This window comes from Gossypium hirsutum, chromosome A13 (genome assembly GCF_007990345.1).
Source record: "Gossypium hirsutum isolate 1008001.06 chromosome A13, Gossypium_hirsutum_v2.1, whole genome shotgun sequence".
Classification (NCBI taxonomy): Eukaryota; Viridiplantae; Streptophyta; class Magnoliopsida; order Malvales; family Malvaceae; genus Gossypium; species Gossypium hirsutum.
The window spans coordinates 78,974,000-79,046,088 of record NC_053436.1 but is presented as its reverse complement, the minus strand read 5'-3'; the positions used below and the strand labels follow the sequence as shown (position 1 = coordinate 79,046,088).

Sequence of the window (72,089 nt, the reverse complement as noted above, 5' to 3'; positions counted from 1 at the left end):
CCCATAACCAACTTCTCTAGGATAGGATTCAGAGACAATGATTAACCAACTTCTCTAGGATAGGATTCAGAGACAATGATTCATTCTCATCATGATATATGAAATGTGTGTGGCTTAGAGCGATATCACACCACTTAAAAATACCTCAAACGTAAACTAAATATTATTAAAAACTGAAATTTTTAAGACCGGGAAATGGTTTATAGTGGAGAAATAGAAAGAATTAAGGAGAAATTATATGAGTGAAGGATGATGAAGCTTGGTATGTGAAAGTCATTTTATAGTCGCATGGGAGGGTCTATTTGCAAAGGAAAACCTTCAAAGTGCACTGGGACATATTCTAAATGTGTTGAAGAAATGTTAAAGCGTCCGAATTATTCGAAGCATCAGGCTTTTTTCTCGGGGAATAGTAAATTTGTTAGATAAGCTTCTCTAACTGGGCGAGCTTTCTCTACTTCTCTAACAAATTTACTATTCCTTAGGCAGAAAATACCTTTTCAAATGACTATTGTGCACGTTATTCAACGCAGAATCTCAATGAAATTATATGAGTTCTGAACACGTGATGAAAATTATTTGCACCATACACTATGCAATGAATGTGTGCATCCGTATACAAAATTCATAGCACATAAATTTTTTTCTCCCTACATAGTTCTCTTATAAAATGGGCATAATTTCCATAACGTAGATATGCATCAAGTTAATAGTAAACAGAAGAACCTTGCATCATCGGTGAGAGTTGTGTGTACTTCTTCAGACAACTCTCTACTTACTTTTTTGTGTTTATTCATCCAAACCATGACCAATATTAAAATGAGTTGACGAGTGAAATATGTTATATACTACGACGGTCAAATCTGTAATACAGAGTTCGGGGTGGTGTTCGTAGGAGCGAAGTCTGTGGAATTAGCGTTCAACAGTACCATTCAAATGTGTGAACTAAGGATTAGGATTAGGAGAAAAGTCGGGGGATCGAGCCGGGGAAGAATCACGAGGTTGTAATGTAGATTTCTTGCACTTGTTGACTCCTATAAGTATGAGCTATTTAATGTGATTAGCGAGAAGCATCTCGAGACAATCATGTCATTGCACATCTCAAGTGGAAATGTTGCTATTGAGTTATATGTCGAGTTCGTTGATACTGATGGATCTAGCCATCTTCGACCTCTGTCGCAGAAAATACAGGTACCAATGTTCAAGCATAAAGTCCTACTACACAGTTGTGTGGTGGGTTTTCTAGCCTCTTTCAAAGCGGTTACTACGATGTTCTTGAAACATCTATGGGCAGACACTCAACGATCTCCAGAATCGATCTAGACACTTGGGCTCGACATTCAATCAATTCATTTGATTTCAACTTTGGCACTAGGTCAATGTTGTGAGGCGAAAATCGTTATACTGGGGGATCATTAATGTACACCGATCATCAACTCGATAATTATTTTGGAGAGCACATGGGTTACAGGAGAACTGATGACCTACTCTTTTTGACAAGGATCGGCGAGGGTATGTCCAACACTGTGCTCGAAAATGTCAATGAAGGTGCGAATGGGGAAGGGGATGTTTGCGAGGAAGAAGGAATTGCGGATGCAAACGAGGGGAAAGAGTTAGAACTTGAGCCAATCCCGTAGCACGGTCCGGATGGTTCAAAAATGACACTATTTTTCGAACCGAATTCAGTTACAACGGAGCTGAAACCTTGCGAGTCTGATGATGATGCCTCAGACAATGCTCCGAATCTATATACGCAATTTAGGGCGTATGAACCTCTACCCCACATGACGAATATCGACATATTAGGTGAGGGTGGTTTAGAGTTTTCTTGGCTGTCGCACAAAACATCTGGTCATGCAAGCACAGATCGTGATGTACGAGTACTGGAAGTTGGAATGAAATACCCCAACAAAGATGCTTTTCTTGTTGTACTAACAGTGGAACAACATCAAGAATGGTGTGAACTACTACATCACGAAGTCCTACTCTGAGAAATTCAAAAGAAAGTGCACAGTGAAGGACGGGAGGTGTAAGTGGAAAATAATGGCGTCTTACTAGAAAAAAATCAGGCTGTAGACAATAAAGAAGTATCCTGGTCCCCATACGTGTGTTACAGCGAGTGCAAGTCAAAAAAATCTAAGGCTAAACTCGGGCATGATTGCTGATATCATTCTACCGATGGTGAAGGCCAGTCCCCGGATTGAAATACCGGTGTTGGTTGCGGACTTATGTAGCCAAGACCAGTACACCCCATGTAACACCCCATACTTGGCCTAGACGCCAAGCCAAATATCGAGATGACACACCAACGTCTCATTATTTGTTCATCTAAAATAACATGTTATTTCTCTCATGCATCTTTTTTTTTCGATTAATAGTAGCATAGCATTATCATGAATTATAAACCATACATTCACTTTTTTTTTGATAAACCACGCCAAGAATTCATAAAATAACATAACATAGGTATTAACCATGCATTAGGACCATTTATCAAATTTTCCCATTACGTAGGTAACGATAGTGCCTTTATGGTATCGATATTTCCTTTAAGTGGTACCTATACCACCTGGAAAATCGATACCAAATTAGCATTTTGTTTCTCGCTAAATTTCAAAACATTGAAAAATATCAATACCTTTCGCAAGGTATCGATAATTACACTCCGACTATTGACGGGCCAATGTATCAATACCAAATTGGTATTCAAACTCCCTACACTTTCAAAAATATAGAGGTATTGTAACAACCCATTTTTCTGTGGTGTTAGAACAGTGGTTTCAGGGCCACAAATCCAACGTGTGAGCCCGTAAATATTACTATTTAATATTTACAAGTCAAATATAATGTAATAATAAAATTTTATTTAATGATTTATGTTAAATGAATGAATAATTAAGTTCAAGTGGTATGTCCCTAAAGTCAAGTGGTTTTAGAATATAAGATATCAGGACCTCATTTCTATAAACCGAGCTATAAATATTTTATTATATATTTACAGAGTGTTATTAAGGTCGTATTGAAATTTGGTTAAGAAATTTTAATGTTTAGATAGTTAATTAAGGAAAAAAGAGACTAAATCATAAAAACTATAAAAGTTAATCGCTATTAGTTTATTTGTACTAAATGGCTAAAGAACAATGAACTAAGGGTTTTAAAAGGTAAATATACCTTGTTTATTATAGTGGACGGTTTCAAGGTGTAGATTTAAGCAATTTTAGTTAAATTATAAAGGTTATAATGGTAGATTAATAAAAAAAATTAAAATAAACAAAAGATGACAAATGAGTTATCATCTTTATTGCAAACCCCCACCGAATGTTAGGTGAAAAACACCATTGATGAACTTTCTAAGTTTCGGTCAAGGCTATTACACTTGCATAATATGTATTTTTAATTCGTTTCTAGTAATTTTTATCTTTTTGAGATCATTGTAGCTTAATCTAACTAGCCCGAGGGTTAATTTGTTAAATTGTTAAATGTTTAGAATTTTACAATGGATAAATTTGTGATGTTCTTGAAATTTTATGATAGATTATTAAGCTGGGCTGTTAAATATAAGTATTTTGTTAAGTAATTTTTGATGATTTTCAAGTTTAGGGACTTATATGGTAAAATTCAAGGAAAATATTAAAAATTGTGGATAAATATGGGTTGTTATAAGATTAGGTAAAAATCGACAAGCATGATTTATGGTTAACAATGGTGAAATTGCAAGTTTCGGGTTTAGGGACTAAATTTATAAAAAGTAAAATTTGAGGGAAATTTTGTAAATTTTCATTATGAAAGGTTATATGTTAAATTAATTATTTTAAATGCTGGAATTAGATTAATTAAATAAAAATATTTATCTAGATTAAGAAATGACTCAAACGGACACTAATCGCAGGAAAGCCAAAATAACGGATTAGTCATTGGGTCATGTTAAAGCATCGTTTTGGTACAAATAAGTTTGTATAGAGATTAAATTTGTCATTTGATGATTTGGATGAGTTACTATGTCTAATTATGTGAATTATAATCTTGATTTGATAATTGATATTATGGATATGGTTGGAACGTTAGTTGACTTAAAGTTGCAATTTATAAATGTGAAATTCATGATGATATACAAAAATGTTATAGTGCGATTGAAATAAAGGATTTGAGATGTAAAAGTCCCATTTGAAGGATACAAATGACATGTCATTAGGGTTATACAGTTTCAGATGCTGGTCTTGAATATCCTACTGATGGCTGAGGTCTTGCATTTGTTGTGGATACTCCACAGCTCGTGTGAGTAGCATCGTGTAGCTAACATTTCAACCCACGGCTCATCTGAGCAGACCCATTTCACAACCTGTGTGAGTACTAATGGAAAGGAAAGGTTACAGTTACATGAAAAGGCACACTATGTGTAAGCATTCTCAAGTATCCAATTCTATTCTATACGGTTCAACGGGTAATTAAAGGTTAATGGAAAGACATGTATAAAAATTAAATGTTACTAATGTTCATATGATGGGGAAAGATGAATATAGTTATATAATATGAAAATGGATGATAATTTATCGAGTGATGGATAAAATATGCATGGAACCTATTTCTTAATATACGTTATGATTCATAGATGTATTGTTTACTTACTATCTATTAACAATATGATTTCAATGGAAAGTATGTGTAAAGTACATATGTATAGGTGATGGATTATGGATGAATCCTAAATGTTTATCATATATATGCCAGGAGTTACTTGGGATTTATATGTAATGATATATTTACTAACCTTATGAGGTGATGTGTATTGAAAAGGAAGTTTGGCATACGACTTGATGAGAGTAGGTTTGGTTGTTTAATTTAATATGATTGGTAAGTTGAGTTTCGCTTATATGAATTTACTAAGCATTAAATTCTTATGTAATTGTTTCATCTGTCTTATAGATTATCGGGAAGCTCAATCAGTTGGAATCTCATTAGAGTATTGTCAACTATCTATTCAACATATTGGTATTTATGGTTATTTTTGTTAATGGTTATAAATGACATGTAATAGGGTTGAAAGGTTATTCAAGTGAAATTTCTTGTCCTTAGTTGTGTCAAGCTTGTTGTGGTTAATAAGGTAAATGTTGCCATGAATAATAGTTGCAAATATGGGTGAATAAACCCTCATGCATACTCCATAGGTTCTAGATAGTATATGGTATGATGGCATGTTTTGGAATGGTTATTTTGGCCATTTTTAGGTACTTGGAATATATGGTCCTTTTTGGTATGTTTGTGATGATATGTTAATGGTTATATGTGATTTTATTTGGTAGTTAAAGAAATTACGTTTTATGCTTGAAATTTGGCTATATTGCTTTGATTTGATTAATGATGTTTTGGTATAAATGTGGTGATTTTGGAGGACATATTGGTTAGATGAAATAGGATGTTTGAAATTGTATGTTTATAAGTGTTTGAATGACGCTTAGGGCTATTGAATGTATGCACAAATTGGATGCTTGATCAGGTGTGTTTTGGCATTAAAATGGCTTGATTTTAGGGTCAAATTGTGGAGCACACGACCTATGACATAGGCCGACACTTGTAAATTTTTAGTGTCACAAGTCAGCAAGTTACACGGCCTGTGACACGGTGGTGTGACCCAACTCAATAAATTATACTAGTGAGGACACGGCTAGGACACGGCCGTGTGTCCCTTATTACATGGCCTGGGCTATGTCACACGGCCTAGCCACACGGCCGTGTGACCCTTGTTTTCTAATTTTTGCAAATTTTTCTTAAATCTTTTGTTTTGTTTCAAATTAGTCCCAAATTGCTTTTAAGCTATTTTTAGGGCCTAGAAGGCTCAATTTAAGAACAAAATGTATATGGCTGATTGGTTTCTAAAAAGATTAATTTATTTAATGTTATGATGATAAATTTTTCTAATTGTAAGATAATGCACCGTAACCCTAATCCGGCGATGAAGACGGGTTAGGGGTGTTACAGGTATCATTTTAAAAGCCCTAATATCGATAGTACTGCTTCAGGTTACAAAAATTATAACAGCCCGTTTTTCAGTGGTGTTGAAAATAATGGTTTCGGAGCCACCAAATCTGACAAGTATGTTTGTAAATATTATATTTAATATTTATGAGTTAATTGTGATTTTAAAAAGGTTAAGGTTTTTGATATTGTGATTTTTGTTTTATAAGCGATTTATTAAGTTCAAGTGGTATGACCCTAAGGTCAAGTGGTTTTAGAAATTGAGGTATCGGGACCTCATTTTTGTAAACTGAGCGTAAATATTTTTATAAATATTTACGAAGTGTAATTAAGGTGATATTAAAATTTTGTTGGAAAATTTTATCGTTTCGATAGTTAATTAAGTAAAAAGGACTAAATCGCGTAAAGTGCAAAAGTTGTGTTCTATAAGCTAAAGGTATTAAATAGCTATAGAACTTTAAAGTTGAGGTCTCTATATGGTAATTAGACCATTAATGTGTTAGTGGATGAGAGTGGTTTGGCAATGTTGTAATTTTTAAATATTATAAAGGTTAATAAAGTAAATTAGGTAATTAAATGATATATTAATAAAACAAAACAATTTTTTTTTTGTTCATCTTCTCCAAACCACCATAGCCGAATTTACTTGGAGAAAATAAAGCTTGGTTCAACCATGTTTCATTCCTTTCATGTAAGCCCCTAAGCTATCAATTTCTTATAATTTTTATGTTTTTAAGGTCGTTGCAACTAGGTCCAGCCAGCTCATACATTCGATTTTGAAATTGTTAAAAATTTTGAATGTTTCCATTGATAAATCTTGTGATTTTTGATGTTAGATGATGAATTTGGAATGTTGATTTATATTTAAAAGTATTTTAGTTTAAGTGATTTTGATGAATTTTTCGATTAGGAACTAATTTGTTAAATTAATAAAAGTACAAGGATTTAATCTAAAATTGTTGCATAAATGGGCTGTTTTTGATACCATGAACATTCAGCTAAGTTCAATTCTGGTTGAAAATGGTTAATTTGCATGTTTTGGGCTTAGGGACTAAATTGAATAAAAGTAAAAGTTTAGGGGCAATTTTTTAAAAATGACCAAATTGTATGAAATGAATTATTTTATTTTATAAATTAATATATTGAATGAAATTATTAATTTAGATCAAGATCGGGTAGAAAATCGAGGAAAATAGAAAATTACAAAAGTGCCTCTGAACTTTGGTACTTCTACAATTTAGCCAGGGAAGTTCGTATGAACTATACTATGTACATTGTTGATTAAATTGAATGTTATTATGTGAAATTTTATTAAAAATGAATCTATATATATATATATATATGTTATTATACAATTTGGCTTATAATGAAACGAGAGGAATTCAACGACGCACGACGACTATCGAGTCCTATTTGAACCTTAGGAATATTTAGGATACAAATGACATGCAATTAGGGGTTACCATGTTTTGGGTGTTGATCTTGTACATTCTACCGGTGGCTGAGTTTTCTGGCATGTGTTGTGGTTACTCGTCAGCTTGTGTGAGCAGCACCGTGTAGTGACATTTTGACCGTCAGCTTGTGTAAGCAGACCTAGTGATAACTCGAGGGTGAGAATCTATATGAGATATGAGATAGAGATGGTTTTGACCATGTGTCAGCACATAGTGTGCGAGACTCTCGCATATCCGATATTATTCTAAGTGGTTCAATGGGAAATGTGCTGTTACGAGATGATATGAATTCGATGCGAACTAATACAGGTATATACATGAAATACATGGAAACGGTGGTACATGATATATTGATATATTGAAATGGATGATATATGTATATTATGAAATGGTAAGATAATGATATGTATCATGACATGTATATATATATATGAATATCCTTGATATGTTGATACATGGTAATTATGTAAATTGAGATGAGTAATGAACTCAAGTGTGACATGTTGAGAAAATAGGGTTATCAATGTTAAATTTATATGAAATATGTTCAAGTACGCTAACGTGTGTTGTTGTTTGATGCTTAGGCAAGTACCAAGCTGTTGGTTGAATGATATTATGTTTACTTATAAGTCGTATTGAAATGGTAAGTGCTCAAATGAAAATATGCTTGTACTCATGAAAAAGTGTTAAGGTTTAAATTATGCAAATTATTATGAAATGGTTTATCATGTGATTAGTTCTAAAAGAGCTATGTTTAAATGCGCTAGCTTGTGGCTATGGTTGATGATATGCTTGTGCCTTTTGTATTATGCGTATGAAATGAGTGATGGAAAAGAGAACGATGAGTTAAATTGATGATATTATTTAAGCTAAAGAAAGTAAATGTAATGGAAAGTACTGACATGCAAACGAAAGAAAGAAAATTGAAAGAAATTTAAAGTTTTTATAAAATCCTACTTTGTTAGGGATGAAGGTATAAGTGATGCTGTGGAATTATTCAATTTGTGAGTTGTTGAATTTGGTTTCATGAATCCTGTGGTATCGGTATATGATTGTTCTTGATATGTATAAATTTCATATATGAAATGGACAGATATGATTAAAGTTTATACGAGCTTACTAAGCATTCATTACTTACGTAGTTATTTTTCTTTACTTATAGACTATCAGAAGCTCGATAGGGTTGGAAGCTCGTTGGAGATTTATCACACTATCCGGTGATTATATCGGTAGTTTTTGATATCTTGGTTAAGGTTATAATGCATTTATAGGTATTTTGGCTAATGTTAGCCTACGTGTTTTGGTTGTGGAAATGACCATTTGGTTAGTTTGCATTTTGGTCTTGTGTTGGTAAAATGATATATATATTATAAGGTGTATATAAGTAGCCTTGTAATGGTTGATATATGACATTTTATGGTTGAATGATGGTAGATAGAAAAGTAGTCGAATGTGCATATTAGATATGACATATAACTTGTTGTGAATTGGTGTTTTGCCATAGTAAGCATATATGTATTTGATGCTAATGATTATGTGGTTCAGTTGGTACCAAATGGTATGTTTTGGTAAGTGATTTACATGTTGTGTAATGATGAAAACTTAGTTAAAAGTTAATCTATTATTTTGGCCAAATTGAGTACATGGTTATACATGTTTTAATGTTTTCGTATGAGGTGCCTTTGAGCATATTGGTTGGATGTTATTATACCATATGTGTTTGGCTTGATTATTCATGATTTTGGTGACTTTTGAGGGCTTATGTAGTGCAAAAGGGATTATAGGTACATGTTGAAAAGGGTGAGAAAAATGGCTTGTAAAATAGCCTATTTTCGTCCACATGGGCAGAGACACAGGCGTGTGTAACACATGGCTGGGTAGCACGGCTGTGTGTCCCTTATAGTTTCAAAAGGGTTGCAAGTCAGGTTTTACACTGGCGTGTGAGGTTATTTCAAAGGGTACACGGCCTGACACACGAGCGTGTGGTTTAGCCGTGTGACCCAAGTCAGTGAGTTACATGGGTACGGACACGGGCTAGGACACTACCGTGTGTCCCTATTTCGAATGCCTACATAGCCTAAGACACAGGCGTGTCTCTTGGCCGTGTGTGTCACACGGCTTGGCCACATGGCCATGTGACCCCTATAGTTGGTAAATTTTCATCTTTTCCTTGAAATGTCTATATGTTTTTTATTTAGTCCCGATTTGTTTCTAATGTGTTTTTAGGGCCTCAAGGGCTCGTATAAGGGACAATATGTATGGTATTGATTGGTTTTGCTTTGATTGATGATATGAATTAAATGTTTTAAATTTTTTTATAATTCTGAAATGTAAACTCTGGTAATGCTCCGTAACCCTATTCTGACGACAGATACGAGTTAGGGGTGTTACAAAAATTTAGCATATAAGAGCATTTAAATCATTCAAACTTAATCCCTATACATCACACTTTATTCACCTAGTCATATAAGCATCGTAATGTCTAAAAAAGTAGTCCAAATACCATATCCAAGTCCACATGCTTCTAAACATACATAATATTTAAGTAATCCCAAATACGTCTTAACAATCCGATATAAATGTCAACCACATTGCCTTTATTCTCAAAACATAAGTAAGCATATAACACCACTAATAGAAGCAAAATAATTGGCTTGGATCACTCCCTTGAAGGCCACACTGCTCACATCGGCACTACTTATCTGCAATGGTTAAAAAGGAGTGGGTGAGCTTAACAAGCTCGGTGAATGCTCAGAATAACCATTACATAAAAAAGTCATTATGCATAAACAAATTAGACATGCAACATAGTCATAATGTCTTTTACTCCTATGTCTTATTTTACGCATTTAATCATTTTCCATAAATATTTACATATTAATCACGTGAATACTTAAGCATGTATTTTAGCATATATCAATAACATTTAATCACATTCAGTCACTTTTTTATGATAATTTGTCTCTAAAGATTATGAAACATAAAGTGGACTCTATTACCACACATTGGATACACGAATGTCCATCACACTATAATGACTCAAAGAGTCGAACATGTCCCATAATTGAAGCATATAGCTAACACTCTCCAACACACCACACATACATATCCCGATGAATGGAGCTTAACTCATATTCTCTTATCTCTCCAAAACTATCCCTGGGCCTCAATGCCCCACATATGTCATAGCACAAAGGTGAGTACTTACAATCCTATGGCATGCCAACTATATCCAACGGTCTCATAAAGTCACAAGGCCAAGATATCCACATTATTATCACATATTTACCTACTAATTTTCTGCATAAATTTACCTCATATCTATATTATTAGCACAATATAATCTCTGTCATATGGCATAAAACATATCCACATATTAACTGTCACCTAGCATGAATAACATACCCTTATATTTACTTTCACAACGACCATCACAAACATATAACATATATCATAGCATCTCATATATGTTTATGATTCCACAATTTCACAAATTCACAAGCAAACATATTTCACATTTAATCATAGATGTGAGAACACTTACACTCGGGATTTAGAGTAGGTGTTTAGGCTACCTTTAAATTCCCAATTACGAAATGAATCATCTAGAGTAGTGATCCCAAAACACTTACTAGAAATACACTTTTGCCGAAAAGCCGAAAGCTTAGACAAGCTTTTCTTTACCTTTGTCTCTACTCATTGAAGGTCCTATTGACTCTGACGCTTCAAAAAGATAAACCACACAACTATTCAATCAAAAATCAGTTAATAACTTACCTAAAACAGTCAAAAACATAAGCTTAAGCCACGTTCTCTTCCAACTGAAACCTTCAATGTGGAAAACTTTAAATTCCAATATCTCAGCCTACACTTAATCTTTTTGCACGAAATAAATTCTGCTCATCTACACAATCATCTATGAATAATTTCCAACCTTTAAACTACACAAAACTACACGTTTTAAGGTATTGACATTTTTCGACAAGTTTTAGCCATTATGACAAAAATTCATTAAAACTCAAGAATTTCTTAACGAAACTTCTAAGTAACTTTGGAAACCTTCTAACTATGTTAAAACAAGTTGAAAAACACTTTAAAACTAATTTTTAATCCAAAAACTCTGAAATCCACCATTAATGACCAAAATTTTGACTTTTATCTAAAACATACGTTTTAATGGCTAGAAATTTGATTTAAAAATCTAGATAGCATTTAAAAATAATATGAAGATGATTGGTTGCCTTGAATGTAAGAAAAAAAAACTTTGGCAAAATTCTAGAAAATCCACTTTTGAAGAAGATGATGAAATTAATGAAGTTTTTGGGTATTTTCTTAGTTTCAATGGAGATATATAGCTCAACGGATGTTGGAAATCAAGAGTAATTAGGATTTAGAGATCAAAATCAATTGGGAGAGAATAGGAGAGCAAGGGACAACACAAGTATGGAGAATGAAGAAACTAACATGAAAACAAATTAGAAAAAGGGGTTTTTAGGTTGCTTTTAAAATTCTAGGTAAATTACTTCATAAAAACTCTAAGTTTTGACTCTTTTACAAATTAATCATATTTCAAAAGTACAGCTATTTAAAACTCATTTTTAGATATTGATTTAATTTTCTAAAAACCATAATTGATAACATTACCGATATGCCATGTCACAAAATTTTGAACACTTGAAGGCTAAAATTCCTAAAATACCCCTAAAACTCCTAGATCCTATGTTGGGGTGTTACACTCTAACATACTACAAAGTGTGGGTTGCAAAATAGAATGCTATGGAGAAGTTGCATCACGGGTGGAAGGGTTCGTATAATTATTTATGGCAATTGTATCAAGTATTGGATCGGTACATACCAGGTTTCGTAACCAATCTTGAAATGCGCCCAGGCTACTGCAGGAATCAGATGGTCTCTGGGAAAAGAGTATTCCATCGATTTTTTTGGACCTTTGAGCAATGTAGAGAGGCATTTTAGCACTACAAACCTATAGTCCAAATTGATGGCACCTGGCTATACAGAAGGTATCAACAGTGTCTGTTGCTTGCCGTTGCTTAAGATTGTAATCGGAAGATTTTCCCTATAACGCTCGCGATAACTCCTGGAGAAAAGGCAGATGAATGAGATTTCTTCTTGAGCTGGTTACACTACCTCTTTTGCTCGCAACCCAACATTTGTGTCATATCGGATAGGGGGCCCAAAATACTCTCGGTGATTGATCGTTACGGATCCCTTTGGGATCACACTCATCATCGGTACTGCATACGACATATGGGATCCAACTACTACTAATAATATCTTTCGGCAACAGAGCGAGATTTAGTTATCGACATGGGTTTTTAGTTCCAAATTTGTATTCATTGCACATCGAATTTTCAATTACGAGGTTATTTCATTGCACTAACCGATACCTATTTATCGATAGGTTACGAGCTCATCGAACACGTTTTCCATCAAAAGTTAAACAACTTGAGCACCATTAACACCTACGATGTGGCGTATGTTTCGAAGTGGACGAATTTGTACGATGGGGGTCTACGATACACATGACGTCAAACTTGGCCGAGTGCATCAATTTGGTACTGAAGGGGACACGTTATTTACCAGTAAAATCAATTGTCAAAGAGATATACTTTTAACTTATTGCCTTGTTTCCTAAGAGGGAGTCAGCATATGCTGAACAAATAGTGGGCGATAGTACATTTTGCGATTACATGATGCAAGAGATTCATAGGAGTATAGCGAGAGTGGACATGATATATGTAGTGTGCCACTCATGTTGAAACCTTAATTTTTGAGTCACGGAACATGTCGGGTGCATCCTATCATGTGAACCTAACGAAAAAGACCTACTATTGTTGGAGATTCCAAACACTTTGGTTCTCATGCGCACATGCAACTGTCGTATATGGGAACATACAAATTAAGTACATGGCTTACATTAACAACTTATGTCGACTACAATGCATTCGTAATGTTTGGAGTCTTGAATTTTTAGCCTCCCAGATGAGAGTATTTGGCCGCCCATGTCCAGTGCACCGTTCGAGTTGGTGCCAAACAAGGACTTGCGTCACGTCCTGAAAGACCACCCGAATTCCACCCAGTTAAGGAACAATATGGATATTCAGGAGAGAGACGGTTAAAAAAAATTATGCGGGTATTGTAGAAACCCAAGGCATACAAAGCCAACATGTTCTCTGTATAGGGATATGTTGGGGCCTCAGCATCGATAATATTACATTCTACCATATTTCATATTCATTGGCGTGCCATACTAATAGTGTTTGTTGTATTTCGTATGAACTATAAAGGTTGGTTATAAGGATATACAATTTATTTAGTTGTGAAATGTCATTCGCGTCGGATGTTTGGTCTACCTACTTCTTTTTTTCTACATTTTTTATGTTCATCTTTTTTTCTTATTAAAATCACAAGCTAAATCAAAATCAAATTTAATATTCAAAACAATATGTCAATAAAAAAATCCAAATTTTTTTATTTATTATTAACTTACGCACAAGTTATGATAGATAGTAATAAAGACAAACGTTTTCTTTGAATGAATAACCCTATTTTTTATTTATGACATATATGTATTTACATCACAATTATTGTAAGAAAATATAAACTCAATCGTGTCATAGGGGAAAATGTGTGCCACAAGACAGTGGACGACTGTCGTGTGGAGGATTTCTGTGTACAATCAACTGTACAACTGAAGGTGCATCTGGAGGTGAGTCCAAAGGTGCAGGCCTGTAGACTTCCTTCTCATCATTATCATTACCTAAATATGTACCTACTACAGCCCCTTAAGCAATTGTATCTTTGGGATTGGCACCGTCATCATATTCTTTCATTGTCGGTTGCTACGTCATCCTCGTCTGCCATCGTGTATCCACCACTCCTTCGTTTGGTGGTTGCGACAATGAGCCACCCTTGTAAAACAGTGATGTGCGCGGTGTTTGGGTCACTATAGGCATGTAACCATAAGATGCCCCAAACCTCGGGCACGCAGAAAAGCTACCAGACATCGACATCTTCATTAACTACTGCATGGGCATGTGAATTGGTACCGTCATTAGTGGAGGAGTGTAACACCCCTTACCCGTACCCAAGGCCAGGATAAGGTACGAGGCGTTACCGGAAAAACATACAAACATTAAACTAAAATACGGGCCATAAAACTTCATTCATATTTCAAAACGTTCATTCACTTACACATAGTCCCTTATTTGAGTCTACGAAGCCCAAAACATGCTTTAGAAAGGGTTCGGGGCTAAACCAAGAGCTTACGAAAATCTTGGAAATTTCATACTTTAAGGCTCCACAGGCCCGTGTCCCAAAGTCGTGTTCCATACACGGATGAGACACATGGTCGTGTCTCTGCCTGTGTGGAATATACCTAGGCTGTTTTCCAAGCTTTGGTCAACCTTAATCTCTTACACACTTATACAAAATCAAAAGCATATAACATGGTATTCATTTAATGATTAAATATTCTCAATTAAACCACAAACATAGCATTTGTATGTCATCATACATGTGTCTCTCATACTCATTTTACCTTGTTTATTATAGTACCACTTATACATTTATACCAAGATTATCATCTTACAAAATATCTTCAGCTTAATCATCAAGCATTCATATTTAAAACTAGATCATATCTTTATAAAATACCACAATTCAGATACGCACAATAACATGTTTGCTTGAAACATTTCAATTCAACTCTATACCCAACAAGCATTACATTGAGACTAGTCATATATATATACATGTCATGATACATATCATTCTCTTTCTGTTTTCTTATAAACACATATCATTTATTTCATTATATCAATATTTCATATACCATAGTTTCCATGTATTCCACATATATTTATTTTCCTCCTCCTCCTCTCCATTCCACATCCTTAATGTATATAGCATTCTTGTAAGTACGATTTCACAATTTACTAATAAATGCTCACATCAAACTGTCCACACGAGTCATAGTCACTTGCTTATTTATAATTTGAGCTACAGAGCTCCAAATTAAGATCTGTAAATTTCCACTAAAACTAGACTCATATATCTTTCCACCATAAAATTTTCATAATTTTTGGTTTAGCCAATTAGTACATTTTATTTATTAAAATTTCCCCTATTTTACTTTCTGATAGTTCTGACCTCTCTTCACTAAAAATTAATTATCTCACAGTACAGAACTCGGATAATGTTGTTGTTGATTTATCTTGAAAATAGACTCATTAAATATTTTAAAAATATAAGTTTAAGCCTCTAATTATTTTTATCCAAATTTTTGTGATTTTCCAAAGTCAGAATAGGGGATCACGTAATCATTCTGAACCAGTCTTACAAAAACATAAATATCTCAAAATATAGAACTCCTTTTCTTGATCTGTTTCTTTTATATGAAAATAGACTCATTAAGCTTTAATTTGATATCTCATTTAGTCTCTGATTCAATTTCTACTATTTTTTGTTACTTTTAAAAATCACATCACTGCTACTGTCTAAAACAGTTTTATTGCTAATTCACTCTTTCACACTTTCTTTGTCTTAACCTCATTTTAACATACATATCACAAATCATTTTCACCACATTTCATACATCACAAGTATAAGCCCATGATCACAAGGTCACCATAAAATCATCCTCATGTATAACTTACTTGTTTATAACCTCACCACATCCTGGTCACTTAATGAACACATCATTCACATAATCAAGTTCCTGCACTTATTCATCACAAAACTCACAAAGCAATACATAGAGAGTCTCCCGTTGAATACTTCGGATCAATCCTCGATACTTGGTGGTTTCAGCACATAGCTCCACCCATCATATAGTTCGGCTCTCTTGTACACATGGTGAACACTCAGTACCACCCATGTGACCTAGCCAATTTATCTCGTAGCTCTCTTGTCTACATGGTGTCCTTCACCTGGAACCACGCATACGACCTAGCTACATATATCCCGTAGCTCTCTTGTCTACATGGTGTACACATAGTATTACCCATGCGACCTAGCTACATCATAATGTCTTGTAGCTCTCTTGTACACATGATGTGCACTCAGCACCATACATGTGACCTAGCTACATACTATATGTATCATCCAATCTTTCTGAAGGTTCAACTGGGATTTCTCTCTCTTTTCCAACAATTTCACCAATCAAGTAATTATCCACAAACATATTTCCACTATTATTATAAAATATCATAATACAAGTAATATTGATGTATTACTTACATATAAACTTATATCTCATTTAATATCAAGGCAATAACATTAAATTACACATTGCCTTATTAAAAATCATATGATCTTACAATTTCCCATAATATCCATAATCATAGAAATCACATTTATGTATGATAATTCAATGCACTTCATGTACCATAGACATTTTTTTAAATCAATTTATAAACTTGGCACCATAATCATTTAATTTAATATAATTCAATTAATTCACTAAATTTAACTTTCAAATATAAATTACAACATTATTGCTGTATTATTATCATACCAACGTACATACTTTCAACATCTCGGAAATCATAATAAATATATCAATTTTACATTGAAACATGCATAAATTAATGCTTATTATACATATGAACTTACATCGATACTAAAACGGCCATTTTACCAACTTTCCCAATTTTTGATTTTTCTCTCATTCTAGGTTCAAATCTTGTTTTCCAGGATCTAAAACATCATATTTTACTTATTTAATTAATGTACTATTCAAAACAGTCCTTAACTCAAACTTTGGAAAAATTACAATTTTGCCCCTAAATTTTGCATATTTACACTTTTGTCCCTAGGCTCGGGAATTAAACTTCATCCCTTATTCTTATGTTTTATGACATTCTGATCACTTTTCCCTTCTATGGAAACATCAAATTCTCACTCTAACATATACTTATGACTATTAGGTATTTTTACTGATTAAGCCCTTTTACTCGTTTTCACTCAAAACCGAGTAGCACAAGTTGTCTAACATAATTTAAAACCTCATATTCTATTATAAAACAGAAAAATAAACACATTTCACCTATGGGCATTTTTCCAAATATGAACCCTAGCTTCAATTATTGCTAGAATAAGCTTAATCAAATTATCGGGATTCCAAAAACGTAAAGAACTTGAAAAACGGGGTTATAACGGACTTATTATTGAGGTTGGAGAGCTTGAAAACCCTATCCATGGCTTCCCCCATGCTAATTTCGGCCTCCATGAGAAAGATGAGTCAATTTTGGCTTTATTTTCCATTTTTATTTCTTTTAATTACCAAATGACCAAAATGCCCTTCCTTACTAAACTTTCAAAAATTTCATCTATGTCCAATTTTTTTCCATCATTTAGAAATTGGTAAAATTTCTATTTAAGACCTCCTAATTAATATTTCAAATCAATTTCATACTAGAAACTTCTAGAATGCAAGTTTTGCAACTTATTCAATTCAGTCCCTAACTTCAAATTGAACACTTTATGCATAGAATTTCTTCACGAAATTTTCACGCAATCATGAAATCATATCATAGACCTCAAAATAATCATAAAATAATTATTTCTATCTCGAATTTTGTGGTCCCGAAACCTCTGTTCCAACTAGACCCAATTTTGGGCTATTACACGGAGCATACATCAATGTCTGTCCCGACACGGGGTTCAACGTCAACATCTGCACGTAGGGGGAGAAGGGTAGTACGCGAGGTACATTGGTGGCACAAAATATATATCTACGGGAATAGAAGTACGGGCCACGTGCAGTAGTACTTGTGAAAAAAAAATATAGTGCTAGTTAAATGAAGGGGAATACCTAGACCGGACTGATCCGGATATTGCGTAGCCATAAGTGGCGTATCTTTTGCCAGAGCAGATGATGAACCTGTCGTGTGACTGCATCCCCTCCTACACTGCTGTGGTGGTCAACATTGCCTCTTTGGCCAAATTTGCTGACTTATTATCTATGGTTTTAGCAGATATGACTTGCCGACGACTCTAAACCATGCTAAGTAATCATCAGTACCTACTGTGTCCATTAAGAAAAATGGCTCGCAAACAGGTAAAGGTTGCATCCTATGATCCCACGCCTAGATGTGCTTCTCGTGTCACACCACCCCGTCGATGTTGTCCTTCCCTTGCATGTCCACCTTGTGTAAGTCTTTCAGGTTTCACGATTACGGCGTAATTCATTGCCTCCACCCGCACTGTCACAACACTGTTGGGAAATGTGCCCATATTGTAGGAAACATGTAACTATTTTCTATTTATTTGAACGATGAATAAATAAATAAAGTTAATTTCACATTTCACTATTAAATTTCACATTTCACTATTATGTCTTTTGTATTTCCTGTCTTTTATACTTTACATGCATAGCGAAATTGTGGCAAGTAAATATTAGCTCATTGATTGTCTAAAGTCAAACTAATGATAAGTGTGTTGTAAAGAATGTTTACATTACGAGAAAGACAATTTACTTCAGTAGATAATCTAAATGAATTTGTAATCTCATAAAAGAATCAAAGTGAGCATTTGATTCAAATACTATGAAGGATTATTATGTCGTCTACAATTCCAATTAGGGAGATGGCTAGTTTTTGCTATCAGAGCAATGAATCCATGAGTAGAGACATAGATGTATTCATTGGTAGAATGATGCATTGGATTGGACCTAAGATGAATTAATTCTAAATTTGTTTTTGAATTAATTCACTTGTGATGTTCATGGTGTGATTTACCTAAATCTTGAGTTAGTCATTGACCATGCGTATACAACTCATGTGCTTTGATATAAGTGAAGGCTTATGCTCTAAAGATGATTGAGCCCATAGTTGGTATGTTGGGTACATGACTTGTGTATGGCATGACTTTACTAGCAACAGTAAAATTCATAGCTCAATTAAAAAGTTAATGATATCCTCTCATTGGCATTGTATGGATTGATAAATATGAAACATGGCCAGAGGTTGCTTGTTCTTGAACGGGCAATTTATCTCAGTCATTTGTTGACAGTGATTATATTAATCATTAAGAAGACACAATGGTGACAATGAGATAAAATATGATTGTATAGATTGAATGGATTTAACTCAATAGAATCAAGGATATCATATGAGGGTAACAGACACATGATGAGGTCATTGGACAAAGCAGTTGGATGAATTGCTTTCGTAAAAAGCATACAGTAAGGAGTTTTCAATCATGGTACTTCTTGTGAACCGACTCTATAATTAAGTAATTGCAAATTATCAGAACGATGCTTCAGACATAATTGAAATCACTAAAGCCTAATTGTATATGTCTGATTGGTCCCTCCGCTAGCTCAACAAAAGCTCGATCAGACTACATTTGAATCAGAAGAAAATTCTATGACTTTGGGAATAATTTAATTAAGTCGGTTTATTCGATGTAGATTTAAATTAGGTGGTCGTGAGAATTTTTCAATTAGAGAATTTAATTAAAGAATTTCATTGAAAAATTAATTTGGAAAATTTAAGTGATTTTTGGAAAAATTAATTTTGATCAAGTAAAATTAAATTAATCAAATCAATTAAAATTAAAATTATATTTTTTATGTTAATTTTCAAGTCAGACAATTGATCCAATAGGTAATTGAACTTAAAAATTGGACCTGCGATCATAAATTGAGTCCGAGACCAAAACCCAAAAAATTGATCAAACCGGGCCTAGTATGTCAAACCGAGATGACGGTCCAACCAGTGACTAGGCCGAACTGGTTGGATCATAATTGACTCGAATCGAATAGGCATCAGCTGAACTAGCTCGAGGTGCTGTAAGGGTGTTGCACTTGCATCAGCGGACACAGCGGTGTCGATGGCTATGACAGTGACGTCCTAGTGGCCAACGATGGTTGGTTATCGATGGTTGAGCAGTAGAAGAGTTACGTTACTACTTGAATTCTACTAGAAAATTTGATTTTAGATTAATTACTCCAAAAATAATATTGTTTTAATAGTTAAATATTAAATTAAATTTAATTCTTATCTTAATAGTATTTTATTAATTTAATATTAAAGTGATTATCTTAATATTAAATTAAATTTAATGTTTATCTTGTAGATAAACATTCTATTATTTTAATAAGATTTAATATTAAATTAATATAATATTTATCAAGATAAATATTAGATTAAATTTAATATTAAAGTGATTAAGTTTAATTATAGTTGAACTCTTAAACTCTCTCTATATAAAGAGAGCTTTGGGTCATTATTTACACACACTTGAATTCAAGAGAAAGTTGTAAAGAGAAAATTCTCTAAAGAGATTATTTCAGAAAATTTCTAGAGATATTTTTCTGATTTACAACTTGACCCAAAATTTTATAGAAATTGTAAAATTATCCCACTAGTAATTTTTGTGAAAAATTTTGTGATTTGAAGTAAGCCCACACTCGGCAGATGTGAGCTTGAGAATAGCGAAGAAAACTACTCGGTCGAAGCGCTTATCCTAAACAAATAAAAAAGGTACAATTTTGATTAAGTGTTTATTACTTTAGATATCACAACTAAGATCTTGTTTTGGAAAAAAATTTAAAACTCTGGTTTTTCCCTAAATTTATTTTCCGTTGTGTTTTTCAAACTCGTTTTTCCAAAAACACCCAGTCTATTTCGTACATTTCCACTATTGCGTACACTACCAACGCCACCTTGGCGTCCCACATCTACTGAATTTCCAACACTTTTGGCAGGATGCAAGATACAATATCGGTGTCGGCGTACAACATTCATTCAAACTAAAAAGTAAAATTGTAAATATAGTTATGTATGAATTTTTACGAATTATTACATAATTAATATAGGTTAGAAAGAATAATTAACTAACCTCGGCTTCTGAGCGATCTAACAACAGTCTAATATCTTCTAACTCCTTAGGTAGTCCCACTTAGTTCTGCCCATGGTTCCACCTATTCAAGCGATATGTTAGTCGAGACATATTATAAAAACAATTACTATACAGACTACGTATTTGTTAATAAATGATGTTTACCTCGTCACCAACGGGAACATATATGGACCGGTCACCTTGGGATGTAAAAACAGTAGTCGCCACTAGGCCTACAATTGCAGTAGGAGCAGACAACCACCGATTAGTATCCCACTTAGTATCGTGGCCCGACACATCTTTCGGTATAACATGGACAATACGGCAGATCCCCAACTTAGTTTCTCGCATTCATTGAAGTACACTAGACGTAGTAGTCACCTTACGTACACCAAATTTTAAGATTTTTCGGGCATTAAAATGTCACCGATTAACCTCATGATGTATGCTTAGGCATATTGTGCTATGACCTCCTTCGTTCAATCTTCAAGGCCTTTAGGGAGCTCGTTGAAATTATCCTTCAACTAGTTCATCGATATCCAACCACCTTCGAACTTGTCTGGGACCTTACCTAATAGTGATTGGCAAAGGCCCACTTTGCCCAGAACGATCGCTAATCCAGTGATGACTGGCCCATCCACTGAAAGACCGAGTTGTAATGCTACGTTTTCGAGTGTGATTGTACACTCGCCGCATGGAAGGTGAAAAGTGTGTTTTGGGCCTCCATCTTTCCACCAACACGTTGATTAGTGCCAAATTGAGTTTGCAGCCCTTAAACATGCGAGATGCATGTAAAAATTCAGCCGCTTGCAAGTGGCCACGAATTTCAAAGATCGCAGGCTTTCCCATATTATGACTGAATCATCCGCCTGTTTACATAATAAAAACAATTTAAATTTAAAAAATAAATTCAACATTATTGAAATTAACAAAATTTAAATTTCTAGTTTACCATTGCTAATTGGGCGACAAAAATATGCTTGTTGTCGAAGTGGATTAGAGAGGTGGTCATTCGTGAGAAATTGATTTATACGAATAAAAATGAGATAATTAAAAAAAATTTAGATTAAAATATCGAAAACTTTAAAATGAGAGACTTGAGAGGGTTTGAGAGAGTTGAAAGATGGATGTGAATGAAAAAATTGAAATTTAAGGGGTAATTAGATGGTAAAAAGAAATTAACTGTTGGAAGTATTTATTTATTTTTTATCGTTGGCGCGGCAACATTCAAAAAGCCGTTGTCTTTTTTTTACTGTTGCTCGAAAACATGTCCAGTTGAACGAGCTTTCTGGAAAGCACGTCCTACTAAGCGCGCTTTACATTTAAATCAGCCTATTTCCTTAATTAATTTGAAAACTAGCCTAAAGGCCTAATTAATTAAAATAACGGCCTATAGGACTTATTTTGCGTTTTAATTGAGTATATATTTCTAAAAAAAAACCTAATTTAGCAATTTCTTTTTTATTGCATGTAAATTATAGCAATTTAAAGTTATACTTAAGAAAATAATTCTAATGTAACACAAGTTATAAGCTTCGATTTATCACTATAATAATATGTTAATTGTTGATTATGTATTTTTTAAAAAAATTAATTTAATGTAAATTCCTTATAAAAACATACCAACAAATTTGAAAAAAAAAAGAAGAAGCATGTATAATACTTAAAAAAATGAAATTCCTATATTTATTTAAAATTTTAATTAAACTACTGGAATTTTGAATCATCTTCCTATATTTTATTAAAGTTAACCTGAATCTTGCCTATAAATTTATTTTATTTCATTGTGATATTCCCAAACTTAGGAAAATTTACAATGGATGATAGAAAATTCTATTTAAAAATTGTTTTTTTGTCATAGTTGAAAATTAAAATTTTGAGAACCGAGTTGATTTGTGATATTTATTGTAATAATTTTTTCTTAAAAAAACCTGTGTTATGTGTGTAGTAGATCCTAGACATTCCCAGCTTTCAATCGAATGATCTCCCCCGTTATTCTTGTATCATCAACTATTTCAAGTGTGGGAACAAACAATCACGATTCAAACACAAACTAGAAATAATTTATTACTTTTAATAGAAAAGAAAACCTCTCACAATAGAAACCGACAGAATTGTTATTATCAGAAAATAGAATTTAGACTTAGAAAATAAATTCTAACTATTTTCTGGCAGAATAACAATATTAAAAACTTGTATTAACTCTTGAGTCAATAGCTCTACCCGTGTCATATATTTATAAGGAGAGATGGGAGAATCCTTGTAGAATTAATATAACACAAATAATACTTATGTAATAGAAAAACTAGTCTTCTAGTTTAACTAGAAGAAGGGGGCGACACACCCTAGTTAAATATAATAGGGTTTTCACCCCTTATTGTTGGATATGGAGCCTTAAGTGTAGTATTTTCGTCTATGTACACTCGTATTTTTTCATTTAGATTAGTTTACCCTTTGTATATTATCCTCAATGGTTTTTACACGCAAAACAAAATGAAAACAAATATTGGTTCATTGGTTATCTAATGTTTAACTAATATTAAACGCTATTACATGGTCGGATCATCATACCGGAAGATAACTTGTATTAGTAGATGAACCTAAACATGCCCTTAGTCTAATCGAAAATTAGCAAACTGATTGAAATGCTAATATGTTGTCTATCAAGTCAAAATGGGGAGATGCTTTGTCTTAGGCATCAAAGCGAATGACTCCCAGAAGATAGAGACATAGATATGACTGACTAGACCAATAGTATATTAGATATGACCCTAGTAGAATAGATTATGAATCTGTTTATAGATTTATTCACTTGTGATGTTAATAGTGTGACATATCTTAATCCTGAGTGGATAATCGACTACGTATGCGTGACTCATATACTTTGGTGCAAGTAAAAGCTTAAGTTCAAATAGATAAGAAACTAAAAGTTGGTACATTGGGTATACAACTTCTATAGTATGTAGCATAATTGATAATAGTGAAATTTATAACCCAAGACATGAGTAAATAATACCCTCTCATTGATATTACATGATAGACGAAAAGTAAACGTGATCACGAGTCATTTGTCTTTTTGATAAATGACTTAATTACTATACGATAGCAATTAACTTTTCATGAAGGAAGATGTAATGGTTACCACGAGATAAAATATGATCATATTAGGAGAACAGATTTATCCCAAAGAGATTAAGGATATCCTATGAGGGTAACACACTTATGACAAGGACATTGGACGAGCAACGATCAAGTAGCTTTCATAATGGTATGTAATTGGGGAGAGCTTAATCACGATAATATAGTGGAATGACTTCGTGACTAAATGAGTTTATAATTAATAGGTGAAAAACTAGAACTTAATTATAAATCATTTGAGCCCTAATCACATATGTCTAATCGGTCCCTCTGTTAGCTTATTGAAACCATAAATGAATTAGATAAAGAATCAAATGAATAGAAATGAATGGAAATGATAAAGTTAGAGAAATAAGTTCCATTTAGAAATGAATGTGGTTTCTCACAAAGTAAGGAAATGACCTAAGAATTAATTTAAGTTTTTTGAATTATTATTTAATCAATTAATTGAAATTCGAAAACTGAATTAGATTAATTGGTCATTGTGAATCTGGTGAAGATAAAAATTAAATATATTTTCTCATAAATTCTTTTATGGTAAAGTTACTGTGACTCTAACAGAACTGAGATTGTGATGAGAAAATTATTTAATTGGAAAATTAACCAATTTAAATTAATTTAATAAATAATATTGAAAATATTTTAGGAAATAAAAAAACATTTATTAGGTTTTATTAAATTATAAAGTATCGGATTAAAAGTCTAGGAAGCACATATGAGGGGCGGCAACCTTAGTTTATTTAGCTACTGTTTGCTGCCCCTCTTTCCTAGTTGAACTAGGGAACTAGTTTTTCTATCATATAAGTATTATTTGTAAACCACTAGTTCAACCAGAATTCTTCTATCTCTTTGTAGCGCCCCAATTTTCTTAAGTTTGAATTGTTAAATCATGTCAAGTAATTTGATGTTGTTCAATGGTAAAGCCTTAGCTTACCCAGAGGTCCCGTGTTCGAATCTTGTTGTGCCAAAGCTAAATTTATTTTTGTTATCCTCTTGTTGTGCTGCCCTTAATAGAAAAATGTTGGTGGAATTTGGACTTTTAGTATTTGGATAGGATATTAGTTGATCGGATTTAGTAGTGGGTGGAATTATAAGGTTGTCTTGACTTTAGAATTGAGATTGGGATAAAAAATTATTTAATTGTAAAATTAATTTATTTAAATTAATAAATAGTATTTATTTTGAGAAATAGAAAAACTTGTATTTGATTTTATTAAATTATAAAGTCCCAGATTAAAAGTCTAGGAATCACATATGAGGGGTGACAACTCTAGTTTATTTGTATTCTACTAATTCAACCAAGATTCTTATATATCTCCCTATAAATAGATGACACTAGTAAGACTAAATATATGTATACAAGAAGTTACACACAACTTTGAAATATTGTTATTCTACTAAAAAATAATGATAATTTATTTTCCAAGTATAAATCCTATTTTCTGGGAATAACAATTCTATCGGTTTCTATAGAGAGAGATTTATTTTGCTACTGAAATTAAGAAAATTATTTTTGGTTCTATGTTTGATTTGTAATTGTTCGAATCCACACTCAAAGCAATTTGTAGTACGAGAATAGCAGAGAAGGTTGTTCGACTGAAAGCCGAGAATGTCTAGGATCTGTCACACACAAAGCATATGCACTTTTCGGGAAAAGTTTATTGTTATGAATATCACAAATCAGCTCGATTTTTAAAATTTTAAATTTCCATTGTGATAGAAAATCATTTTCAAAATTGGATTTTTTCCAACAATTTGTATTAGAGTCAAAATGTGCTTTGTTTATAGTATGAACCGATGTCGAAATTTTCTTTATCCTTCATGTTTGGTTAATTTTTAAGATGTGACATTCTTATAATTATTGGCATGTTTTGGGTTATGTATGTGAATGAATGTATTATATTTTTTTTACTATTTATATGATAAAATATTTTTTCCAAAGTTGTGATTCCTAGAAATTAAAGTGGTTGTAATTATTTTTTAAAATATTTTTTAATATTTTTTGGGATATGTAATTAGAATGTGGACTATCATCTCCATATAGATTTTATTAATTTATTTTTTTAGAATAATTCATGTGAGCCGAAAACGGACATAAGTTTTTTGTAACCGAATTTTTTTGGCAAATCTTGGAGAATCAAGACGCATCAGGTACTGATTGAGACGATGCAAACCTGACCCAGTCAACTGGAAAAACATTCATTCATTAATATCTTTGTATTAAAAAAATATTAAAACCATTTGCAACAAACAATATGCTTTAAGATGATGCATGAGTCTTACATAAAACCTTGAAAACATTTGTAAGTTGTTGAAACAATAATTCCTACACCCATTGAATTAGGTCACCTTAGGGCAATCTTAACCAACTAGTAAAAACATGGATTTCCATCCAATTAATATGTGAACCTAATCTCTTAGGTATTCAAACGTGTTAATAATTGCTTCACATGTGGTACAATCATCTTAGTGAATATTTGTTGAAAAAAAAATTATAAAAATGATCCAATTTGTCCACATGTTTTTATAAAAATATCTGGATTAGATTTTGTAATAATTGCTATTTATGTTGAAGATTTAAATATTATTGGAACTCCCAAAGAACCTTAAAACATAGTAAATTGTTTAAAGAAAGAATTTGAGATGAAAGATCTTGAAAAAAGAAAGTTCTATTTTGGACTATAGATTGAACATTTAAAGGATAGAGTTCATGACCATCAATCAACTTATACATAAAAAATATTAAAGAATTTTATGTGGATAAAACACATCCTTTGAGTACTTTGATGGTTGTAAGATCACTAGATGTGAATAAAGACTCATTTCGTCCTTACGAACATAATGGAGATTTTCTTGGTCTTGAAGTATCATATCTAAGTTTCATAGGGGCATTGATGTATATTGTAAACAACACATGACTTGATATAACATTTGTTGTAAGCTTGCTAGCAAGATTTAGTTCTTCTCCAACATATAGACATCGGAATAGAATTAATCATTTGTTTAGATATCTTAGAGGAAATGTTGGTGTGGGGTTTTTTTATTTAGGTGATTCAAAATCTATATTAGTTGGCTATGCTAATGCTGGATCACATCCACATAAAATTTTATCTCAAATGAGATATTTATTTACATATAGAGGTACTGTCATATGATGGTGTTCAACAAAACAGACATTAGTAGCTAGCTCTTCAAATCATGCAGAAATAATTACAATGCATGAGGCAAACCGAGAGTATGTTTGGCTAGGGTTCTTGACCTAACATATCCAAAAAAAAATGTGATTTTCTTCTATAGGAAAAATATGCAAACTATCTTATAGAAGATAATGCAACATGTATAGCTCAATTAAAGGGTGGTTACATTAAAGGTGGTGAAATGAAACATGTTTCACGAAAATTATTCTTCACCCATGATCTGGAGAAGAAATGTGAGGTAAAAGTTCAATAAATTTGTTCTAGTGATAATTTGGCATATCTTTATCCCGAAGCATTGCCGACCATAATGTTTGAAAGACTAGTATACAATATTGGAATGTGTCAGCTCAAAGATGTATTATGATGTTGCCGTAATCTAAAACATGTTGTACTCTTTTCCTTTAACCAATATTTTGTCGCACTGAGTTTTCTTGTTAAAGGTTTTTAATAAGACAACTTGTAATAGAAGGTTGTATTGTAACACCCCTTACCCATATTCAATGCCAGAATAGGGTCTAAGGCATTATTGGACTTACCACACAAACAATCATACAATTCCGAGCCATAAATTTTCGTCCAAATTAAAACCATTTGCAATTAATCATAAAGTCCCTAATACGAGCCTACGAGGCCCTAAACATGCTTTGGGAGTGGTCCGGGACTAAATCGAGAACTTTAGGAATTTTTACAAAACTTAGAAAATTTTTTCACTAAATAGGGGTTGCACGCCCGTGTGATCAGACCGTGTGGTCAAACACACCCATGTTCCGACACCGTGTAACTCTCTAACTTGTAACTCATGAACAAATTGGGATCACACGGCCAAGTCACACGCCTGTGTGCTAGATCGTGTAGAAAATTAATTTTCATAAAATAGGTGCAGACTTCATATGGCCAGGGCACACGCCCGTGTTCGAGGCCATGCCATCCACACGACTGAGACACACGCCCGTGTCTCTACCTGTGTGCCCAATTCTGAGCATTTTGTTTCTCAAAATTAAGGTACAGGGGACACACGGCCAAAACACATGCCCATGGGATAGACACACGCCCGTGTGGACAAAATAAAGGCTATTTACCAAGCCATTTTCCACCCTTATTCACACATACATATACATCAATTCAATGGCACAAAACAAAATATACTAAGGCAACCAAAACACCCACAATTATGACCAACACATGCCAATACAATAGCAACATCTATCATACTTACAATATTCATTATGCTCTAAATCAATCATGCAAATTTCACATTCATTAAGCCTCAATTTACTGCTTTCAAGACACCTAATTATGCACAAATTTATCATCTCCTAAATATATCATATTTCCAAACATTTCACATTCATGCTATGAATCACATTCCATCATCCATGGTACGTGATATTCGCGACAGGTTTTAAATATTTATAATTAATCGTTCTTGAAACTAACTATTATCAAGATGAAGACAAGTGTACCTATCGAACAGTAGTATAGCTTTAGCAAGACCGGATTGTCGAACCCAAAGGAACCAAGAGTACTAGTAATTACCTTCTTTTTATTATCTAGCCTAAAAATTAAGGGATTTGTTTATCTAAACTAATTAACTAAACTAAGAGTGCACAAAGAGAAATTGGGGAAAAGCTTTTGGGAAAATTCGATTGATTAAGACAATACCCAAGGAAAAATCCACCTAGACTTCACTTGTTATTTGACTCTGAACCAGACGATTTATTCATTTGACTTGATCCGTAGAAATCCCTAAGTTATATTATTATCTCTCTCGAGACTAATAACGTCTAACCCTAGGTTGATTAATTGAAATCTCTTTCTAATTAACACCTAGTGTTGCATTAACTTGATCTATGGATCCCCTTATTAGGCTTCACCCTAATCCGAAAAAATCTTATCACCCTATCTCTAGGTGTGCAATCAACTCCGCTTAATTATGAAAAATTTACTCTTAGACAGGGTCTATTCCTCCTCTAAATAAGAGCATTAACTTGAATCAATATCCTGGAATATCAAAACAAGAATTAAGAACATATAATTAAGAACAAGTCAAATATTTATCATACAATTCAGATAATAATAATAAGATCCATCTTAGGTTTCATTCCCCTTAGGTATTTAGGGGGTTTAGTTCATACTTATGAAAGAAAACATTTCAAAAGCATAAAGATAACAAAACATAAGAAAACCCAAAACTCCTGAAGGAACTTAAAGGGAGATCTTCAGTCTTGATGATGAATCCCGCTTCTGAGATGGATCAATTGGCTTTCCTTGAGTAATTCCCTACTTCCTACTCCGCGTCCTCTTCTTAAGTGCCTCCTTAGGTGTTTAAATAGGCTTTAGAATGCCTAAGAGCCCTCAAAATTGGCCTTTTTCCGAATAGAGTTATACTTGGGCTCGGCAGGGACATTCTCGTGTGCGATTACTCCAGCCCGTGGTCAAGGCTGTTGAATAGACACGGGCTTGTAGTCTACCCGTGTAAGTCGTGCTTCGATCCTGCCAAAGAGACACGGCCGTGTGACACGGCCGTGTGAGGAAGTCCAGGCTATGTTAATTCCTCATGTGGGTCAATTTTCTCCGTTTTCGGCCCGTTTCTTGCTCTTTTTACTCTCCTATGCTCACCTAAGTATAAAACATGAAATTAAAGAATTAGGAGCAGTGAATTTTCCAAATCTAAGGAGAAACCATCCATAAATGTGCTAAGCATGGGATAAAAGCATGTATAAATTACGATTTATCAAATACCCCCACACTTAAGCGTTTGCTTTTCCTCAAGCAAAATCCTCAACTCACAATCAAAATAAATTCTTCTCAATTTATAATCCCTATCAATAATATCTTAAAATAATCCATAAGTATTCATACATTGAAAATTCAACTAAAAGTACATCAAAGTTTCAAACATTCCAAGTTGGGCATCTTATCACGAAAACATAGGTGTCTTCCTTTATCTAAGTGATTACTTTTGATCAAAATATCACAGAATTTTAACGTCCTCACTAAAGATTCACTCAAATCACTTGAGGTGTTTAAGGACATCAAATAAAGCACTCATTAGTTAGTATGAAAAATTATTACCATAGGCTTGCATGAAAATCAAATCTCCACCACTAGATATTGAGATGATACATCAATCAAAAAGGTCTTTAGAGGGTTGTAACGTGGCTTTGGTTAGGGGGTGTGGTCACAAGCTGAAAGAAAAGGTTAGAATCGAGATTGAATTGAAGAAATCACCTAACTAGAAAAATAACTAATTATCAGCTGAATACAAGTGAGCTTCTTCTCAGAATATGGAATTAACACTCAAGCTCAAGAATGACGAATTACTACTAATATGTATGTAAGTATATATATGTATATATTAGAACAAGTCAAATAACATAGAACTTAATTTTTGCAACTAAGAATAAAACATAGCTAAGCAATTAATTCAAATCAAATCTCGACAAAAATAGGGATCAAATTAGGGGATTTCAACAATAATGGGTTATGGGTTAATATTAAGGGTAAATCAATTAGTGGCTTGTCAGGCTCAAAGGGGTTTACTAAGGGTTAATTATGAAGGTAGGCTTTTGTAGAGTGAGTGGGTTAAACTTAAGTGCCTTTATCATCTTAACATATCAAATCTAATGGTGTGGTCTTGACATGCATAATCAAGCAAGTTCTAGAATAACAAATCAATACTGACGCACTCATAATAAAAGTGAGCATGAAAGAAATAAAATATGCTTTAAAGGCTCAAGATCTCACAAAAATTATGGCTTTTGATGTTTAAACTTGTGAATTTCAACTCATGATAATACCTAAACTTAGGGAAACAACCTAAAAGTTTATAATTCTTCCAAAATCAACTTATCATGCTTGATTCCCCAATGTCTTAAAGTTTAAACAATCAATGGATAAATGCCTATATTTTAATTCAAGACATATCAATAAAAATCATAAATTAATTAAAATTCATTCTAATAGTGATATGAATGATTCACGAGAGAATAAGACAAAATTTAGGGATTTCTAATGTGATATGAAAGACCCCCCACACTTAAGATGTACATTGCCCTCAATGTATAAAGATAGATATATTGAAAAATATAGATAAATAATCATAAGATAGGGAGAGAAGTGAAACTTCCTGAATGATGAATAAACTTTTTGATTTGAAGTTATGGAGAATAATCGGCCAAGGTAATGATGAGAGTGGAGGAGGATACTCCGGTGGTGGTAGAGGTTCATTAGTCCATAAGTCCTTCGCCATTGGAGTTTTTTAGTTCCTATTTGATGATGAGCTTTGGAGCTCTTTATGACTGTGATAAAATCAGGAACTCTTTAGGAAATATAATGGAGCATAATTACTCGTAATGAAATAGCCGAAAATAAAAATTGTAAAAACTCAAGATAAAATAGTATTAAAAGGAAATAAAAAGTAATTTCAAAATATAAAGATAAAAATAAAATAAATAATAGGTGTTTATAGAGAAATTGAGGCACACGGCCGTAGGGCACGCCCGTGTGCCTTCATTTCAGCCCGTGCATTTCATGGTCTTTGAAATTGGGCGCATTAGTGTACACGGCCATGTTACACGGCCGTGTCAATCTCCGTTCGCTTCTCCCACGCTCGTGTATGCAGGCACATGCCCGTGTTATTTTGACAGGCTCGACCACGGTCGGTGGCCACGGTCGTGTTGCTCGCCCGTGTTAGTTTGGCAGGATTGCCCACGGCCATGTCGCACGGTCGTGGAAACTTTATCGGATCCCGTGTTGGGGAAATATTTTTGTTCTATTTTCACACGGCAGTGTTGCATCCCGTGGTATGTGCATGGCCTACGACACGCCCGTGTGCCTGGCCGCATGGTTCTGAATATCCTGTGTTCAGTGACTCAGTTAGTGAATTAAATGTTAAAGACTAAAATTTAAAGAAGTTAACACCGTTAGTGTTCGGGGTGCCTCCCGAGAAGCTCTTGTTTATAGTCTATGCTCGACTCTACCTCTCTGGTGTGTGATCATGGTGGCTCGAGGAGTTTACACTCTTCATCCCTGCTATCAACTTTATCAATATACGGTTTAAGACGAGTATTGTTTACCTTAAAAATTCCAAATTTGGGGTGAATTACCTCGACTGTACCATATGGGAAAATACTGAGTACTGTGAGAGGAATTTCTTCATTAGGTCCAGAAGTGGTAATGCAAGGATCTGCTGCATCTAGTAGTACTTTGTCTCCAACCTTAAGTTGATTTGGTGATGTATTGAGCTCGTCCTAGCTCAGTTTCGATTTATCGAGTGTTCTCGATTTCTGTGCCCACCATTCATCTAGTTCCTCAATTTGTAGCCTTCGTTCTTCATAGATAGGTCCTTTGTTGTTGCTTGAACATCGCTCTTGTAGGTTCTTCGAACTTATTTCCTGCAAAGTAGGTTGCACCACATGGTCAGTTTTAGTAGAATGATTTATACAACCACCTTCAATTTTCAATGTGTTACTCGAATTACGAGCTTGAAGGGTGATTGTTTTGTCTCCCACACAAAGTGTGAGTTCACCTGTGCCAACATCAATTATTGTTCTAGCGGTTGCTAAAAAGGGCCTCCCTAAAATTAAAGGAACATTACTATCCTCTTCTATGTCTAGAACAATGAAATCAACTGAGAATATAAATTTTTCAATTTTAATGAGTACATCTTCAATAATCCCCCTAGGAAATCTGATTGTTTTATCGGCTAATTGAATACTCATCCTAGTTTGTTTGGGTTTCCCAAGACCTAGTTGTTTAAACATTTTGTAAGGCATGACATTGATACTAGCCCCTAAATTAGCCAAAGCATTATTTACATCTAGGCTACCAATTAAACAGGGAATCGTAAAACTCCTTGGATCTTTTAATTTGTTGGCCAGCTTATTCTGTAGTATGGCTGAGAAAATAGCATTTAATTCCATATGCGACGCCTCATACAACTTCCACTTATTTGTTAAAAGCTCCTTTAAAAATTTGACTGCGTTTGGCATCTACGAAAGAGCTTCAATAAACGGTAAGTTAATATGTAACTTCTTTAATAATTTAAGGAATTTACCAAATTATTCTTCTGTACGGTCTTTCCTTGTCGCGTTTGGGTATGGAACACGAGGTTTGTACTTTTTACTTACTGGTTTCTGGTCATTGTGGTCCACCTTACCCTTACCTTTACTTACCACAGTTTCTTGCCTCTGTTCTGGTTCAGTTACAACTAACCCTTCCTCATCTTGAATGGTAATTGCATTGATTTGCTCCGTTGGGTTAGATCCAATGTTACTCGGTAGGCTACCTTATGGTCATTCAGATATCAATTTAGAGAGCTGACCTATCTGAGTTTCGAGCCCTTGGATCGATGCTTGTTGATTTTTAAGTGCTGTCTTAGTATTCTGAAAATGAGTTTCTGACACCGAGATAAATTTTGTTAGCATCTCCTCAAGGTTCGGCTTTTTCTCTTCTTGGTAGGGTGGTTGTTGGAAACCTGGAGGTAGTGGTGGTCGTTGATTTCCTTGGCCTCCCCGTGAGAAATTTGGGTGGTTCCTCCAACCTGCATTGTAAGCATTACTATAAAGATTATTTTGAAATCGAGGATTATTACCCATGTAATTTAACTGCTCGTTCTCCATGTTGTGGCCATAGGGTAGGTAATCTAGATTGTTCGATCCACCTCCACTTGCTTCGCACTGTATTACTGGGTGAACCTGTGAAGAACTAAGAAAACTGTGAATTTTCTTATTCAAGAGTTCTACTTGATTAGAGAGCATGGTGACCGAATCGACGTTATAAATGCCGGCTACTTTTGTTGGCTTTGTCCTCATGACTTGCCACTGATAATTATTCAGTGACATCTCTTCTATAAATTCATAAGCATCTTCAGGTATTTTATTATTGATAGTCCCACCAGCGGCTGTATCAACCATTTGTCGAGTCAAAGGATTCAGGCCATTATGAAACATTTGAACCTGTAGCCAGAGTGGTAACCCATGGTGAGGGCATCTTCTCAAGAGGTCCTTGTATCTCTCCCATGCATCGTAGAGTGTTTCTAAATCTATCTGCACAAAAGAAGAGATATCATTACGTAATTTAGCTGTTTTAGTCGATGAAAAATATTTTAATAAAAACTTTTCAGTCATTTGTTCCCAAGTAGTGATTGACCCTCGTGGTAACGAATTCAACCACTGTTTAGCTTTGTTTCTCAATGAAAAAGGGAATAACCGAAGGCGAATGGCATCATCAGAAACACCATTAATTTTAAATGTATCACATAGTTCCAAAAAGTTTGCCAAGTGAGCGTTGGGATCTTCGTCCTGCAAACCATCAAACTGAACAAATTGCTGTATCATTTGAATTGTGTTAGGTTTCAGTTCAAAAGTATTTGCAGTTTAGGTTTCAGTTCAAAAGTATTTGCAGCTACAGCAGATCTCACTATGCTTGATTCAGTTCCTGTTAAAGAAGGTTTAGTATAATCATACATATTGCGTGGAGCAGGATTCTGATTAGCAGCAATCATAGGAGGTAGCAGATTTTCTTGGTTTTCAGCCATGTCCTCAGTTGTGGTTGAAGTATCGTCCTCTTGCTCTTCCTCTGTGTATCGTAAGCTTCGCCTTATTTTTCTTCAGTTTCTACGAACTGTGCGATCGATCTCACTATCAAACAGTAATGGTCCCAATGGGTTTCTTCTAGTCATACACTATAAAAACCTGCCAGGAATGAATAAAAGAAAAATTAGAAAAGAAAATAAAAATTTAAATTGCAAATAAAGTAGAATGGATAAAGTAATAAAAATCGAGTGTTCCTAATATCCTAGTTCCCCGGCAACAGCGCCAAAAACTTGGTAGGTGATATTCGCGACAGGTTTTAAATATTTATAATTAATTGTTCTTGAAACTAACTATTATCACGATGAAGGCAAGTGTACCTATCGAATAGTAGTATAGCTTTAGCAAGACCGGATTGTCGAACCCAAAGGAACCAAGAGTATTAGTAATTACCTTCTTTTTATTATCTAGCCTTAAAATTAAGGGATTTGTTTATCTAAACTAATTAACTAAACTAAGAGTGCACAGAGAGAAATTGGGGAAAAGCTTTTGGGAAAATTCGAATGATTAAGACAATACCCAAGGAAAAATCCACCTAGACTTCACTTGTTATTTGACTCTGAATCAGACTATTTATTCATTTGACTTGATCCGTAGAAATCCCTAAGTTATATTATTATCTCTCTCGAGACTAATAACGTCTAACACTAGGTTAATTAATTGAAATCTCTTTCTAATTAACACCTAGTGTTGCATTAACTCGATCTATGGATCCCCTTATTAGGTTTCACCCTAATCCAGAAAAATCTTATCACCCTATCTCTAGGTGTGCAATCAACTCCGCTTAATTATGAAAAATTTACTCTTAGACAGGGTCTATTCCTCCTCTGAATAAGAGCATTAACTTGAATCAATATCCTGGAATATCAAAACAAGAATTAAGAACACATAATTAAGAACAAGTCAAATATTTATCATACAATTCAGATAATAATAACAAGATCCATCTTAGGTTTCATTCCTCTTAGGTATTTAGGGGGTTTAGTTCATACTTATGAAAAAAAACATTTCAAAAGCATAAAGATAACAAAACATAAGAAATCCCAAAACTGCTGAAGGAACTTGAAGGGAGATGTGACAGCCCTAAAGTGACCCTAGTCGGAAAGCGGTCTCGGGACCGCTAGACCGAGTCACCAAATTATTTGGATGTGATAATTATTGCCTAAAATATGTGAATATAAATGTGTGAAAGTTTTAAGCTTCAATTTAGTTAATTGCATGTGAATTTAGTTGATAGGACTTATGTGAGAAAATTTAGAAATGTGCTAGGCAAATGCAAGTGGCCTAATAGTGCATGTAATCAAAGGGGTGGACTTGCATGTCAATTTCCCCCCATTTAAGTACTAGTGGCCGGTCATGACAAGGGATGATGGGCAAAACATGTCATGAAACATGTTGTGTTAATGGAAAAATAAAATAAGAAGCATGGGCAAAACATGTCATGAAACATGTTGTGTTAATGGAAGAATAAAATAAGAAGCATGGGCAATAAACTAATAAGAAATTGAAGGAAGAAAACAAAGAGAAAAAAATGTGTTCATCATTCTCATGCATGACCAAAAAAAAAGAAGAGAAAAGCTCTCATGTTGTTCTTGGCCGAATAGGAGAAAGAAAAAGAAGGAAAAAGAGCTTTGAGGAAATCGGCTATGGTGGTTTGATAGACTAAGGTATGTTTGATGATGTTCCATGAGATGCATGCATGTTTTAGTAGTTAGCTTGAGTTCTAAATAGCCCATGGTTCAAATCTTTACTATGTCATGGAGATGATATTCGGCCAAGGTGGATTGGTGTTGATATCATTTGCATGCTAAAAGTGAAGCTTTGTAATGGTGCATGTGATGGTGGATTGATGATTCTTGAATCTTCTTTTTAGCATTTTTGAGTGAGACATTAAGTTCTTTGTTTAACCATGACAAAAAATTGAAATGGTATGGTGTTGTGATGCAATCGGCCCCAACATAGACATGTATGTTCGGCCACATGAATAAGTACATAAGTTATGTGTATGTTCGGCCATAGGTAGCCTATTGATGGCTTTAGCTTGACTTAGAAAATTCGGCTAAGGGGAAATATTAGCTAGTATGTTGAATTCGATTCGTGATTTCGTACATATGTGACTCTAGTGTCTAATGTATATATGGGCTAAGTACCTTGAGCTTCTCTTTTGATGTTCGAATGAATTGTATTAAATTGCTTGATGTGATTAAAAATGCGTATGACCATTGTGTATTTGAGCTAAAAGGTGGCCATATGACCTATCAAACTCCTTGTCATATTCGGCCATAAGCTAGCAAAATGAGACTTTAATGAGTTAAATTTGTTTGAATTAAGCTCAAGAGCAAAGGGGAACTAAATCCGATAAAGGGAAGGAAAAAGTGGTCGAATAGCCGTCGAAACCGTTCGACAACATCCGAGGTAAGTTCTTGAGTAATAGAGCTTAAATTATTATTTGATTAGATCATGTTTTAAGCAAATCAAAATCGTGCTCTTTGTGTGTGGCTATTGAGCCGAAATGGCAAGAGTGATAAGTGTCTTGTGTTTGAGTTTTGCTAATGAAAATGAAATACGAATGTGTCATGATTTATTCTTAAATGTGCATGGTTATTCGAATGATGTCCGGGCTAAGTCCCGAAGGCTTTGTGCTAAGTGACCATATCCGAACTAAGATCCGAAGGCATTTGCGCGAGATACTAATTCCGGGCTAAGCCCGAAGGCATTGGTGCGAGTTACTAAATCCGGGTTAAGTCCTGAAGGCATTTGTGCGAGTTACTAAATCCGGGTTAAGTCCCGAAGGCATTTGTGCGAGTTACTATAACCGGGCTATGTCCCGAAGGCATTTGAACGAGTAGCTATATCTGGTTAAATTCCGAAGGTACGTGATTTGGGAATGAATGATCTTGCTGTAAAAATTTCAGTTAATACGCTTGTAACATCCCAACATTGAGGTATGTTTCGTATGTGCTTTGAATTAGTTGAGCCCTTACAAATAAGTATTCGCTCAGTTGATAAATGAGCTACCGGCCTTTGACTAAGTTGATCTTTGTGTATGAATAAAAGGGTTGGTAATGTGAAGTAAGTATGATATTGAAAATTTGTGCATATGAAATTATCCGTTTAGCTACATGAATGCTATACTTTGGTTGTGTCTAAATTCTTTGCTTAAAACTTACTAAGCATTTAATGCTTACTCCGTTTCTTTGATTCTCTGTTTTATAGATTTTGGTTCTTCAGCTATCGGACTCGGGATTTTGAAGTCAAAGTCGCCCACACTATCAAAGCCCCCTTTTGGTACAATTTTGGTTGAACTTCAAAATGGCATGTATAGGACTACCCTTTTTGTTGTGGGTCATGGACCCTTTGGATTTGTATAATTTTGGATAGCCATGCGAAAATGGCTTATATATGTTTGAGCATAATGTTATACTCATTTGGTATGGATATGCTTAACAAGGATTGGCCATGGGAATGGTTAATCACTATCATAATTTGTGCTATTTATGCTAAAAGGGCTAGTTGAATCATAGAAACTATGAAATAGGTAAAGTCTACCTTAAAGGCAGATGCTGACAGCAGCAGTGATGTAGATTTGGAAAATCACTAAAAATAGTAGGAATGGAATTAAATAGTGAATAAATTATGAAAACGAACCTTGATGAATCTATTTTCATAGGAAAGTAACGAAACGTTCATATGAACAGTATATTATGAGATGCTAAAGTTTTCGTGAGACAGGACCAGAACGGTTTCTGGATTCCCTGTTCCTACTTTGGAAATTCATTATAAATTAACCAGAGATAATTAGAAGTCATACCATATATGAATAGATTCCTTTTTGATTCTAGTTTCTATAGAAACAAACGAAATCAGTATTGAAGCCCTGTACAGGGAGATATCCAAGTCATAATGCGCAAAGGTCAGTGTAGTCGATCCCTGTAACATGGGAGAATTTGACTAATAAACTGTACTAATTGGCCCGACCAAAAATTCTAGAAAAAAATTTGTAGATGCATATATGAGTCTAGTTTCAGGGAAAAATCACGAAGCTGATTTTCGAGTTGTGAAACTCAAGATATGATTTTTAAGGTGACAGTGACGCAGTTAGCCAGCTTGCCTGGAAAATTTAAAATGGATTGTGCAAAGAAGTGATTTAAGTCTGCAAACCCCTCGTGTCCGACTCCGGCGACGGACTCGGGTATGGGGTGTTACAATTTTATTGGTATCAGAGCTACGGTTTAGTCGATTCTAGGACTACCGTAATGCGTTGGGTCTAGCTATACATGCCATTTTATGTGATTATTTGATAGTGTGGTGATTTCTGACATTTGCAAATGTGTTTATTTATAGTAATGGATCCCGATCCCGACCGAGCGGTAGCTGATGATCTTGAGAGTGTAGCGCCTGCTCCCACACAAGGGACAGCACCGGTGGACTCTCAACCTAATGCTAGTAACCCGAATGATGAAGCTAGACAAGCTTTCTATAGCGTGATGAATGATTGGTTCAACCAATACATTCGAACTAATACGGCTGTTCCACAACCTCCATTCCCGACAAATACCACCCCCGCACCTACCATACCTCCTGTAACTGACTAAATAAGGTCAAATAAGCCCCCAGTTGACAGAATCTGAAAACATGGGGCTACTGAATTTAAAGCCACTGACAGCGATGATGCCGAGCAAGCGGAATTTTGGTTGGACAACACTATCCGGGTACTAGATGAACTATCTTGCACACCCGATGAGTGCCTAAAGTGTACTATCTCCTTGCTACGTGATTCTGCCTACTATTGGTGGAATACGTTGACTTCTGTTGTGCCTAGAGAGCAAGTAACTTGGGAGCTTTTCCAAACCGAGTTTCGAAAGAAGTATATCAGTCAGAGATTCATTGACCAAAAACGGAAGGAATTTCTTGAACTCAAACAAGGTTCCATGTCGGTTACCGACTATGAACGAAAATTTGTGAGGCTTAGCTAGTACGCACGAGAATGCATTTCCTCAGAAGCCGTGATGTGTAAACATTTCGAGGATGGGCTGAATGACGATATAAAGCTGTATGTAGGCATTTTGGAAATTCGAGAATTTGTGGCACTTGTCGAGCGAGCTTGCAAGGCCGAGGAGCTCAGTATGGAAAAAAGAAAAGCTAAGGTGGGAGCAAAGGAGTTTCGTAAGAGGTCTTCGGGGAAGCCCTTCCCACAGTCATCGAAGAAATTTAGAGATGGCTTAGGCCGATCTAGAGACACTTCAGGCTTTTCTAGACGAGATCGCGATCGACCCCCTGTGGATGCACGAGTCACTTCGGTCGCTAGTGTTGGAAATGATCGTCGGGACAGAGCAGAGTGCCAGTATTGTGGTAAATGGCATTCGGGGAGTTGTAGATTCCATGATCGCTCCTGTTACAAGTGCGGATCAGCTGACCACTTCATTAAGGATTGCCCGAGGTTGTCTGAACAGAATATAAATCAAAGCGAGAAACCGGGTGCTACCACTGTTCAAGGTAGACCATCTAGAAATACGGGCAATGCTAGGGGTGGTCAGAGAGGATCTAGAGATGCTACGACCAGATCCGAGGCTCGCGCTCCTGCTAGGGCTTATGCTATACGCGCACGCGAGGATGCTTCCTCGCCAGATGTTATTACCGGTACTTTTACTCTCTTTGATACTAATGTGATTGCTTTGATTGACCCTGGTTCTACTCATTCTTATATATGCGAAACCTTAGCATCCAGTAAGACTTTACATATTGAATCTACTGAGTTCGTAATTCGGGTGTCAAATCCCTTGGGTCGTTACGTGCTTGTCGACAAAGTGTGTAAGAAATGCCCCCTAGTAATTCGAGATTCCTGTTTTCCAGCGGACTTGATGCTTTTGCCGTTTGATGAATTTGATGTTATTCTTGGTTTGGATTGGTTGACCGCGCATGATGCGGTTGTGAATTGCAAAAGCAAGACTATTGATTTGAGGTGCGCAAATAATGAGATAATCCGAGTTGAGTCTACGGACTTAAGGGGGTTGCCAGCTGTAATATCAGCAATGTTGGCCTAGAAATATGTAAGAAAAGGGTGCGAAGCATACCTTGCGTATGTACTTGATGACAAAGAATTAGAAAAGAAACCCGAATCTGTGCCGGTGGTTTGTGAATACCCGGATGTTTTTCCTGAAGAATTACCGGGTTTACCACCTGTTCGGGAGGTAGAGTTTGGTATTGAGCTTGTACCTGGAACTACGCCAATTTCGATAGCTCCGTATCGTATGACACCAACCGAGTTAAAAGAATTGAAAGCTCAGTTGTAAGAGTTGACGGATAGAGGTTTCGCTCGACCAAGTTTCTCACCTTGGGGTGCACCAGTTTTGTTCGTGAAAAAGAAGGACGGAACCATGAGGTTGTGCATTGACTATCGTCAACTGAATAAAGTGACGATAAAGAATAAATGTCCATTACCGCGTATTGATGATTTGTTTGATCAACTAAAGGGAGCCTCAGTGTTTTCAAAGATAGATTTGAGATCGGGTTATTATCAGTTGCGGATTCGAGATTCGGACGTACCCAAAACTGCTTTCAGAACGAGGTACAGTCACTACGAGTTCTTAGTGATGCCATTCGGGCTCACTAATGCCCCTGCGGTATTTATGGATTTGATGAATCGGATCTTCAGACAGTATTTGGACCGGTTCGTAGTTGTGTTCATTGATGACATCTTGGTCTATTCAGGAGATGAGACCGAACATGCTGAGCACCTGAGATTAGTGTTGCAAATTTTGCGGGATAAGCAGTTATATGCTATGTAACACCCCGAACCCGAGACCGTCACCGGAGTCGAACACGAGGTGTTAACAGACTTTTTTAAAATTTTCCAGACACTGCCAATCTGCGTAAGTCGCTTTAAAAATCATATCTTGAGTTTCACAACTCGAAAATCAGTTTCGTGATTTTTCCCTGAAACTAGACTCATATGCCCATCTACATATTTTTTTCTAGAATTTTTGGTCGGGCCAATTAGTACAGTTTATTAGTCAAAGTCTCCCATGTTACAGGGATCGACTACACTGACCCTTGCGCATTACGAATTGGATATCTCCCTGCACGGAGCTTCAATACTGATGTCGTTTGTTTCTATAGAAACTAGGCTCAGAGAGGAATCTGTACATATATGGCATGACTCGTAATTATCTCTGGTTAATTTATAATAAATCTCCAAAGTCGGAACAGGGAATCCAGAAACCGTTCTGGTCCTGTCCCACGAGAACCTCAATAACTCTTAACATACTGTCCATATGATCGTTTCATTACTTCCCTATGAAAATAGATTCATCAAGGTTCGTTTACATAATTTATTCATTATTTAATTCCAATCATACTATTTTTAGTGATTTTCCAAATCTACATCACTGCTGCTGCCAACATCTGCCTTTAAGGTAGACTTTACCTATTTAATAGTTTCCATGATTCAACTAGCCCCTTTAGCATGAATAGCACAAATTATGATAGTGATTAACCATTCCATACCAAATGATTATAACATTATGCTCAAACATATGTAAGCCATTTTCGCATGGCTATATACATTAACCAAAATATTCTTCCGCCACTAGTCTATTTTATACATGCCATAAGACAATCCAAAACATAGCAGTACCAAACCGTGGATAGTGATAGTGTGACTAGTTGCTGACGATCCCCGAGCCTGTAGCTTCGCAATGAGATCTATAAAACAGAGGAAACAGAGTAAACGGAGTAAGCATTACAATGCTTAGTAAGTTTTAAGCAGTGGCAATAGATAACAATCAAATTATAACATAGTTGTTCGTATTTTTATTTCACTCTTCCTTCGGGCATACCATCCCTTTTCCGAATACGCACGTCTCATCATATACAATAGGCAGATAAACTTTCACGTAAAAGTGAGCTCATGTGACATAGATATATCGTATGATTTCCCATCACCTCTCACACTGATCCGATATCACATAATCATAAGAGTAGACTCATAGATTGCTCTCACATGCATCACATAACTACCTTATGATTTAGTGCAATCAAGCTCACATATAAACTTGGAGTACATACCTGTTTAACCTTTCGCATTGAATATATTTATAAGCAACTCTTATTACGAAGTCTTACCCGGACATAATCTCCACACGAAGTTATCGAGTCTTACCCGGACAAAATTCCCACACGCAGTCATCGGGTCTTTAGAGCCCGGATATAGTACGAGCACGAAGCTTACGGACATTAATCAGTGATAATATTCTCGCATAAAGCCTGCGGGGTTTTAACCCGGATATAGTACTGACACAAATGCCCTTCGGGACTTATCACATTTATACACTTTCACATTCATCACATCGGCCATTAGGCCTTATCTCACATACACATGCTCACATTTATCACATTGGCCACTCGGCCTTATCACACATACACATGTTCACATTCATCACATTGGCCATTCGGCCTTGTCACACATATACATGTTCACTTTCATCACATTGGCCATTCGGCTTTATCACACATATACATGTTCACTTTCATCACATTGGCCATTCGGTCTTATCACACATACACATGTTCACTTTCATCACATTGGCCATTCGGCCTTATCACACATATACATGTTCACTTTCATCACATTGGCCATTCGGCCTTATCACATATACACATGTTCACTTTCATCACATTGGCCATTCGGCCTTATCACACATACACATATACTATCATGTACAGACTTGGGCTTGACCGAATCTACATCCATCACTTTCCAATGAATAATTCAATTTTACGCCATACTATCATTTCATATTCGAATTATCATAAGCTTACAATATCACGATTTAGAATTCAAGTATGGGTTTAATCAATAGCTTATGAGTAACTAAAACAAGTTTTATCCATGTTTACAACAACATCACATATTCACTACGAGCTGTTTTTCCTGAGCAATGGTCACTAAATTGTTTATAAATGGAGCTACAAAACTCCAAATCACTTGCCGTTAATTTTTCCTGAATATAGACTCGTATATCTTCCATCCATGAAATTTCCAGAATTTTAGGTTGGGCCAATCAACACCAGATTTTTCTTAAGTTTTCCCCTATTTCACTGTTTGACTAATCTGACCACTCTTCACTACGAATCAAATTTCTCATTATCAGAAATTCCTTTGTTTACACGGTTTCTTTTATAAGAAACTAGACTCATTAAGCTTTAATTTCATGTCTCATTCAGCCTCTAATTCAAATCCATGAATTTATGGTGATTTTCTGAATTCATGTTACTGCTGCTGTCCTGAGCAGGTTTATCACAATTTTACTCTTCTGACATATCCTTTCAGCACTTCATAATATCATATCCATTTGGCAACATATCATATCAATAACTTACCTATACTTCATAATAACCATTAGGCTATATGCATAAAGATTTACAATAGAGTTATGATTCTTTTAATATGTGCTTAACATATCATACTCAATCACATTATAGGCATTAATACTTAAAACTTACCTCGATTGCTAATGTACGTCAATTCCGACTATTCGACCAATTTCCCTTTTTCCACGATCCGACTTTGTTTCCTTGAGTTCTTGAGCTAATGAACCAAATTTAAACTTATCACATCACTATTGTGTAAAACCACATTCGATTATATTATAATTCGGTTAACAAGAAATACACTTATTCCTTATAACATTTAGCTTCGAGATCACCACCTCAATCATCTCAAGTACCAAACATGCATTAATACGCTCTTTAGTACAATATAAAATAATCGTACACATCTTTAATCACCTTAAACAAATTACTAAGTATTATAGAAAATCAAAGCATACTCATCGTTAGTCTTATTCGGCCATCTCAATACGTTCTAAGTGACCATATGTATATACGTCTATACTAAAGTGTTTTACATTAATAACACCATATCAACAATGTATAATGCCGACCCCTTTAAACCAATTATCCATACAAATATTATTTGTACACATTTCCTTACCTAAATTTCACATTCGGCAACCACTTAATCAACTTAACAAATTTTTCTATACTTCAAAACCACAAGTAAATATCATAATTTGTATCATTACATCGATTAAACTAAATCATGCATTAGCTTTTAGCACATTCGGCCATTAAAGAGACAACCCAATTAACATTCAAACCTTTACAAGCTTAGATTTCCCAAGGCTGAATATCACATAAAAACCTTTAATACACATGCAAAGTTTACACTTTAACTAATTATGCATATACTAATAAACCGAATATTATTTAAACAACCATTTGAATAATTCTTTATCACATGTTCACAATCGGCATAACCATGTTACAAATTCAATACATAAAAATCTTCTTATCCAAGGCTATATTTGACCTATATGTATTTTCTTTACAACCATTCATCAACAATTAAGCACATGTTTAATGGCCGAATGCACATACCTCTTACTCATCCTTAACAGATTTTTTTTTATTATCCAGCTTCCATTTCCACTTAACTACGAACCATTTAAAATAATCAATATTTTACACATTGTCGAATGCATATATATATATTCATCCAAACTCATAATTTCACAAGCTTAGCCTCATTTAATGACTACTTGTTCATCAAGACATTAAACACATCATGTATAACATACAAAGCATCCTTAGCCAAAAAATACTATCACAAAACTTCCTTGGCCGAATGTCATCTTTTTCCATTAACTAGATTTTGCCATGGGCTTGCTTCAATACTTGAGACCACTCAAATAATATTCAAACTTAATCCTTCATTTCATTTCTCATTTTAGCACATATTTGGCTAATATATAAATATATGCTATCAATTTAATTACAATTATAAATTTTCAACTCAAACTCATTCTTTACCTCGTCTTTCACCTTAATTCAAATTCGGCAAGTATATAAACATATATTAGCAATTTAATTATAGCATTCCACAATTAAGCACAAGTTTCATACTTCACTTTAATAACCGAATGATATTTTACTCAAACTTGCCCCTCATAGCAAATTTAATTAGTCTATCCTCATCCATAAACACTTATCATCAAAACATCCACAATCTAATCCTTGAAGCCATGACCGAATGCTTTATGAAATAAATTCACAAAAATTAACATATGGGTCATGTTGTGAGCTTCAAAACTAACAACATTTCGCAAATATTAAAAATAAAATACATGAAATCTCACCTTAATTCCCAACACCAAATGACCGAGTGCCTTTGGTGTTCTTTCCTTTATACCCTAGCCGAATGCTCCAATCATCCATCAAAATTACAAATTTTAGCATGGGCTAAGTAAGAGTCATGATTATTTACCTAAAACAAGATCAAATTTCACAATTTGACATAATATACTAACCTTTTTAATGACTCAAGTGACCAAAAATTCTTCCCCTCCTTTGTTTCTTCTATTCGGCCATGTTGAACAACAAAGAAAGGATTTTGTTTTTCCTCCCCTTTCACAAGTCACGGCAATGGGGAGTAAGGGGGAGACAACTTTGGTTTCTCCTCCCACTCACCTCATGTTTTATCATTCTTAATTCATTCTTTTATTTTCTAAACTCATAGTGCTAATAAAAGAATTCATATTATCCTCAATGACCCATCCATGGCCGGCCACTACTCATTCATAAGGGATATTTGACATGCAAACCCTTTATTCATATGACATGCACTAATTGAGCCTTATAGATTAACTATCACATTTTAAAAGTGTCACACATAAGTCCCATCGACTAAATTCACATGCAATTTACTAAATCAAAGCTTAAAACTTTCACACATTCATATTCACATATAATAGTCATAAAATATGACGGCTAATTATTTTTATGACTTGATTTTGTGGTCCCGAAACCACTTTTCGACTAGGGTCAAATTAGGGGTGTCACAACTCTCCCCCCCTTAAGAAATTTTCGTCCCCGAAAATTTCTACCGATGCATAGTTTAGGATAACGTCTTCTTCTTGAATTATATCCACAAAGACATTAGCTCATTGATAGCAATTGTAATTCATTATTGATTTCACATCGGTCTATAAAGTCATTTTCTTATCTTAAAACAAATACATAAACATTTCTACAAGTATGCACAAATATCTCATTTTCTTGATTTCATAAGCAATAATCACTTAATTTAATTCATATATGCATTTCAAACACACATTAAGCACATATTAACATGTATAATTCACATCATCAACCCACATATTTGTAACCCACAATTTCATCCACGTATAAGCTGTAACCCAACCGAAAGTACACATATACTCAATATTCGACTTAACTCATTTCCGAAAGAAAAGTCAACTTCCACGTACCTGAACATTTAGTTCATTTAGCACATTCAATCATAGTTAACGTTACCCGTATACAGTCAAATAGGCATAAAGCCTAATAAAATACACTGGCATGTGATTTATTCTAGCGCATAACTCGTATATCCAAAATTATCAACATTCATCAAAAATTCTTTCAAACTTTCGAATGTCGAAACTTAACCAAAATAATTTCTTGAACAAGATTAACAAAATAGTGTCCATTCAGCAATAGCACATATAGCTCTTACAATGCCATATCCTAGATATGGTCTTACATCTTCTCACATATCGAGCCGATGCCATGTCCCAGACATGGTCTTACACACTATCTAAAATCAATGCCTTCGTCCCAAACGAGGTCTTACTTGAATTCCACTTCCCACACTTAGTGCCCACTGACCGATCTCGCACTCATAGTGCTCGGTTAAAGAAATTCGCACACACACAGTGCCTCTAATTATTCACATACATAGCGCTCTTATTCATTCGTTAATACACATTGATATGACTTAACCAAGTCTATAAACATCATGTATGTACACTTTTAAACATATCGTCTCGTTTAAATTTGAATTTGTATAGTAGTGAGCACTTAAACTTTGCTCAAACTACCGGCACGAAGCCTACTAGGCACGAAGGCCCGAATACACGTCACCAGCATGATTGCTCTTCGGGATTTAGCACGGATATATCACTAGCACGAATGCTCTTCGGAACTTAGCCCGGATACATCACTAGCACGAATGCTCTTCGGAACTTAGCCCGGATACATCACTAGCACGAATGCTCTTCGGAACTTAGTCCGGATACATCACTAGCACGAATGCTCTTCGGAACTTAGCCCGGATACATCACTAGCACGAATGCTCTTCGGAACTTAGTCCGGATACATCACTAGCACGAATGCTCTTCGGAACTTAGTCCGGATACATCACTAGCACGAATGCTCTTCGGAACTTAGTCCGGATACATCACTAGCACGAATGCTCTTCGGAACTTAGTCCGGATACATCACTAGCACGAATGCTCTTCGGAACTTAGTCCGGATACATCACTAGCACGAATGCTCTTCGGAACTTAGTCCGGATACATCACTAGCACGAATGCTCTTCGGAACTTAGCCCGGATACATCACTAGCACGAATGCTCTTCGGGACTTAGCCCGGATACATCACTAGCACGAATGCTCTTCGGAACTTAGCCCGGACATCATTCGAATAACCATGCACATTTAACAATAAATCATGACACATTAGTATTTCATTTACATTACTTGAATACAAACACAACATGCTTATCGACCATTTAACTTCCAGTTCTATAGCCACATACAAAAATCACATTTATAGTCATAACACTCCTTCAAAATTGCATCACTTATAACCTTATAATCCAATCCAAATCGAAATTCAAATACGAGTACATGATACGTACCTGATCAACTTAATAATTTAGGCATATCTAAATGAAGTTATATCGCAAATTCTCATAGTCAGAAGCTTGCTACAGCTCGATCGGGATCAAGGTTCATTACAATACAGCAAACACATTTTAATAGCCAAAAATCATCACACTATCATTTTATCACTTTATGGCATGTATAAATAGACTCACGCGTGCTACGTTAGTCCTAGAATCGACTAAACCGTAGCTCTGATACAAATAAAATGTAACACCCCGAACCCGAGACCGTCACCGGAGTCGAACACGAGGTGTTAACAGACTTTTTTAAAATTTTCCAGACACTGCCAATCTGCGTAAGTCTCTTTAAAAATCATATCTTGAGTTTCACAACTCGAAAATCAGTTTCGTGATTTTTTCCTGAAACTAGACTCATATGCCCATCTACATATTTTTTTCTAGAATTTTTGGTCGGGCCAATTAGTACAGTTTATTAGTCAAAGTCTCCCATGTTACAGGGATCGACTACACTGACCCTTGCGCATTACGAATTGGATATCTCCCTGCACGGAGCTTCAATACTGATGTCGTTTGTTTCTATAGAAACTAGACTCAGAGAGGAATCTGTACATATATGGCATGACTCGTAATTATCTCTGGTTAATTTATAATAAATCTCCAAAGTCGGAACAGGGAATCCAGAAACCGTTCTGGCCCTGTCCCACGAGAACCTCAATAACTCTTAACATACTGTCCATATGATCGTTTCATTACTTCCCTATGAAAATAGATTCATCAAGGTTCGTTTACATAATTTATTCATTATTTAATTCCAATCATACTATTTTTAGTGATTTTCCAAATCTACATCACTGCTGCTGCCAACATCTGCCTTTAAGGTAGACTTTACCTATTTAATAGTTTCCATGATTCAACTAGCCCCTTTAGCATGAATAGCACAAATTATGATAGTGATTAACCATTCCATACCAAATGATTATAACATTATGCTCAAACATATGTAAGCCATTTTCGCATGGCTATATACATTAACCAAAATATTCTTCCGCCACTAGTCTATTTTATACATGCCATAAGACAATCCAAAACATAGCAGTACCAAACCGTGGATAGTGATAGTGTGACTAGTTGCTGACGATCCCCGAGCCTGTAGCTTCGCAATGAGATCTATAAAACAGAGGAAACAGAGTAAACGGAGTAAGCATTACAATGCTTAGTAAGTTTTAAGCAGTGGCAATAGATAACAATCAAATTATAACATAGTTGTTCGTATTTTTATTTCACTCTTCCTTCGGGCATACCATCCCTTTTCCGAATACGCACGTCTCATCATATACAATAGGCAGATAAACTTTCACGTAAAAGTGAGCTCATGTGACATAGATATATCGTATGATTTCCCATCACCTCTCACACTGATCCGATATCACATAATCATAAGAGTAGACTCATAGATTGCTCTCACATGCATCACATAACTACCTTATGATTTAGTGCAATCAAGCTCACATATAGACTTGGAGTACATACCTGTTTAACCTTTCGCATTGAATATATTTATAAGCAACTCTTATTACGAAGTCTTACCCGGACATAATCTCCACACGAAGTTATCGAGTCTTACCCGGACAAAATTCCCACACGCAGTCATCGGGTCTTTAGAGCCCGGATATAGTACGAGCACGAAGCTTACGGACATTAATCAGTGATAATATTCTCGCATAAAGCCTGCGGGGTTTTAACCCGGATATAGTACTGACACAAATGCCCTTCGGGACTTATCACATTTATACACTTTCACATTCATCACATCGGCCATTAGGCCTTATCTCACATACACATGCTCACATTTATCACATTGGCCACTCGGCCTTATCACACATACACATGTTCACATTCATCACATTGGCCATTCGGCCTTGTCACACATATACATGTTCACTTTCATCACATTGGCCATTCGGCTTTATCACACATATACATGTTCACTTTCATCACATTGGCCATTCGGTCTTATCACACATACACATGTTCACTTTCATCACATTGGCCATTCGGCCTTATCACACATATACATGTTCACTTTCATCACATTGGCCATTCGGCCTTATCACATATACACATGTTCACTTTCATCACATTGGCCATTCGGCCTTATCACACATACACATATACTATCATGTACAGACTTGGGCTTGACCGAATCTACATCCATCACTTTCCAATGAATAATTCAATTTTACGCCATACTATCATTTCATATTCGAATTATCATAAGCTTACAATATCACGATTTAGAATTCAAGTATGGGTTTAATCAATAGCTTATGAGTAACTAAAACAAGTTTTATCCATGTTTACAACAACATCACATATTCACTACGAGCTGTTTTTCCTGAGCAATGGTCACTAAATTGTTTATAAATGGAGCTACAAAACTCCAAATCACTTGCCGTTAATTTTTCCTGAATATAGACTCGTATATCTTCCATCCATGAAATTTCCAGAATTTTAGGTTGGGCCAATCAACACCAGATTTTTCTTAAGTTTTCCCCTGTTTCACTGTTTGACTAATCTGACCACTCTTCACTACGAATCAAATTTCTCATTATCAGATATTCCTTTGTTTACACGGTTTCTTTTATAAGAAACTAGACTCATTAAGCTTTAATTTCATGTCTCATTCAGCCTCTAATTCAAATCCATGAATTTATGGTGATTTTCTGAATTCATGTTACTGCTGCTGTCCTGAGCAGGTTTATCACAATTTTACTCTTCTGACATATCCTTTCAGCACTTCATAATATCATATCCATTTGGCAACATATCATATCAATAACTTACCTATACTTCATAATAACCATTAGGCTATATGCATAAAGATTTACAATAGAGTTATGATTCTTTTAATATGTGCTTAACATATCATACTCAATCACATTATAGGCATTAATACTTAAAACTTACCTCGATTGCTAATGTACGTCAATTCCGACTATTCGACCAATTTCCCTTTTTCCACGATCCGACTTTGTTTCCTTGAGTTCTTGAGCTAATGAACCAAATTTAAACTTATCACATCACTATTGTGTAAAACCACATTCGATTATATTATAATTCGGTTAACAAGAAATACACTTATTCCTTATAACATTTAGCTTCGAGATCACCACCTCAATCATCTCAAGTACCAAACATGCATTAATACGCTCTTTAGTACAATATAAAATAATCGTACACATCTTTAATCACCTTAAACAAATTACTAAGTATTATAGAAAATCAAAGCATACTCATCGTTAGTCTTATTCGGCCATCTCAATACGTTCTAAGTGACCATATGTATATACGTCTATACTAAAGTGTTTTACATTAATAACACCATATCAACAATGTATAATGCCGACCCCTTTAAACCAATTATCCATACAAATATTATTTGTACACATTTCCTTACCTAAATTTCACATTCGGCAACCACTTAATCAACTTAACAAATTTTTCTATACTTCAAAACCACAAGTAAATATCATAATTTGTATCATTACATCGATTAAACTAAATCATGCATTAGCTTTTAGCACATTCGGCCATTAAAGAGACAACCCAATTAACATTCAAACCTTTACAAGCTTAGATTTCCCAAGGCTGAATATCACATAAAAACCTTTAATACACATGCAAAGTTTACACTTTAACTAATTATGCATATACTAATAAACCGAATATTATTTAAACAACCATTTGAATAATTCTTTATCACATGTTCACAATCGGCATAACCATGTTACAAATTCAATACATAAAAATCTTCTTATCCAAGGCTATATTTGACCTATATGTATTTTCTTTACAACCATTCATCAACAATTAAGCACATGTTTAATGGCCGAATGCACATACCTCTTACTCATCCTTAACAGATTTTTTTTTATTATCCAGCTTCCATTTCCACTTAACTACGAACCATTTAAAATAATCAATATTTTACACATTGTCGAATGCATATATATATATTCATCCAAACTCATAATTTCACAAGCTTAGCCTCATTTAATGACTACTTGTTCATCAAGACATTAAACACATCATGTATAACATACAAAGCATCCTTAGCCAAAAAATACTATCACAAAACTTCCTTGGTCGAATGTCATCTTTTTCCATTAACTAGATTTTGCCATGGGCTTGCTTCAATACTTGAGACCACTCAAATAATATTCAAACTTAATCCTTCATTTCATTTCTCATTTTAGCACATATTTGGCTAATATATAAATATATGCTATCAATTTAATTACAATTATAAATTTTCAACTCAAACTCATTCTTTACCTCGTCTTTCACCTTAATTCAAATTCGGCAAGTATATAAACATATATTAGCAATTTAATTATAGCATTCCACAATTAAGCACAAGTTTCATACTTCACTTTAATAACCGAATGATATTTTACTCAAACTTGCCCCTCATAGCAAATTTAATTAGTCTATCCTCATCCATAAACACTTATCATCAAAACATCCACAATCTAATCCTTGAAGCCATGACCGAATGCTTTATGAAATAAATTCACAAAAATTAACATATGGGTCATGTTGTGAGCTTCAAAACTAACAACATTTCGCAAATATTAAAAATAAAATACATGAAATCTCACCTTAATTCCCAACACCAAATGACCGAGTGCCTTTGGTGTTCTTTCCTTTATACCCTAGCCGAATGCTCCAATCATCCATCAAAATTACAAATTTTAGCATGGGCTAAGTAAGAGTCATGATTATTTACCTAAAACAAGATCAAATTTCACAATTTGACATAATATACTAACCTTTTTAATGACTCAAGTGACCAAAAATTCTTCCCCTCCTTTGTTTCTTCTATTCGGCCATGTTGAACAACAAAGAAAGGATTTTGTTTTTCCTCCCCTTTCACAAGTCACGGCAATGGGGAGTAAGGGGGAGACAACTTTGGTTTCTCCTCCCACTCACCTCATGTTTTATCATTCTTAATTCATTCTTTTATTTTCTAAACTCATAGTGCTAATAAAAGAATTCATATTATCCTCAATGACCCATCCATGGCCGGTCACTACTCATTCATAAGGGATATTTGACATGCAAACCCTTTATTCATATGACATGCACTAATTGAGCCTTATAGATTAACTATCACATTTTAAAAGTGTCACACATAAGTCCCATCGACTAAATTCACATGCAATTTACTAAATCAAAGCTTAAAACTTTCACACATTCATATTCACATATAATAGTCATAAAATATGACGGCTAATTATTTTTATGACTTGATTTTGTGGTCCCGAAACCACTTTTCGACTAGGGTCAAATTAGGGGTGTCACATGCTAAGTTCAGTAAGTGTGAGTTCTGGTTAAGAGAGGTTAGCTTCTTGGGTCATGTGGTATCCGTATCGGGTATTCGAGTTGACCCGAGCAAAATTTCAGCCATACTTAACTGGAAGCCTCCAAGAAATATTACCGAAGTTCGGAGCTTCCTGGGGCTCGCCGGTTATTACCGACGATTTGTAAAAGGTTTCTCGATGATAGCCACACCAATGACGAAGCTACTTCAAAAGGATGTTAAGTTCGAATGGACGAAAAAATGTCAGAAAAGTTTCGATCAACTGAAAACTTATTTGACTGAAGCTCCAATTTTAGTGCAACCCGAATCAGGCAAAGAGTTTGTCATTTATAGTGACGCATCCCTACTTGGGTTGGGTTGCGTATTGATGCAAGAAGGTTGAGTTGTGGCCTATGCGTCGAGACAATTGAAGCCACACGAGAGAAATTATCCGACCCATGATCTCGAACTAGCTGCCATCGTATTTGCTTTGAAAATATGGCGACATTATTTGTTTGGTGAGAAGTGCCATGTATTTTCGGATCACAAAAGTCTCAAATATTTGATGACCCAGTGAGACTTGAATCTGCGACAAAGGCGTTGGCTTGAGTTGTTGAAAGATTATGAGCTTGTCATTGATTACCACCCGGGAAAGGCTAATGTGGTTGCGGACGCCTTAAGCCGAAAATCACTGTTTGCTTTACGAGCGATGAATGTACACTTGTCTGTTCTACCCGACAATGTGTTAGTAGCTGAATTAAAAGCCAAACCATTATTGATTCATCAAATTCGTGAAGCTCAGAAAGTCGATGATGAATTGGTTGCAAAACGGGCTGAGTGTGTTCCGAACAAGGAATCGGAGTTTCAAATTGATGATGATGATTGTTTGAGGTTCAGAAGTCGTTTGTGTGTTCCAAGGAATTTGGAACTCATTCCGATGATTCTGAACGAAGCCCATTGTAGCCGAATGTCAATTCACCCGGGGAGTACGAAAATGTACAACGATTTGAAACGTCGGTTTTGGTGGCATGGTATGAAACGAGACATCTCCGACTTTGTTTCGAGATGTTTAATATGTCAACAAGTGAAAGCAGAACATCAAGTGCCTTCAGGATTACTTCAGCCGATCATGGTACCTGAATGGAAATGGGATCGAGTCACGATGGATTTCGTATCTGGGTTGCCAGTATCGGCAAGTAAGAAAGATGCGATTTGGGTTGTTGTGGATAGACTGACTAAGTCGGCTCACTTTATCCCCGTACGTACGGATTTTTCATTGGATAAACTAGCTGAATTATATGTTTCTCAGATTGTGAGATTACACGGGGTACCGATTTCTGTTGTGTCGGATAGAGATCCGAGATTCACCTCGCGATTTTGGAAGAAATTGCAAGAAGCTTTGGGTACCAAGATGCATTTTAGCACCGCTTTTCACCCCCAAACCGATGGTCAATCCGAGCGGATAATTCAGATACTTGAGGATATGTTGAGATGTTGCATCCTCGAGTTCAGCGGTTCATGGGAACGGTATTTACCTTTGATTGAATTCGCTTACAACAACAGTTTTCAATCAAGTATTAAGATGGCACCTTACGAGGCTTTGTACGGTCGTAAATGCCGTACACCATTGTTTTGGACCGAGCTCGGTGAAAGTAAAATTTTCGGAGTTGATTTCATTAAAGATTTTCGGGGACGAAAATTTCTTAAGTGGGAGAGAGTTGTGACAGCCCTAAAGTGACCCTAGTCGGAAAGCGGTCTCGGGACCGCTAGACTGAGTCACCAAATTATTTGAATGTGATAATTATTGCCTAAAATATGTGAATATAAATGTGTGAAAGTTTTAAGCTTCGATTTAGTTAATTGCATGTGAATTTAGTTGATAGGACTTATGTGAGAAAATTTAGAAATGTGCTAGGCAAATGCAAGTGGCCTAATAGTGCATGTAATCAAAGGGGTGGACTTCCATGTCAATTTCCCCCCATTTAAGTACTAGTGGCCGGCCATGACAAGGGATGATGGGCAAAACATGTCATGAAACATGTTGTGTTAATGGAAAAATAAAATAAGAAGCATGGGCAAAACATGTCATGAAACATGTTGTGTTAATGGAAGAATAAAATAAGAAGCATGGGCAATAAACTAATAAGAAATTGAAGGAAGAAAACAAAGAGAAAAAAATGTGTTCATCATTCTCATGCATGACCCAAAAAAAAAAGAAGAGAAAAGCTCTCATGTTGTTCTTGGCCGAATAGGAGAAAGAAAAAGAAGGGAAAAGAGCTTTGAGGAAATCGGCTATGGTGGTTTGATAGACTAAGGTATGTTTGATGATGTTCCATGAGATGCATGCATGTTTTAGTAGTTAGCTTGAGTTCTAAATAGCCCATGGTTCAAATCTTTACTATGTCATGGAGATGATATTCGGCCAAGGTGGATTGGTGTTGATATCATTTGCATGCTAAAAGTGAAGCTTTGTAATGGTGCATGTGATGGTGGATTGATGATTCTTGAATCTTCTTTTTAGCATTTTTGAGTGAGACATTAAGTTCTTTGTTTAACCATGACAAAAAATTGAAATGGTATGGTGTTGTGATGCAATCGGCCCCAACATAGACATGTATGTTCGGCCACATGAATAAGTACATAAGTTATGTGTATGTTCGGCCATAGGTAGCCTATTGATGGCTTTAGCTTGACTTAGAAAATTCGGCTAAGGGGAAATATTAGCTAGTATGTTGAATTCGATTCGTGATTTCGTACATATGTGACTCTAGTGTCTAATGTATATATGGGCTAAGTACCTTGAGCTTCTCTTTTGATGTTCGAATGAATTGTATTAAATTGCTTGATGTGATTAAAAATGCGTATGACCATTGTGTATTTGAGCTAAAAGGTGGCCATATGACCTATCAAACTCCTTGTCATATTCGGCCATAAGCTAGCAAAATGAGACTTTAATGAGTTAAATTTGTTTGAATTAAGCTCAAGAGCAAAGGGGAACTAAATCCGATAAAGGGAAGGAAAAAGTGGTCGAATAGCCGTCGAAACCGTTTGACAACATCCGAGGTAAGTTCTTGAGTAATAGAGCTTAAATTATTATTTGATTAGATCATGTTTTAAGCAAATCAAAATCGTGCTCTTTGTGTGTGGCTATTGAGCCGAAATGGCAAGAGTGATAAGTGTCTTGTGTTTGAGTTTTGCTAATGAAAATGAAATACGAATGTGTCATGATTTATTGTTAAATGTGCATGGTTATTCGAATGATGTCCGGGCTAAGTCCCGAAGGCTTTGTGCTAAGTGACCATATCCGGACTAAGATCTGAAGGCATTTGTGCGAGATACTAATTCCGGGCTAAGCCCGAAGGCATTGGTGCGAGTTACTAAATCCGGGTTAAGTCCCGAAGGCATTTGTGCGAGTTACTAAATCCGGGTTAAGTCCCGAAGGCATTTGTGCGAGTTACTATAACCGGGCTATGTCCCGAAGGCATTTGAACGAGTAGCTATATCCGGTTAAATTCCGAAGGTACGTGATTTGGGAATGAATGATCTTGCTGTAAAAATTTCAGTTAATACGCTTGTAACATCCCAACATTGAGGTATGTTTCGTATGTGCTTTGAATTAGTTGAGCCCTTACAAATAAGTATTCGCTCAGTTGATAAATGAGCTACTGGCCTTTGGCTAAGTTGATCTTTGTGTATGAATAAAAGGGTTGGTAATGTGAAGTAAGTATGATATTGAAAATTTGTGCATATGAAATTATCCGTTTAGCTACATGAATGCTATACTTTGGTTGTGTCTAAATTCTTTGCTCAAAACTTACTAAGCATTTAATGCTTACTCCGTTTCTTTGATTCTCTGTTTTATAGATTTTGGTTCTTCAGCTATCGGACTCGGGATTTTGAAGTCGAATTCGCCCACACTATCAAAGCCCCCTTTTGGTACAATTTTGGTTGAACTTCGAAATGGCATGTATAGGACTACCCTTTTTGTTGTGGGTCATGGACCCTTTGGATTTGTATAATTTTGGATAGCCATGCGAAAATGGCTTATATATGTTTGAGCATAATGTTATACTCATTTGGTATGTATATGCTTAACAAGGATTGGCCATGGGAATGGTTAATCACTATCATAATTTGTGCTATTTATGCTAAAAGGGCTAGTTGAATCATGGAAACTATGAAATAGGTAAAGTCTACCTTAAAGGTAGATGCTGACAGCAGCAGTGATGTAGATTTGGAAAATCACTAAAAATAGTAGGAATGAAATTAAATAGTGAATAAATTATTCAAATGAACCTTGATGAATCTATTTTCATAGGAAATTAACGAAACGTTCATATGAACAGTATATTATGAGATGCTAAAGTTTTCGTAAGACAAGGCCAGAACGGTTTCTTGATTCCCTGTTCCGACTTTGGAAATTCATTATAAATTAACCAGAGATAATTAGAAGTCATGCCATATATGAATAGATTAATTTTTGAGTCTAGTTTCTATAGAAACAAACGACATCAGTATTGAAGCCCTGTACAGGGAGATATCCAAGTCGTAATGCACAAAGGGCAGTGTAGTCGATCCCTGTAACATGGGAGACTTTGACTAATAAACTGTACTAATTGGCCTGACCAAAAATTCTAGAAAAAAATTTGTAGATGCATATATGAGTCTAGTTTCAGGGAAAAATCACGAAGCTGATTTTTGAGTTCTGAAACTCAAGATATGATTTTTAAGGTGACAGTGACGCAGTTAGCCAGCTTGCTTGGAAAATTTAAAATGGATTGTGCAAAGAAGTGATTTAAGTCTGCAAACCCCTCGTGTCCGACTCCGGCGACGGACTCGGGTACGGGGTGTTACAGGAGATCTTTAGTCTTGATGATGAATCTCGTTTCTGAGATGGATCAATCGGCTTTCCTTGAGTAATTCTCTACTTCCTACTCTGTGTCCCCCTCCTAAGTGCCCCCTTAGGTGTTTAAATAGGCTTTAGAATGCCTAAGAGCCCTCAAAATTGGCCTTTTCCTAATAGGGTTATACTTGGGCTCAGTAAGGACACACCCGTGTGCGATTACTCCAGCCTGTAGTCAAGGCTGTTGAATAGGCACGGGCTTGTAGTCTACCCATGTAAGTCGTGCTTCGATCCTGCCAAAGAGACACGGCCGTGTGACACACCCGTGTGAGGAAGTCCAGGCCTTGTTGATTTCCCATGTGGGTCCATTTTCTCCATTTTCGGCCCGTTTCTCGCTCTTTTTACTCTCCTATGCTCACCTAAGTATAAAACATGAAATTAAAGAATTAGGAGCATCGAATTCACCAAATCTAAGGAGAAACCATCCATAAATGTGCTAAGCATGGGATAAAAACATTTATAAATTAAGGTTTATCAATCCACCAAGCATACCATGACCATATCGCTAAAGACATTGGCACATATATGAATATACTTAAACTTACAACCATGTTAGCCAAAATAGGCCAATTTACACGGCCAAATATCAAATCAAGCATTTGACAAGTACAAGCCAATACATTGGCTAAAATCATAATGACACATATAACAAAATGACCAAGTCCCTATACATGCCTTACTTTCAAAATACTAAGATCATCAATACCCAAAAATGAGATTTTGATAGTGTGATTCGAATCTCCGACGATCTCCGATCCGAGTTAGCTTGGCGACACTATAAAATATGGATAAATAAACGGAGTAAGCTATATAGCTTAGTAAGCTCGTATGTAAGAAATAAGCAACCTTACCATGCATATAACATTTAAATAATATAACATAATTTATTGTAAATTTACCATAACCTCATGATCATAACTCATTCCACCACAAAACTTACCTCATATTCATCGTTTCAAGCATTTAATAAACATGGGCTTTATGTACATACCTGAACTATGTCGAAATGAATTTACACATATTCTCATCTTTGACATACCCGTGCACCACTCGGAATAATCGGATACTTAGGATTTTTGCACACTAAGAGACACATACGTAGCTAATGCTACCTCAATCTCATATCACATAATCGCTCGCTCTCCAGCTATTGACGGGCCCTATTCACACAAGCTGTCAGTCAAGACATAGCTACGCAGTGCTACTCACACAAGCTGTCAAGTATCCGCAACATATGCTGGTATACTTAGCCACCTGTAGGACGTACAAGACCAGCACCCAGATCACATAATCACATAACACATAATGACCCTAGTGACATGTCATTTGTATCCTAATCTATTCTTAAGGTTCAACGGGACTTCTCACTTGCTGAATCATTGTCGAACTCGTTTGTAGAATTATACTCATTCACATAATCAAACATAAAATTCATGCAATATTATAACATTTAAGTATAATTATTCTAAAGCTTATTTTTAACATACGAACTTACCTCAGTACAAAATGGCTAATAGTTTGATTTTGTCCAAAACCTTGTTCTTTCCCCAGTCTAGGTCAGAACCTCTTCTTTCTTGATCTATAATGTCAAATTTAACTCATTCAATCATCACATTATTCAAATTAATCCCAAAAACACCTTATGGAAAAAATTACATTTTTGCCCCTAACTTTTTAACTTTTTAACATTTTAGTCCCTAGGCTCGTAAAATGATTTTCATTCAATTTCATCAAACCCAAGCCTAGCCAAACCTATTCCTTGCTCATAATAGCCCACATTTTTCATTTATTCACATTTTTACACACATTTTATAACTTTTACAAATAGGTCCATATTTGACATTTTCATCAAAAATTACTTGTTAAATGTTGTTTATCTAACACCCAACATGCATTTTCTACCATTAAACATCAAAATACACAAATAGTTAACATGGGTAAAATTTTATACTTTGATTTTCTTCCAAATTAGTCCTTGAAATAGCTAGATTAGGTGAGACAACTTCAAAAACATAAAAAAATCATTACAAACGGGACAAAGACAGACTTACAATCGAGTTTGAAAGCTTGGCCAAAACCCTAGATATGGTAACCCTTGGAATTTCAGCTATGGGGGATGAAATTAGAAAGATGAACATATTTTATTTGTTTAATTTTGTCTTTATTAACCAAATGACCAAAATGCCCTTAATGCCAAACTTTGAAATTTCACCTAACCATGTCCATTTTTGTCCAACTTAGAGTATAATGGTCTAATTACCATTTAAGGACCTCCAATTTAAAATTTCATAGCAATTAGACACCTCTAGCTTCTAGAACACGTATTTTGCACCTATTGCAATTTAGTCCTATTAGTCAAATTGGACACTCTATCCATAAAATTTCTTAACAAAATTTTCATAAAATCATTCAATCATACTGTAGACCTTAAGGAAATAATAAAATTAACATTTCTACTTCAGACTTGTGGTCCCGAAACCCCTATTCTGATTTGACCCAAAAATGAGTTGTTACAACTTTCCCTCTTTTAGGGATTTTTATCCTCGAAAATCATACTGAAAAAAAGGTTTGGATATTATTTTCCAATAGCTTCTTTGGTTTCCCACGTAGCTTCTTCGACCCCATGTCTTTGTCACCAAACTTTCACTAGGGCTATATTTTTATTTCCCAACTATTTAACTTCCCGGGCTAGGATCTTGATGGTTCTTCACCATAAGTCATGCCAGGTCGAATCTCATCCTCAGTTGGTGAAATCACATGAGAGGGATCTAATGATATCGTCACAACATAGACACATGAAACAAATTGTGGATTCTCTCTAATTTCGATGGTAAAGCTAGTCGATAAGCCACTAGTCCTATCCTTTCAATAACTTTATACGGACCAATAAAGCGCAGACTCAACTTACCTTTGCGACCAAATCTAAGAATTTTCTTCCACGGAGACACTTTTAGAAATACTTTATCACCAACTGAAATCCAATTTCCTTTTTTTTAGATTCACGTATGATTTCTGTCTATCCGAAGCTGCTTTCAAACAATCATGAATTATTTTCACTTTTTTTTTGGTTTCTTTAACCAAATCAACCCCGTGAATTTGTCTCCCACTGAGCTCGGTCTAGTACAATAGAGTTTGACACTTGCGACCATAGAATGCCTTGTATGGTGCGATCTTTATACTCGACTGAAAACTTTTATTCTAAGCAAATCAACCCCGTGATTTTGTCTCCCACTAAGCTCGGTCTAGTACAATAGAGTTTGACACTTGCGACCATAGAATGCCTTGTACGGTGCGATCTTTATACTCGACTGAAAACTGCTATTCTAAGCAAATTCGACTAAAGGTAGATATTTTTCCCAACTACCTTCGAACTGTAATACACAACAACGAAGCATATCTTCGAGTACCTCAATCGTCCTTTCAGTTTGGCCGTCGGTCTGCAGATGGAATGCGGTACTAAAATTAAACTTTGTGCCCAAAGCCTCTTGCAACTTCTTCCAAAATTGAGACGTACACCTCTGATCTCTATCCAAAATAATAGAAATAGGCACTCCATGGAATCTAACAATTTTAGCAATGTACAATTCAACTAGCTTATCAAGTGAATAGTCGGTACGTACCGAAATAAAATGAGTCGATTTCGTCAAACTATCAACAACAACCCAAATAGCATCTTTCTTCTTCGAAGTCAGAGGTAATCTAGTTACGAACCCATTTCCACTCGAGAATCATCACAAGCTGAAGTAAACCCGAAGGTACTTGGTGTTTGGCCTTTTTGGTGTTTGGCCTTTACTTATTGACAAATCAAACTTCTCTCGTTTCATACCCGACCAAAAAGACAATTTCTTCAAATCATTATACATCTTCGTACTTCCTGGATGAACGGACAGACAACCACTATGTGCCTCATGAAGAATTTTCTGAATCAACTCAGTATCTTTCGGTACACAAATCCTAATTTGGAACATCAAACAATCATCGGCCCCAATTTAAAAATCTAAATCACTAGTCGATTCGCACTGAACTCTTTTAGCTTGAAGTTATCTGTCACTTTTCTGAGCTTAGCAAATTTGCTGAAAAAATACCGGCCTAGCTTTCAACTCAGCTAAAATCGAGCCATCATCAGATAAAGTCAGTCGCGTATTCATAGCTCTCAAAGCAAACAAAGATTTCCTACTTAAAGCATCGATGACTACATTCGCCTTTCCCTGATGATAATCGATTACTAACTCATAGTCTTTCAACAACTCAAGCCATCTTCGTTGTCGCAACTTCAAATCTTTCTAAGTCATCAAATACTTCAAACTCTTGTGATCGGTAAAGATGTGGCACTTCTCACCGAATAAATGGTGTCACCAAATTTTTAAAGCAAACACAATGGCAGCCAATTCCAAGTCATACGCTGAATAATTCTTCTCATGCGGTTTCAACTGTCTCGAGGCATAAGCTATCACTTTGCCTTCAACACACATCCAAGACCGTTCAATGACATGTCGCTGAAAATCACAAACTCTTTTCCCGAGTCAGGTTGCACTAATATCGATGACTCAGTTAACAATGCTTTCAACCGTTCAAAACTCTTTTGGCATTTCTCCGACCACTCGAACTTAACATTTTTCTGTAACAACTTTACCACAGGTGTAGCGATCATCGAGAATCCCTTAACAAAATATCGATAATACCTGGCTAAGCCCAAAAAGCTTCTAACCTCGAATACATTTCTCAGTGGTGTCCAATTAACAACTGCCAGAATCTTAATCGAATTAACTCTTATACCTTCCGCTGAGACAATATGCCCTAAAAATCTGACTTCTCAAAGCCAAAACTCACTTTTGCTGAATTTAGCAAACAATTTCTTATCTCTCAAAGTCTGCAATACAATTCTTAAATGTTCGGCATGCTCAGACTCATCTCGAGAATAAATCAAAATGTCATCAATGAACACAATTACAAACTTTGTCTAAATACGGTCGGAAGATCCGATTCATCAAATCCATAAAAACAAAAGGAACATTAGTTAATCTAAAAGGCATAACAAGAAATTCATAGTGCCCATACCTAGTTCTGAATGTGGTTTTCGGCACATCCGAGTCTTTCACTCTCAGCTGATAATAACCAGATCTCAAATCTATCTTCGAGAATAATGTTGCCCCTTTCAACTGGTCAAACAAATCGCCAATCCTCGATAACGGATACTTGTTCTTTATCGTAACCTTATTGAGTTGACAATAATCGATACAAAGTCTCATGGATCCATCTTTCTTCTTGACGAATAATACCGGTGCACCTTAGGGAGAAAAACTCAGTCTCGCAAAACCCTTGTCTATCAACTCTTGTAACTGAGACTTTAATTCTTTCAACTCGATTGGAGCCATTTTATACGAAGCTATCGATATTGGTGCAATCCTCGGTACCAAATCAATAGCAAACTCCACCTCTCTGACCAGTGGTAACCCTGGAAACTCTTTTGGAAACACATCCGGATATTCACAAACTACCGGCACAGATTCGATCTTCAATCTAGACACCTTTAGTATTTAGTATATACGCGAGAAATGCTTCACAACCTACATACCTCTCAGCCGATATTGACAAAACCACAGCAGGTAATTCACACGACTCATCCAACCTGAAGAGTTTCATTGTTTTGACATTTCAATTCAATAACCTTTTGTCTACAATTTACTACAGCATCATGCAGAGTCAACCAATCCATTCCAAGTATCACATCAAAATTATCAAATGGTAAAAGCATTAAGTTAGCCAAAAAACAGTGACCCCAAATCATTAAAGGACAACTCTTGCAAACTTTATCAACTAAAACATGTTTGCCTAAGAGGTTCGACACCTTAATCACAAACTCAATAGACTCAATAGGCAAATTCTTACTAGATACCAAATTCATGCAAAATAGGAATGAGTCAATTTAGGATCAATTAATGCAACTACATTAGTATCATAAAAAGAAAATGTACCAGTGGTCACGTTAGGAGAGGACGCATCTTCACGAGCACGAATAGCATAAGCTCTCGCAGGTGCTCCAGCTTCTGATCTCACAACTGTGTCTTTGGATACTCCTCTGCTACTGGTCCATTTCCCGTATTTCTCATTGGCCTCCCTCTAGCAGCAGTGTTACTCGATCTTACATTCTGAAAGTTATCTTTTTCAACTATTTCCAAGCAATCTCGAATAAAATGGTCTTGGGAGCCACATTTAAAATAAGCCCGGTTATTCATCCTACTTTCACCATAATGTTGTTTACCGTAGTGTTGGCATTCAGGATTATTAGACCCAGCATTACCAACGCTCGCTATGGATGTAGTTTGGGCCTTAGAACCTGAATATTGCTTCCCACGATCTCTGTTGGGATACCCGACTGAAGCATTGGAGTGAGCATACAAATCTCTTGATTTTTTTAGAAGATTGAAACGACTTATTCATTAGTTTTGTTCTCAAATCTCTAGCCTCAAACTCAACTTTTCTTTTTTCCTTACTTAACTCTTCAGCTTTGCAAGCTCGTTCGACTAGCACAACAAATTCTTTCAACTCTAAAATCCCAATTAATAGTCTGGTGTCCTCATTCAGCCCATCTTCAATCTCTTACACATAATAGCCTCTATTGAAACACATTTCTGAGCATACTTACTGAGTCTAACAAACTCTCGCTTGTATTCAGTCACAGTCATTCAGCCTTATTTCAACTCTAAGAACCTTGCGTTTCTGATCAATAAATCACTGACTGATGTACTTCTTTCTGAATTCCTCTTGGAAGAAATCCCAAGTAACTCTTTTCCTCGGTACCACAGGTATAAGAGTGTTCCACCACTGATATGTCGTATCCCTTAAAAGTGATATAGAGCATTTCAAGCACTGATCCGGGGTGCAAGAAAGCTTATCAAATACCCGGATAGAGTTCTTAAGTCAGAATTCTGCTCTCTCGGGATCATCATCGACATTTGCTCTAAATTCTTCAGCCCTTGTTTTTGGATCTTATCAACTGGAGGCTTATTCAATCTTACCAATTCCACACCTTGGGGAGCTACGGGAATCGATTGGGGTTAGGTAGGGGTGGAGGATGTTGGGCAGCTGAATTTTTCTGAACAAACTCAGCAAACCACTCATTCATCCTTTGGAAGAATGCTTCTCTAGCCTCTCTTCCTTGACTATTCGTCACTAGTCTACTTTCAAATGGCGTGGTCCCTTGAGCGGTAGCCAGTGCATTATGAAAACACAGTTTAAATTATCAAGAATCGTCACACTATCAAAATTTATATATGTATGTATAGCTAGACTCTTACACACACTACATTAGTCAGAGAATCGATTAAACCAGAGCTCTGATACCACTAAATGTAACACCCCTTACCTTTATTCAATACCGAAACAAGGTTTGAGACGTTACTGGACTTACCACACAAACATTATACAATTCTGAGTCATAAATTTTTGTCCAAATTAAAACCATTTGCAATTAATCATAAATCCTTAATACGAGCCTACAAGGCCCGAAACATGATTTGGGAGTGGTTTGGGACTAAACCGAGAACTTTAGGAATTTTTACAAAACTTAGAAAATTTTTGCACTAAACAGGGTCACACACCCGTGTGGAAATGGGACACGCCCGAGTGGTCAGGCCGTGTGGTCACACACGCCCATGTCCTAACCCCGTGTCACTCTCTAACTTGTAACTCATGAACAAATTGGGATCACACGGCCAAGTCACACGCTCGTGTGCTAGACCGTGTAGAAAATTAATTTTCATAAAATACGTGTAGACTTCACACGGCCAGGGCACACGCCCATGTTTGAGGCCGTACCGTCCACACGAATGAGACACACACCTGTGTCTCTACTCGTGTGCTCAATTCTGAGCATTCTGTTTCTCAAAATTAAGGTATAGGGGACACACGGCCAAAACACATGCCCATGGATAGGCCGTCACACACGACCTAGACATACACCTGTATGGACAAAATAAAGGCTATTTACCAAGCCATTTGCCACCCTTATTCACATATACATATACACCATTAAATGGCCCAAAACATAATATACTTAGGTAACCAAAACGCCCACAATTATGACCAACATGCCAATACAATAGCAACATCTATCATACTCAAAACATTTATTATGCCCTGAATCAATCATGCAAATTTCACATTCATTAAGCCTCAATTTACTGCTTTCAAGACACCTAATTGTGCACAAATTTATCATCTCCTCAATATATCACATTTCCAAAAAATTCACATTCATGCTATGAATCACATTCCATCATCCACTAAGCATACCATGACCATATCGCTAAAGACATTGGCACATATATAATATACTTAGGCTTACAACCATGTTAGCCAAAATAGGCCAATTTACAAGGCCAAATATCAAATCAAGCATTTGACAATTACAAGCCAATACATCGGCTAAAATATAATGATCACCAATTACAAGCTAAGTCCATATACATGTCTTACTTTCCAAATACTAAGATCATCAATACCCAAAAATGAGAGTTTTTCCGCATAAAGTTTTAACGAGGAACATTTTCATTGATGGACATCTAAGGAGGAGTGTTGCTAATCCATGATAAACAGATGTCCATACAACTACCATAACCCTCAAGAATTTATGTTATTGTAACCCTAAAAGAATTTCTAGGGTGCCCTAATTCTCTTATTTATGTTTTTTTTTAACCTATGGTAATTAAGACACTATAAATAAAGGGTATGTATTAGCTTATGATATGCTAAGTAAAAAAATAGAATTCTCTTTTTACTTTTGTGTCTACACTTCTCTTTTGTTACAATAATTCTCTTAGTTTTATAACATAATTCATTTTTTATAGTTTTATTTTATTCAAAAAGTTTGTTATATAATCAAATATTAAAAAAATAGTACTCCATAACTAAATCAAACTAAAAATATTTAAAAAATAATAAATATTAATTATAATTCAAAATGTAATTAGAAAAACAATCAAAATATAATTAAAAATACATTAAATTCAAAATGTTTCAAATCATTGCATGATAAATAACTGTAACATCCCTTACCCGTATTCGACACTGAATAGGGTACGAGGTATTGCCGGACTTAAACACAAGCAAACATATAATTTCAATTCATAGATTTTGCATCCAAATTAAAAATTTTCAACAACTAATCATATTGTCCCTAAATCGAGCCTACAAGGCCCAAAACATGCTTGGAAATGGCTCAGGATTAAAACGAGAACTTTAGAAAAGTTAACAACACTTAGAAAACTTTTCATGTTTTAAGGGCCACACACCCATGTGGGTAGGCCGTGTGGTCACACACCTCTTTGTCCCTAACCCGTGTACCTCTCTGTTTGTCACCCCAGAACAAATTGAAGTGACACGGCCAAGACATACATTCGTGTCCGAGACCGTGTCCTTCACACGAATGCGACACATAGATGTGTCTCATGACTGTGTGCTCGATATTGAGCATTCTATTTGCAACAATTAAGGTGCAAGGGACACATAGCTGAAACACACGCCCATGGGCTGACCGTGTGTAACACACGGCCTAGACACACGCCCGTGTATCTTCCCATGTGGAAAAAACAAGGCTATTTACCAACCATTTGCCACCCTTATTTGCACAAACACTTACACCAATTCAATTTCACAAAACACATTATATTAGGCAACCAAAAACATACACAACAATGTCCAACAAAAGCCCAAGTAATATCAACATGTATCATACTCATAAAGTTTATTATGCCATAAATCATTAATGTCAATTTCATCTTCTTTAGTCTTCATTTAACTACTTTATTTACTTTATTATACACACAAATTTATCATCTCATCAATAGACTACATTACCAAACATTACACAATCATACCATAAATCACATTTCCAAATATTTCACATTCATCAAGCACACTATGATCATGTCACCATAGACATTGACACATATATGAATGTACTTAGGCTTACAACCATGTTGCCAATATAAGCCAACTACATGGCCAAATAGCAAAACAAGCCTTGACGATTACAAGCCATACATTGGCTAAAATCATATGACGCATATAACAAAATGACCAAGTCCATATACATGCCATAAACTCAAAAATACTTGAATTCATCAATACCTAAATAATAGCTTGATAGTGTGATAGGATCTCCGGCGATCTCCAACTCGAGCTAGCTTCACGGCACTATAAAACATGGAAAGAAGGGGTAAGCTATATAGCTTGTAAGTCCGCATGAAAATAATAAGCAACTCTCATTAAGCATTTATCAAGTTCAACAATTTAAACACAAAATAATACCAATTGCTATAAATCTCATAGCTATAATTTTATTCAATCACGATGTTTACTCTATTAACCTATAAGCATAATTTAACAAATCTTGGCATAGCCTAACGACCGTAATCTCTCTTCATAACATATCACAACAATTAACAAGTCATTTCAAACCTCAAAGTAAACATGCACATTAAATTATGGGTACTCATATTACCAACCATATATCTTAATATCTTTCAATTGTCTAAAATTTTATCTTCTCATAATCATTTTAATAGGCAATTATGTCAATCTTTCCACTTTCCCATATCCGATAAATCACAATTGTGTGAATAAAAAATGTTACATCATAACTCAATTGGTCCGAAAACCAATTACACAATTGCCAACCGAATTACTAGTATTTCAACATCACAAATATAACAATAATCACAAGGCTTCACAAAAAACATTCTCATGGAAACCTTGAACTCACAATATCATGAGTCAATGCTTATAAACTTATGTATATACATGCACAAATTCGTAATACTTACATGCTCTTCCTTCTTTAACATACCTATTGAATTTCCCGTTGAACCCCTTGAAATACTAAAGGATACTTGGAATCTTGTACACACAGTACCATACCAATGTCATATCTCAGATATGGTCTTACATGTAACTCGTATCAATTCCAATAGCCCAGCTATGGTCTTACACGAAATCTCATATCAATGCCATATCCCATATATGTTCTTCCACGAAATCTCATACTGATGCCATATCCTAGATATGGTCTTACATAGTCTTTGTAACCCTAATGTCATGACATTTGTATCCTATCTATTCCTAAGGTTCAATCAAGATTTCACGCGTATCGTAACTCTATCAGTCATTTTCGTAGTATCGTACTCAATAGCATTCACATTTCATTTTCAATAATATAGATTTACCACAATTATATCAATTAAGCATTTATTACATATAATTTATGCTTATAAAATACAAACTACCTCGCATAAAAATGGCGAAAAAGACCTAATTGTCAAATATGCATTTTTCTCCCGTTCTAGTTCTGAACCTCATTTTTCTTGATCTATAATATCAAATTTAGTTATTTAGTCATTATACTATTAAAATCAGCCCAAAAACACATTATGGAAAAATTACATTTTTGCCCCCAAAGTTTCACATTTTTACATTTTAGTCCCTAGGCTCGTAAAATGATTTTCATCAAATTTCTTCATTACCCAAGCCTATAAAATCTTTATTGTACTCATACCAGCCCACATTTTTCATTAAATCACACTTTACTATATTTTATAACTTTACAAATAGGTCCTTTTAGGCATTTCATCGAAAATCACCTAACAAAAGTCGTTTACCATACACCAAATATACATTTCCTACCATTATAAATCAAAATACAAAAATATCCATAATGGGTAAAATTTTAGACTTTGATTATATCTTAAATTAGTGGTAAAAATAGATAGATCTTGTTAGGAGGATTTCAAAAACACAAAAATATTAAAAACGAGGCTAGAACCGACTTACAATCGAGCTTGGAAGCTTGAAAAACCCTAGCCATGGTTTCTTCTTGGTAATTTCCGCCATAGCTTGAAGATGGACAAAAATTGGCTTTTAATTCATTTAAAAACCAAACTATTAAAATGCCCTTCACTTAAAACTTTAAAATTTTATCTCACCATGTCCATTTTTGTCCATACTAATTATAATGGTCTAATTACCATCTAAGGATCTACAATTTAAAATTTCATAACAATTAAACACCTCTAGCATGTAGAACTCAACTTTTTTACTTTTTACAATTTAGTCCTTTTGACCAAATTGAGTGCTCAATCGTCAAAATTTTTAAACGAAATTTTCACAAAATCATTCCGTAAAATTGTAGACCATAAAAATATAATAAAAATAATTTTTTTTGCATCGAATTTCTGGTCTCAAAACCACAGTTCCGACTAAACCCAAAATTGGGCTGTTACAATAACCAATTAGCTCTTTGCTAATTAACATAAATACAATGGTCTCTTTACAAAAGTCACTCACTATAACAACATTTCACTATAACAACGAAGTATATATAACAACATTTCACTATAACAACTAAGTATATATAACAACATTTCGCTATAACAACTAAGTATCTAGTAGAACTAGTTTTTATGTTTTATTTAATCCCTATAACGAATTTTCACTTATAATAATAATCATAGTTATGAAGTACTTTTTTATTAAATAAAAATGATCTTAATTAAAATATTATTTTAATAAAATGTTTAAATTTCACATAAAAATCTATTAATCATATTTTAGTAAATCAAAATCATCTTTAATGAATAGAATTAAATAAATCAATTCAATAAATTATTAAGTTCCTAATTAAATAATCTACTAAGATTAGAACATCATAAATTTATAAATTGATTACTTGCATTAAAATTGTGATAAATTAATTAATTTATTTGATAACTCATACAGATTAATAAACTTGTTAGATCGATGACCTCATAATTAAACTCGAATTTAAACTCGTCTTTAATTTGTTGATTTGATT

At 35.1% G+C, this 72,089-nt stretch overlaps 1 non-coding gene across 1 annotated transcript; it reads left to right on the top strand.

Moving 5' to 3' along the window:
• The first annotated feature begins 34,603 nt into the window (after positions 1 to 34,603).
• On the top strand, positions 34,604 to 34,710 carry LOC121213164 (small nucleolar RNA R71). Its single transcript, XR_005908534.1, has one exon. It is a non-coding gene; the product is annotated as a small nucleolar RNA R71 (small nucleolar RNA).
• The last annotated feature ends 37,379 nt before the right edge of the window (positions 34,711 to 72,089 follow it).